The sequence below is a fragment of the Strix uralensis genome, chromosome 3, assembly GCF_047716275.1.
Source record: "Strix uralensis isolate ZFMK-TIS-50842 chromosome 3, bStrUra1, whole genome shotgun sequence".
NCBI lineage: Eukaryota > Metazoa > Chordata > Aves > Strigiformes > Strigidae > Strix > Strix uralensis.
Window position 1 is genome coordinate 55,804,917 of NC_133974.1, and position 72,089 is coordinate 55,877,005.

The following is a 72,089-nucleotide window of genomic DNA, read 5'->3' on the forward strand; positions in this document are numbered from 1 at the left end:
GGGGACTCTTTTTGAGAACCTAAATCTCCTTTTGTTCATACAGGAGGTAAGTTGTTAGGAGCTCCTTACTCAGCTGTAAGGAGCTCTGCAGGCAAGGGTCAAGATTCCCAAAGGTAAATAGATTTTATGCCTTAGTTAGTTCAGGTTCGATGCTTAAATACATTTCAAATTGACTCTAAAACTTTTTGGACCATAGGACTTCATCTCTCAACTTATTTTGTTGGGTTTTGGTTGGTTTTTTTTTTTTTTTTTTTTTTTTCAGAATTGATTCAGTGTTGTCATTGTCACCCTTATTCTGGGCTTTTTTATTTATTTTGATCTTCTTTTGAGTTCTTAAAAGATCTCAGATCACCTTACAAGGTTTAACTGATTGTGTTATAAAAGTAAACATACATCTGCAAAGAGAGTACAGGCAGAACAGGTGACACTCATAAAAATTCCTTTCAGATAAGGGAAAGAACCCCAAACACCAAATCTGCAGGAGTCACTCTGGAGACTGACTTCAATCTTCAGAGTTAAAGACTGTGAAAAGAAGTTTCACAAATTAAAGCCATTGGGAATGTTTCCTGCTAAAAAGTTAATTCTTAAAATCTCGTAGAATAACATATCACTCTACATACTTCCTGCAGAATATTGTGCACTGTTGGTTAAAGAGAGCTCACATACATAAAAATACTGAATTACTAATTTTGGCTGATGAGAAAATAGGAAACAAGACCTTGCTTTAAGTTATTTCTGCTCCCTGACAAATTTGAAGACATACCACAAGAACAGATAAAATCATGAATCTGCAGTTACTTCCCCAAGCATTCTCCTTATCCACATCTTTTAGAAATATAATACAAAGTAGTTAACAGTACATAAAACCATGACTGATCTTAAGTCTGGTATTAAATCTCTTTGCAATAATCCAGTCTTTAAAGCTGAGGGTGGTAGAACAACTATCATTACCTTCATTAAATGGAAGAAGAAAACAATTATGTCAGCAGCTATTCAAGAGACATTTAGAATTGACTAGTCAACCATGGATAGAAAGAAAAAGGCATTAACTATGTGGATTTTTCAGCTTTTTATTTTACATCTCTCCATAGTAGATTTTCAGGCATCCAATTTCCTACAATTTTCAGGTATTTCCATTGTGAGTATGTTGATGAAATGGTTATTGCCACACTGCAAGAAAGAAATTGTGTGATTTCATAGAAAAGTAAGGACGTTTTACTTAAAAAAGGAAAAAGAAAGCATTTTCTTTGAGGTATATTTAAATATCTCTATTTTTAAAAGGTTACTTCCTTTACCAGTGTTTTCTCTTAGATGGACCCGCTTTAAAATCTGAAAGGATAAGCATAAAACCTTGTACTACAAATTGCTCTAGAGATTTCCCTTCCTTCAACAGTAAAAGGGTATATCAGCTTTATAATCCAAGAGGGGCAGAGAGAACAAAGAACTTCAGGAGTTTGAGGTCAGTCCATGTAGTGTTTTCCCATCTGTTTTGTTTTTTTTTAAATCAGTATGGTTTCCTTCTTTTCACACATCAACTTGCTTACATAATTTCCATCACTCACTGGGGAAGTTCTTTTCACTTGATTCCTAGTGATAAGAAAGATCATATTTGTGAGGCACCTCAGAAAACCAAAACATAAACTTGAAAAAAGTCCCAATTTTAAGGAAACTACAGCTGTGATTTCATAACCAATGGCCTCCAAAGTTGTACTATGAACTAATAATAACTTTAATATCCAGACTTCTTAAAATCCTTCATCTACCTCAAATGCATTGAAATGCAGATACTACTTTCTGTAATACCATAGAATAAATGTTCTTGTTTACGTGGATGCCGAATTCTTTAACGTATGTTTGTCTAAGAAGTTGTATGTGGGCAGCAGATTCTTAGACTTACAAAACGGTTTGGGCTGGAAGGGACCTTTAAAGATCACTTAGTCCAGTCCCCCTGCCATGGGCAGGGACATCTTTCACTACACCAGGTTGCTCAAAGCCCTGTCCAACCTGGCCTTGAACTTCCAGTGATGGGGCATTCACCACTTCTCTGGGCAACCTGTTCCAGTGTCTCACCAACCTCATTGTAAAAAATGTTTTCCTTATATACAATCTAAGTCTACCCTCTTTCAATTTAAGACCATTGCCCCTTGTCCTGTCACTATGGGCCTTGGTAAATGTCTCCTTTATATACTGAAAGGCTGAAAAAATGTTCTCATTGTTCTTGAGACAATGATTTGCTTTTAAAAGGTAATGTCCTTATTTCCACATACAAGCATTCATAAATCATCAACCAGGCACAGTAAAAACATGATGATGATGATAATGATGATGATGATGATGATGGTAGGTAGCATTTCTATTAGTTCCCATTAGAGTCTGTGAATATATCAATAGGTTAATGAAAGGTGATTTATAATTACATGATTCCAAGAAGTGAGGCAGTAAGAAAGGTCTCTGTACAGGTACCACATCTAGTCCTATCTCATTAGTGAGAAATTAGGAAACAGAAACTAAATTATTGTCTGAATTACACTAGAGTATTTCACAGCTTAATTCTGAAGATGTGTTTTGGCTACACTAGACTGATCTGTACCCTCCAGGACTGAACCATGACAGATCTCCAGATTAAATGTGAGATTGTCATGTTTAGAAATGCACCAACGTACCTTCAAATTCAAAGCACAATGCAATCTGTTAATCACTAAGGTCTTTGAAGACAGCATTTTTAATATATGGCAACGTAACATATGCATTGCATTATTAAGATATAAATGTTAATGGAAAAACAAAAGAGATAGGTCATCTGCAAGAAATACTAGCTTTGTATATGTATCCAAGTAGCAAACAAAAGCAAGCAGCTAGAACAAGGAAAACAATTACAAAATTATTTTGTCATGAGTATGACTGTCTATTACATTATAGTATTTCTGACACATCATTCAGTATATGTACATCAAATAGTACCTTACTCCTCCCATCCTGTCCTTGCACAGATCATGCATTTTGATCACAAATATTCAATGCTTGCTGGTGGACTGATTTAAAAATGAAGAGCAGTAGACAGTGAGATGTCAAGTTTGAATGCCACTGAAAGACTATCTTGTTGTATTTAAATATCCCAAGACTACAATGGCACCATTATTGTTTCTCATGCACAAAAAAACCAACCCCCCCAAAACAACAAAAAAAATCAACTATAATCACAGGTGAATCTTCTTAGTAGTAACTATTATACCGCCTTTAGGTATCAAAATACCTAAATGACTAGTCCACTGTTAAACGACAGGCAAAAGCAATCCCCTCCCTGCCAGTACTGACAAGTAGTGCTTTAAGAATTAAATGGACTTGTGACAGAACTCATTTAAGCAGTGCAGTCTTTGAAGGGATGCAGAATGAAGAGATGGATGAATGTGTGAACTTGATCTAATTTTTCCTAGTTGCCCAACATGACACTAGATATCACTGGGCCAGACAATGATTGTTGTATCACCTACCTTACCATTTATCAACAACAGAGAAACTGCTTTATAACAGCATAAGAAAAAGCAGTGCTCATCCTGGACCTGTTCACTTCTGGACGGTGATGTACACTATGAAGACTGAAATTCTCTATAGCAGTTTTATGAAGACTGAAATTCTCTACAGCAGTTTTGCACAGAAAATCCCAAACTCTGGCTCCTGGAGATTGTCTATAGTTATGCTTCTCTAGGCTTAGAGTCATCCTGCATTTTCAGTAATCAGAAAATACATATTGAAGAGACATTTAAAATTTAAGAAGAGAGGATCTATTCAAGCAAATATTCACTTTAAAAATAATTTCATTCTGTGAGATAAGTAAAGAGGATAAAAGGAAAACATCTCTTGTTCGTGTTCACTAATTGGAAAATTATGTTTCAGAGGATTTAGCACATGCACCGTCACTAGAATCTCTCTCCTAACCTCTTTTGCACAGAAGTACACAGCTTCCTCTGTGCTCACATTACAGATAATATCCTTGTTTGAAGACTAATTTAGGCACAGAAATTTTAAAAGTACTTCTTCAAACTGCCTTTCCAGGACTACATTAATAGAGGATTTGAGGAAGTTGCTGCTATTTCAGTAGCCAGTAATGTGCCTGTTGTGAGATATATAAAATACGAGAGAAAAAAAAAATTCTTAAATGCATATGTAGCTGTTCAACAAGTTTCATATGTGAATTTTAGGGTCAGAATTGTTTAATCCCATCAATCCAACACAAAATATTTTAAAGAAACATGATCTCCAGTATTTCTCGTCATTAATTTCATTCCCATGTGAGCTCTACTGTTGTCACCAGGTCTAGTCCTTATTCAGTCTGTTTTATTTATGTTATTTCCCATTTGTAAACAGTGCATGTCCAAGTGCCTTGTTTTTAATGAAGTGTAGCAGTAGCATTTGATTGGAATTTAGATAAACGAGCATATAAATCCATTTCTGCTTTCTGCAAGTTTATATGCATATATATGAAAAGTTAAAAATGTAGCTAGAGAAATACCAAAAGCTGGTCTTTGTTACCATGTATTATAATTTTTCACCCCGAAATAGAAAGTATTATGGAATCAACGGTTATTTATGGGATACCCCTTACTGTTGAAATAAAAGTATTATGCGATAATCTTTTGTGGAGTCCTTATAAAGAATACTAGGAGGGTTGCATGGAAAAGTCAGAAAAAACTATGCCTATGAAAAAATTTGTTCTGTACAAGATAACTGTAATGGCCCTTTCATAAATATCAGCATATACTATTGTTTGTAATATTTCAGTAGTTTGAGACTATAAGCATACATATCATACTAGGCACTATGCATAATAAGAAACAGTTCTTCCCCCAAAAGATTTACAAGCTAACTGAACCCAAGGAACCATTTAACTTTATTTTACAGATAGGCCAGGTGACTTTTCCAAGAGCGAATCAGACATGCTGGAAGCAAGCAATAAGACCTGTCTCATAGCACCCTTTACCAAGTACCATCATAATAACCCACCCATCACTTCAGTACACCATTAACTCAAGCACACATTAGTTCAGATTGCAGTGGGATGTACTGCTAAATCCTGCACAAATGTTCTGTTTGCTTATTCTGTTGATAAAAGACACAGCAAAGACCTTTCTGATGTTTTCAAAACACGTAGCAGGTTGAACAGGTGGTGTTGAAGGTGTTCTGGGTGAAGAAAAGGACTAGCTGAGGCTGGCTGGGGCTGAGGAGATACTCAACCTCCTTTCACTTGGTATGTTGAACAGAGTAGGAAATAAGCAAGCTTGCTTATTTAATGCCAGTTGTTTGGAAAGCACCTTGTTCACTAGGAACCTGAACATTACAGAACATATCTAGTATCCCTTTGCCAAGCAACCCATATCAGCGCAAATCTCTCAGTCCTCTGCATCCTGCTTCACACTGCACCCTCTCCAGGGCATGGCTGGGTTTCTGTCCGCTATCCCAGGTATCCCAAGGATCTTGTCTTTGGCCAGTATTTACACTCAGCTGCTCTGAAAGCAATGTGACCACCTGATGGTTGGAGATAAGAGATCTTTGACAATAAACAACATCACTTCTCTGACAAGGGTATCAGAGCCCATTTTTGTCCTGAGCAGATTCCAGAATCTGTTACTGGCAAAAACCTGTGATTTCACTTAGAGCACAATACTGTGTGCACGCGACAAACTGAACTTTTATCTATTGTTTACTTAGCAAATAAAGACCTAATCAACAGCCCATTAAGGGCAGTGGGCAGAATACTATTGCCTTTGGATCAGGCATTGAATTGCTCTGACATTGTCTGTCATTAAGCTTAATATATATATAAAACATGCTTTTAAAAATATTGTCCAAATATACTATGCAGAAAAACACCATAATTTTTTCTTTTGTCCCAGAGTTTAAAAATAACTGGCTATAGTATATCAATTTCTGGCAAGCACCATTGTGGCAGTGACAATCAGGCACAGATGACTACAAACTCTTGGTTCCTAATCTTAGAAAACTTGCTGGAATTGTTATAACTCAGAGATTAGTGAGTGCATTAATCTCTCTCTGTCAGGAAACAGATATTCAAAGCCTGACTCCTGAATCTCAATACAGACAATACACTACAAATGGGCATATGCAAAAGGCAAGCAATAGTTTTGTTTCCAGATTAATCGAGGGCCTGAGCAACTTCCAGGTGAAGGTACTGTCTGTCCCCGAGGCTTTCTGTAGACTGTGGCTAACCAATCTCAAGAAAAAAAGATTTTCTGGAGTGAAAAAACAGAAATATCCAAAGGAAGAGAACACCAGGCTCAGATACACCTAGTCACAGAATCACAGAATTGTCTATGTTGGAAAAGACCTTGAAGATCATCCAGTTCAATCATCAACCCAACATTAACAGTTCCCAACTACACCATATCCCTCAGCGCAATGTCGACCCTACTCTTAAACACCTCCAGGGATGGGGACTCCACCACTGTCCTGGGCAGCCCATTCCAACACCTAACAACCCGTTCTGTAAAGAAATACTTCCTACTACCCAGTCTAAACCTTCCCTGGCACAACTTGAGGCCATTCCCTCTTGTCCTATCGCTTATTACTTGGTTAAAGAGACTCATCCCCAGCTCTCTGCAACCTCCTTTCAGGTAGTTGTAGAGGGCGATGAGGTCTCCCCTCAGCCTCCTCTTCTCCAACTAAACAACCCCAGTTCCCTCAGCCACTCCTCGTACAACATGTGCTCCAGACCCTTCACCAGCTTCGTTGCCCTTCTTTGGACACGCTCGAGTAATTCAATGTCCTTTTTGTAGTGAGGGGCCCAAAACTGAACACAGTCATCGAGGTGTGGCCTCACCAGTGCCGAGTACAGGGGCAAGATCACTTCCCTGTTCTTGCTGGCCACGCTATTTCTGATGCAAGCCAGGATGCCATTGGCCTTCTTGGCCACCTGGGCACACTGCTGGCTCATGTTCAGCCGGCTGTCAATCAACACCCCCATGTCCCTCTCTGACTGGCAGCTCTCCAGCCACTCCTCCCCAAGCCTGTAGCGCTGCTGGGGGTTGTTGTGGCCCAAGTGCAGCACCCGGTATTTGGCCTTATTGAAACTCATGCAGTTGGCCTTAGCCCATCGCTCCAGCCTGTCCAGATCTCTCTGCAGAGCCTCCCTACCCTCAAGCAGATCAACACTCCCACCCAACTTGGTGTCATCTGCAAACTTACTGAGGGTTCACTCAATCCCCTTGTCTAGATCATCAATAAAGATGTTAAACAAGAGTGGCCCCAAAACCGAGCCCTGGGGGACACCACTCGTGACCGGCCGCCAACCGGATTTAACTCCATTCACCACAACTCTTTGGGCCCGGCCATCCAGCCAGTTTTTTACCCAGCAAAGCGTGTGCCCATCCAAGCCACAAGCAGCCAGTTTCGCCAGGACAATGCTGTGGGAAACGGTGTCAAAGGCCTTACTAAAGTCAAGGTAGACAACATCCACAGCCTTTCCCTCATCTGATAAGCGAGTCGCCCTGTTGTAGAAGGAGATGAGGTTTGTCAAGCAGGACCTGGCTTTCATAAACCCATGCTGACTGGGCCTGATCATCTGGTTGTCCCGCATGTGCTGTATGATGGTACTCAGGATGAGCTACTCCATCAGCTTCCTGGGCACTGAAGTCAAGCTGACAGGCCTGTAATTTCCTGGATCATCCTTCAGACCCTTCTTATATATGGGCGTCACATTGGCCAGTTTCCAATCTGTCGGGACCTCCCCGGTCAGCCAGGACTGCTGGTAAATGATGGAAAGCGGCTTGGCGAGCACCCCAGCCAGCTCCTTCAGCACCCTCGGGTGTATCCCATCCGGTCCCATAGACTTGTGTGTGTCTATGTGATGCAGTAGGTCACTGACTGTCTCCTCCTGGATTGCGGGGGAGTTGTTCTCCCAGTCTCTGTCTTCTGGCTGAGGAGGCTGGATTCCCTCAGTACAACTAGTCTTGTTATTAAAGACTGAGGCAAAGAAGGCATTAAGCACCTCAGCCTTCTCCTCATCACTTGTTACCATGTTTCCTCCTGCGTCTAGCAGGGGATGGAGGCTCTCCCTGGTCTTTCTTTTGCTGTTGACATACTTATAGAAACATTTCTTGTGGTCCTTGATTGCTGAAGCCAGATTAATTTCCAGATGGGCTTTAGACTTCCTGATTTCCGCCCTGCACAGTCATAGCACTTCGTAGATTCCTTGTGCAGTGCACTTCTGTTCACACTTAGCAGGAAGAACATTGACAATATTCTATAAAAGATGGAAAGCCAAGCCTGGGATTAAAAAAAAAAAAAAAAAGGAAAAAGGAAGAGGTTGGTTATACATTACTGAACTGTAATGTTGCACAGTATCTGGGTGAGATCATTTGTTTAATGAAGGCTGTATAAATCTAATAGGCATCTTTTGCCAGATGCATATCACCCATGACAACTATGAATACGTCTGAGGTGCCACAGGCAGTTCACCAGATCTGAGATCTTATTGCTGCAGGACTGAGGAGATCTTGCTCCCCTCCATTCTCACATATCCTCTCCCTTCTCTGTCCTACCCCATCCTCCTTCCTTTCCCTCAGTCCCAGCTGTACTGTCCCCCCCATATTCTGGCTCTTGTCACACTCCCTGACTGTTTTAACTTATTGAAATGTCAGAAAGCTCTTCATTGGTTTTTCCTGGTCTTGTTTTCTGTTATTTCAGTGAATTAAACTGACACAGAAGTGTCTGACAAGTGCTGAAGCTGGCACACGGTTAGCAGTGGGAGTGTGTGGCCAGGAGTAGGGTGGACAGAGACACAGAAGGGAAAAACAACCTGTTTTCAGCAGTGGTGAGCTGTCTGTGAATGCAGCACTTTAGGGAGCTGTACCGAACTGGTGATAGGGCCTTTAGGTTTTTGCTTTACATAAAGAGAATAGTCCCTTGACTTTAGTGGTTTGCTTCTGTTAACACCTATTTAGTAGTTATTTGCAGATAGGCTAGGTATACAAGAACAAGTGTTGCTAACAGAGCTGCTTGGAGTATCTGCAGAAACTCTCAAAACCACTTCTTCAAGGGTGAATATATTCTCTAACCTCAGCTCTATTCTTGGATCATTCACAGGGAAACTGGAGATGTTTGTATAGCTGTATAGCAGTGAAAAACTCAGCTGGCCTCCTTACTTTTCTTTTCCTGGATGCTGCCCACCAAAGCACAGTGCAAATACATGAATAGTGAAGTGGCTGTTCAGTCTGCAAGCTTGTAGGAGCATGTACTTATATGAATACAAACATTTTCTCCCAATTTGGCAAAGGAAAAAGAATACATACTGGAAAATGGCATTTTAAAATCAAGATAAGCAACCTGAGATAATGTCTAACATCAGCTTGAGAGAGAGGTAAGCATGGGAAATTTTTACTTCCATGTAGCTACATAAGGTCAGACTACGAAGTCCGCACCTGCAGTCCCCACCTCAGCCTCCTACAGACTGTAGAATCTCCCTGTGTCTGTAGAGGATGGAGACGTGAACGGTGAAGAGGTTAGTGTAATACAAATAATTAATGTTAGTTTATTTATTTTGAAGTTTGCTCTTAGGGGAGAAAAATAGAAGTGTCCACTTCTATACAAAACAGAACTGGTTTGCATTTAAAGATTGTAAGAACAGGAAATAAGTAAAATACCAAATATAAAGAGACAGACAGACATGTCTGGCTTTATCAGCTGGAGACAGAGCAGGAAATACATTATTAAACATCACCATCTACTGGATGCCAGCATTTGTTCCTTACAAAGGGAACCTTAAGCTTCTATGCTGAATTAACTTGTCAGACAAGTCTTTTCTTTTGCAGATCTGACACTGCTCGTATAGTTATTGGCAGGTCAAAGTTTGTGGACCTTCTCAGCACCAGGATGGGAAAATACTTTCAACGTTATGAAAACAAACTCAAAAAGTTCAGGATGATATAATACAGGCTGTGAAATTGTTAATAAGCCATAATAGAAACTTAAAAAGACAAGGTAAGGGTAGTTAGGCATGGGGGCAATAGCATTGTTTGGGTAATCTGTTTGTTTTCTTGCGGTATGTTTGTGCAGACACACACACACACACACACATGTGCACAGCACGGAGCTGCAGGCTGTCCCCTGCGTAGCTTGTGCTCACTGCAGTTCCATAGTTTTGAATATTATCTGCTCACTCTCTTGACTGCACAGATAAGGTTCAACCATTTTTGTGTGATTTTACAGCCTCAGGACTAGCAGCAGGGCTCACAGAGCTTGCTGAGGGCAAAAGGCACCAGTGCAGGTTGCACTCCCCTGCTGCAGCTGTGAAGGATGCTCCTTCCCTTCCCCACTGACAGCAGAAGCCCCTGGCCCCACAGTTAAGGACGGCCCTTTCCTTGCCTGATGCCCCCCACCCTGCTTTGCATCTCTCCCCACCTCCTTTTTTTTCAGGCTTCAGAGAAGTCACGGCATTGTGTGGAAGCAATGAATGATGCGAATATGCTCCTCTGCAATAGAAAAGAAATCTAATGGAGAAGTGCTAAAACTTGGAGGGCCCCCCTCTTTCTTTCCCTTTGCTTTCCCTAAGGATTCATTTGGTTGCATTCACACAACTGGCGACTCAAGCCACCAGAACTAAACAAATTCTTTAGAGAAATTAATTATAAAAATTTGCTGAGGCATAAGCACCTTGGGAAGGGCTCAAAAAAACATGTAATAAACATGCAAAGGCAAAGAATTTTTCCTTATAGTGAGTGATGATCTAAAGCCATCATTATAATTAGTTTATCAGAAGGAATGGATAACTATTAGAAACAATAAACCTAAGATTATGGAGGATGCTTCAATGCTTTGACCATTTAATTCACAGGTAGATATTTCTCTGAAGAAATTTGTATGATTAAAAACTTAGTCCTGGTTATATGCTTTCAAAAGGCATTGGCAGTGACAGGGTGAAATGCACAGGGTCTTTTAGCTTAGCACACTGAATTTTTTTTTTGTTAAGAGCAAAATACTCTCAAAAAGTAAACATTGAGATGTGGCAAGGACTGAAAAAAAATGGGAAAGCAGTCTTGTTTGGATTGTTGGTAGTTAAAACTGTTCCTTGTAATGAGTCAGAGGAAACCAGAAATGTAGCTTTGGAAAGAGCTAGATTCATGTTACGTCAAGTCAGAAAAAATTACAAATGCTGATGATATGAGAAATTACTTTATTATTTCCTTGTGGAATACTGGTGTGTGCCATACCATACTGTTGCTGTACTGTCAGCATATTTGGAAAGAAATAGGTGTTAAGAGTCTACCAAACAGCCCTGACATCAACATTGTATCAGAGCTTCTGTGTAGTTCATTTGTCTGGGGAGGATATGAGGTGAAACAGTTTCTAACACTTAAGTAAACATTGTGAAGTTACACAGGAATGGATCAGTAACAAATTGTATTTCTATTGCTGCATTTATCTTCCAAATCTTTTTCAGTTCAACACATAGAATCCCTCAAGTAGGTTGTTGTTACTGGCAAGTCACACCAATATAAAACTGAACACATTTTGTTTCAATGTGTTGTGTTGGCAACAAGAAAAAGGAACACTGCAATGCCTGAGTGCCAGTATAAAAGATATTTCACATGTAAATTATTGAAAAATAATTCTACTGTGCTACAGAGCACATGCATCTGAGCATTTACTTCAGGCTGTATAACAGAATCTGTTGAATTTTGGTGGGATCGCACTATTACAAAATTCACCTAATGCTAAGCAAGACTTCTTAGGCTCTCCGTACAGCCAAGGAAGAGACACAGATTTGCAAGAGGGTGATTTGTTTTAGTGGGTAATGTGCCTGGTATGAATCATCCCTGGGAAACACTTTTTTTTCTCCACTGACTATAAAAAGAGACTGAGGTGACCAGATTAGACTCAGAAAACTAACTCTGAGACAAAGTTATACAAGAGGTATCCCATGCTTCAGGGACAAATCATAGAATCATAGAATAGTTTGGGTTGGAAGGGACCTTTAAAGCTCATCTAGTCCAACCCCCCTACAATGAGCAGGGCCATCCATGATGGTCGCCTTGGAAGGGAGTACAAGGATAAGAACGCTAAGCAATAATGAACACAGTATGTTTTGTTTATATGAAATAGGACCTTTCCATCAGGATGAATGCTTCTGAGATTACATCAAACAACAGAAAACTAGGAATTAGCTCCTTGAGGTAAAAGAGTAGCACACAGTGTGCTAGTTATTTTGTAAGAGACCTTTTCAGTTGCCTCAAATCAACACCTTCAATAGGCAGGTGTGACAACTTCTCACATTTAAGGTCCAGTAAACAGAAGATGGACTTGTGATGATTTACTTCTGCTGGTTAGGTACTTCAGAACACATTAGTGAGGCAAAGGCTCTAGGGAAGTCAGGCAAACAAAAATAATAGCAAAGGTGTCACTGAAGGCAGAGTTGAAGCTCAACAGACTGGTAAATGGACTTGAAAATGGAAGCAACATGGTACAAAGAGAATGGTAGGAACTGGATGAAAGCAGGAATGGTCTGAAAGAAGGTAATGAGGGATGAAATAAGTAAAATAGAAGATGAGGACCAAAGCTAGGGCAACTGTTTTAGTTCAAAGAGTGTGAAGGTGTCATGATTTTTAAGGACATCATAAAGAAAATTGCGAAGCAGTAAAGAAAATTACTTGAGACTGCAAACATGTGGACAGCTCCCTGGGCATTTTGGCTGGGTTTGGCAGTCCATGTTGGGAGTTCCACAGTGCCAGTAAAATATCACAGATGTACCATTCATGTACCAGAAATATGACAATTAAAACTACTCCGAGAACTCCCCGGCAGCAAACCATGACATGGTGACTGATGAGTAGGTATACTCTGAGGAATGGAAAAGAAATCTACCTTGGTGATACAAAAAGGCAAAGATAAGTTCAAGCAAAGAGAAAAAATAAGTCGAAAGGAGTTTGGAGGCAGGAGCAACACTGTAAGACACAAGGAGATGCAAGAAACTGGTACAGTCAGTTTAATCATACTGGTTTGGTTTTGGTAATGAAAGGACAATCAGAGAGGAGACATGATAACAGTCCTCATGAAATACCAAAAAAGCGATGGAAATTGAAGATGAGCAATCGTGTTCTTAGAGAGACAGAAAAAAGATGCAATGGACACAAGCTGAAGGGAGATTCTTTGACAGTAATGAACATTTTTCATTGACAGATGGCCTGGGTATGATGTGACCCTCCATCACCAGAGATCTTTAAGAACAAGTAAGACAAACAGTTTTGGGAATCATGTAGGTATAACAATACCTGTCTGTAATCCTGCCTTGTGCACTGGAAGAGATGGGATGGACAAGATGATCTCTATCATTCCATTAAGTCTTTCAGCACTGTAGACCATGACTGTGAAAATAAAACTGAATGAAGGAATATGCAAAAATTTCAAGAACATCAGCAGGACTAAGTGGCAGAGGATAAGATACTGGACTTGAAGACTGTATGTCCCCATTGCCAAGCACACCTACAGCACTAGTATCAATAGGAGGGACAGGCCCATAACGACAAGAGTCATAGGCTGGCTTGGCGGAGCAGCACTCCCTGTGACTTTGTAAACAGACACAGCACCAACTTCCAACTACAGAAAAATATTTTCTAGAAAGCCAAAGGATTTGGCTGTTTTATTGCTGCATGAGTGAACAGTTCAAACACCACGCTTTCCCTTTCCTTGCCAGGATTAATCCTTCTGTCCTATAAATTACTTTAATTGCCAATGATTTCATACAGAACCTTTTTTAAACCAATTTGAGTTTATTAAAGAGCACCGTCTGTCCCCTATCAGAAGAAAATATTTTATATTTAATTTAGTATATGTTACTTATTTTAAAAAATCCCCTAAAAATTTCTATAAATTATAGAGTAGATATGTTTGCTCACATATCGGCACTGGATGACGTACCTGTTCTCATGCATGCTTTAAACATCATGTGTTTACTTAGGAGCACTGTCCTATCCACTTTTCTTTCTTTACTACTGCAAACATAAGCTTAATTTTCTATAAAGCTGGTAACACCACACAACAATCTTTCACTGGCTTTGAAAGAACTAGTCGGGGATGGTTTGTATGAGCCAGAGAAGGTTACTAGGTCCAAGGAGAACTTCTGTTTACTGCAAAGCTCTTAAAATTATCATCAATTTTAGGTAAAGCTAATTAAATCAGTGCCTGGCCTTCACAAGGGAGAGGAAGGGACTACAAATGGTTGTTGCCCCAGGGTGGAAACTAGCTGGTCCCTGGACCGGACCCCTCACTCAGTTAATCCCTGTGTTGATGATGGCTAGAATTCATTAATGTCACTAAGGATACTTGAACATCACAGCAAAAGAGAATCCTGCTCTGACGCAACAAATAACTACATTGACCTCCATATTACCAAAAAGACAATGGCACATCGGATTTTGCTCACAAAAGATTCAACACAACCATTAGTAGCTGGGAGGTTTTATTATACTATAGAAATACTGAACCTCGTGGGCCAAATTCTGAAGTACTCGGGTCAGCCAGAAGTCACAGAGAAGTCAGAGGGTCAAATGCGATTTTTAAACAAAGCCATCAAAACCAGAAGCTGAACTGTCTCAGTGAGTTGTGCTAAGAACTGATACACTGACAAAGTCATGTATGGACATAGGCATATGGACAAAGTCATGTATAGCATTGCATATGAAGTAAGAAGGGGACACGGAAACAGTGAAGAAATGTTTGAATAGAGTAACCAGTAAGGAAATAAACGTATTTTACACAGTTAAGGGAAGTGGTGTAAATAGAAGCAGCAGAAAGTTCAGGCTAAATGCCATTTTTGATTCTGGGACTCCCTCAAGGGTCTTCCTCATTTCTGAAGTCTGTCATTCATGCTTACGATGTGGTTTTGGGCCTTTTGGCAAATATGGGCACACCTGCGGCTTTGTTAAATACAGATGCGATAGCTGATAGCGGGTCTGCTAATGCATCTGTGCAGGAGTGGAAGTGGTAATATTCTGCTGCTCTGTACTGCAGGTGGGATCAATGACTTGAGGTGCAACAGAAGACTGGAAGAGAGTAGAAGGAAGAACACCTCTTCACAGGCTTTGTGTCTGTGACAGCCCAACACTACCTGATGGCTAGAAGAATGCCTCTAACATTCATCTAATACAGCATTTCTGGGCTGCTTGCCACCACAAGTCATCCTTCAATCTCCCAGCCCTCATCTGGGAGCACAGTGCCCAAGATTTTGCTTTTAACGAGGACGTATTAAAACAGTGGATGTTGCAGTGATCAGGCTAATTTTCCATCCTACTGACAACTTTGCTCTCTGGAAAAAGCAGGGACCATCTTTCTGTGATTCTCCCCTGCCATCTCTCTCAGTCGGCGTGCTGAAATCAGAGAATCACTCAGGTTGGAAAAGACCCTTGGGATCATAGAGTCCAACCATCAGCCCTACTCTACAAAGTTCTGCCCTACACCATATCATATGGAGCAAAGCAAAGACACGTTTGCCAGATCAGTGTGATTTATCGGTGCAAAATCAAGATGTTTTGTTCCAACACCCACAAAATTACACTAGGAAACAGGGAAATGCTGAAAGTAGCGGACGGTGCCCAGGAGGCACCAGGAGGTACGCGGTTCCCGCTCTTGGCCTTGCGGCTGTCAGGAGGCCGCTGCGAGGGGCCGAGGGCCCGTCGGCCGCCGCTCGCCCTCCCCGGGGGCGCTGAGGGCAGCCCCCACGGCCGCGCCCTTCCCTTCGCCTCGGCGGGCCGAGCGCTGCTCCCTCACACAAGCCAGAGCCGCCGCCGGCGGGAGTTAATGATTAAGTCGCCAGCAGATCCGCTCCGGGCCGGCTCCCCCGAACCTCCCGGGCCTTCAGCCATGGCCCGTCCCCTCCCGGCCAGGCGAGACCAGCCTGACTGAGCACCGCGGCGGGCGGGAGGCGGGCGGCAGAGACGGGGCGGGAGAGCTCCCCGCCGCCGCCCGACAGCGACCGCCGGGACGCCACCCAAGGCGGCGCGCCCTCCGCGGGCGAGGGGGAGCTGCGGTGAGGAGGGGGTGGCGCCCGCGGGCCCGGCCGCCCCTGCCCGCCCGGGAGCCGTGCAGCCCCGCGGGAAGGCGCGCCGGGGCACACCCGTCCCCCGCCGCCACCGCGTCGCCTCTCCTCCCCTCACGCTGCCGGCGGCGGCGCTTGGCCGAGGTGCCCGAGCCCCGCACAAACGGCCGGCGCGGCCCATGCCTCAGCCGGCGCCCCCCGCCCCCTGAGGCCGCCGCTGCCGCCCCGTCCCGTCCCCCCCGCCGTCCATGGGCGCCGCTTGCGCTGCAGCGGGGCCGAGCAGGCGCCGGTGAGGAGCATGGCCAAGGGGCCCGAGCAAGAGGACGCCTTCCTGCACCTGCCGGCCGCGCAGGCAGTACCGGCCGCCGCTCGGGAGGACTGCTGCGCGGGCTTGCTGGGGCGAGGCGCGCTGCCCTACGCCCGGGAGGGGCTCTGCGCCGCGGCGGGCGCCGAGAGGCGGCTCCCGGAGCCGGCGCTGCCCGCCGGCATCAAGTCCGGTAAGAGGCGGGGTGCCGGCGGCGTCCCCTTTGCGGGCGGGGGGGGCAGGGACGGCCGCGCCCGAACCGTCGCTGCCGCTCGGGGACCGGCGGGGACGCGAGGTAAGGCGGGGACGGCTGCGCGGGCGCGGGGCGGCCGGGCCCGTCCCCTCGGGCAGCGGCCGGCGGGCGGGCGGTTAAACGGGTGCCCGCGGGGCCGCCGGGGCGCCGGGAGGAGGCGACGTGCTGCCAGACCGTAACGAAGCCGCGGGGTTTCTCTTCTTGTTCCCCCGGCGCTCAGAAACACGCTTTCACAGCGAAGCGCTCTCCTCGGAAGAAGAGGATGCGGATAGTCGGGACGGCGCGCTGAAAGCCGCGGAGCAGAGCCCGTCTGCGAAGAAGAGCATCACGCAGATCATGAAGGACAAGAAGAAGCAGACGCAGCTCACCCTGCAATGGTAGGGCTCCGGCAGCCAGACACCGCTGCCCGCCCCGGGGCCGCCGGCCCGGCCTCTCGGCGCGGGCACCCCGCGTCTTCCCCGGGCCGGCAGCGGCGGCAGGACCCAGCCGGTGTGTCCCCCAGGCCCGGAGGGACGCTTCTCTAAAAGCTGAGCCCGCAAGGAGGGTTACGTCTCCACGGGTCTTTCAGAAATATATGTCATTTGTGGGGTTGTGGGGTGTTTGGTTAGTTGGGTTTTTGTCGGATGAGCCTCGTCCACAAATAAGGACATCCACCCCCAAGCTTCTGGTTTTTTAAATTAGCAGAGGTTTATCCGTTAACAGAAATCTCTGTCGGATTCTCACAGTGTGTGGCCATTGATGAAGTGTATCGAAAAAATGTAGAAATGAAACATTACTTAAGAACTACATATATGAGGGGATGTTTTAGTTATCCTTTAAGTCTATGACTGTTAGATTTTCACTGTCTTATAATGCATTTTTTTACCTTATATTCTACCATCCATGGAAGCCCTAACTTTACTTCATTTTTTTCTGGGCAAAAATTAACCAATAAGAGGTCAAATTCTGCAGACATTAATTGATAAATGTTTCTGTTAAAGCACACTTGAAATTAGGGAGGAGTGCTGTTGAATTAAATGGAAACTTAGTTACCAAATGCAGACTGTGAATCTAGATGTTTTTCCTTCTCACTGAAAAATGAGAGTAATCCTAATCACCCAGTTTCTTAGTCTAGTTTATGTCTGACTTCTGAGTGTAAATTGTAAGGATTTAAGTCTGGTGAGTCAGTGCAAAATTACTCAGTATGCAGCATTTACTACACAGTATTTTCTTACAGATTTGTGTAATTTGAGAAATAAATTTATTACACATCATCCCAGGAGCAGCAAATAATGTAAACTGATAAAGAAAAGAAACAGGACAACAGTGAAATACCCAGCTGTTACCAAGAGTTCAGTTCAAGTGAAGACAGCCAATTTTTTTACTTCAGTTTTAAAAATTTTACTTTAATGACCATCACCAGGCACTTGTATTCTGTGTAAACTGATCGGGAAGCTACATAAAAATACACCCCCTTCAGAAAAAGTTCGTTGCTTTTCAGTATGATTTGGTCAAGAAACAGTTTCAGGTCCAGCGTGGAAATTAAAAATCAAAAGTAGGAAGAAAAGAAACATTAGTCCAGGTGTTAGAGATACAGTGGAACAGAAGATCTAAGTTCAAGTCCCTGATCTAGACAAAGGACAGACTTAAACCCAAGTCTTTCATAGTCTAGTTAGTGCTCTTATTTTCAGAGCAAGGCTGCCTCTTAGGTGATGATCATTTAAATATTTATGTAAAGCAAAAAAGTCCAGACATTGAAAAAGACTCATTAAGAAAAGGGACATGGCCCCAGGTTTTCCATATTCTGCAACTAACCAAAGCACCAAGTGTGGAGTCAGTCTGTAGAGTCTGACTTGTTCAGGAGAAACTCATCTGTGTGATCTCATCTAATTCTTCAGTAAAATTAAAAAAAAAAAAAAAAAAGAGGACAGTACCAAAAACCAGAAAGAAAATAAAATTGGGAGACTTGGTGTGTTGCTTCTTACTCTTGCAGTTTCTTTCTCTATACAGGCTGGAAGAAAACTACATTGTCTGTGAAGGAGTTTGTTTACCAAGATGCATCCTTTATGCACATTATTTAGACTTTTGCAGAAAAGAGAAGTTGGAACCTGCTTGCGCTGCAACTTTTGGGAAGGTAAAGAGTAAATGCCTTCATAATTTGTTAGATTACTTCTTTTGAAGAATCACAATTTAGTACACCTGTGTCAAAATTCCTCTCAAATTCACATGTTTTCTACTGCTAATGTACATGGAGTCAAACTAACTACACTGTTCCATATGAAGGGATTTCATGACATCAACTTTAGGAGAATAAAACTGAAATGCTCTTTGACTTATTGTTATTTCATACAGAAAAAGGCATTCTGTTCAAGACCTTTTTTTGCTGTTTTTTTTTTTGTCAAAAAGATGATGACATCAATAAGGTTCTTTCCACAATACCAGATCTGACATGGAAGACACTTTTAATTATACTAAAGGCAGTGTAAGGTGAGATGTGACACAAGAAGCAATACAAGAGGGGGAATAAAAATTAATAACACAAAGAGCTCCTGAATGAAAAATTGTTGATTCATCCTCTTTTCCACCCTCCCCTACAATTAATCCTGAAATCATTTAATGAAAGGGAGATGTAAACTCACCAGATTAAATCCTGAGTAGTTAGTGAAACAGGAAACCAAAAATGCTTCAAGGATCATCTTTTTTTAAACACTACTGATCTAGTCATTGTTCATACATAGCAAAATGCATTAATTTAATTAAATAATAATAATGGATTTAAAATCCAGTTCATAAAATGTTCATTTACTAATTTTTTCCTCTTGAATGAGATATACTGAGAAAGTGTATGTCTAATTTTCATTACACAGTTTCAGTATAAATGAGGAAGACAACAGCTTTCCATTTAAACATTGTTCTTACTGTAATCTATCTGTTAGATGTATCTACTAGATCTACCTCTATTACTGAATTACTTTTTTACTTAATAAATCTTTTGTGTTAAGCATCTTTCTTTACAGGAAGAGTAGGATGTTTTTAGGGCACTAATCTCAATCTCAGGAGTCCAGTGACAGAATGTTTTGCTTGACTTGGATTAAATCACATAACCTGAGTTCTTTATGTGCAGCATAGAGCTAACAAAAACTTCCACAGGGTTTTGGTGAGCATAAATAAGTTTAAGACTGTCCAGCACTTTGACAGTGTAGACACAGAAGTACCTGTGAGGAAACTATTTGCTTGCTTTAACCTTCAGATCACATTTTTCATGTCAAAAATTGATTTATTTTTAGTAGTTTGACTTTGAAAACAGAATAGCTAGAGGGCAGATCTTTCCTTGGTTCGGTTTAGATCTCTGAAGCAAAAGATGCAGCTGTACTTTAGGGACCTGAGTGAAACAGGATCCTGGTGAAGAAAACTAGATTTTAAATCACAAAAGCGCAAACAGAAAGGAAGAACAGGTGGGAAGGGTGGGAAGGAGTTTGTGCGTGGGAAGACTGGAGATATGCAGCAAGATGGACAAGGATAGAAGGACCCCTGCAGTGTAAAACATGTTTAATTGTTTATGTTGTGACATAAGCGTCACAAATATTTACTCATGGACTACATTAGACCATATATTTACACTATGATTTTTCTAGAAGCATATTGCTAAGAAAGTATATCCGTGTTAGAAATTAATACAGTTATTTTCTCTTTAGACCATTCGCCAGAAATTCCCTCTCCTTACCACAAGGCGGCTTGGAACAAGGGGCCATTCAAAGTAAGGCTCAGTTATGTGTTTATCCTTTTAGAGAATACATTCGAGGAATGACATGTATTTTCCATGTCTCCATAATATATACTATTTGGCAGGGGGATTTATTCAGATGACAAGCTGTAAGTGATAACTTTCATGTACATGACAAAATTGATACAGAGTTTGAGTCTGAAAACATTACTTCAGGCATAATTTCTAAAGTTAAACTGATTAAGCTTCTAAAACTTGTCATTATATTTATAGAGCCATGCATTTGTTTCAAATATATCTCAAAATGTTATATATGAAAAAGGTTATATAATACATATATCTTTGTTACAGCTGCTCATCTTCCTATAAATAATGTGCAGTTTAACTGATTTTGTTTGCCTTTTGCAAACCTAACAAATTTCAATGTGTTCTAACCATAACAGTATGGAATCATTTAAAGACACTAGAAAAAAGCTTTGTCTTAAATTGAGAAGAAAGTGCAAGTCTGCTCTTTGTTGTGGGTAATTTATAAAAACTCTGAAAAGGACACAACCTATAGTGCAGTCATTTAATAAATAATGTATCTAATGTATTCAATTTGTATATTTGTATATTTGATCTGTGGAATATTAGGCTGTAGGAATAGATAACGGATAATTATATATCCCTGTGGTGAAATTTTTATTAGTTCTGTTTCTGGCATTATGCTTTTTGCCATGGTAAAGTTAGTGTAAAACTGTCGTGAACAGTGGTAACAACATATTCCCTTACATCCACCCTCCCTCCCACGTCCCGATATCAAGACTGCTGAGGAAGGACTGATGAATTGTCCCCAGTCTGATTTTGCTTTTTAGTAGGGGAATGCTACCTCTTAAGGAAAAACATGTGGTGTATTGATATAAGGAATGTAGAGAAGTTGAAATAATGCTCTAGGGCATTGCTAGTGTCAAGCTATGAGCTAGGTAACTCTAGGAAACTTCCATCCCTATTTGGGGACTCACAAATACAGTAGTTCTCTGTATTGCCTGAAACCAAGACTGGCTCTGAGCTTTTCCGAGTGTTTTGCTTTAAACTGTTCTTTCAGCGTTTATCAATACCTGGTTAAAAAAATATTTAAACCTAAATAGTGTGCCCATGCCATTCAACATAAAATAGGGCTAGTTAAATAATTTTGTTCTTTTAAAGTAACTCCAAAAACTTAATGGTTTTCAATCCCAAATCAAATTTAGACCAGATCTATATATTTCTATTGATTTCAAAATAGGTTTTCCTAAAAATAAGACATTGCTACGAGGAGCAAATTAAGATAGATATTGTGTCCAACTTTCTGTGTACACACAAAAATTAAACATTTATATTAATGCCTATATTTTAGCAGATGCATGCCCATAAATACGTGAGTAGCCCTAGGATTTTTCTCATGCTTAAAATTACAAATGTGTTTAGGTACTTACTGAATAAGATTCATGAAACTATCCTTGACTTACAGAAGACAGCGCAGAGTTGACGGTTTACTGAAAAAAACCCAAACCCCAGAATATTAGCAAAGAAACATTTTGCTGATGAATAAGAAACACAGAATACTGGTAGTAACAGAAGAAACTCAAACATTCTGTTTGTTTGGAAAAACGCTTTATTTTGAACAAGTTAGCCTTGAAAGACAAAGTTACTCTTGTCTTTCAGTAATTTATAAGCAAAGCTCTAAACAAAAGGAGACTGAAAGGAAAAAAATTGCAAGACTGGTTTTCCTAAGTGCTTTGCAAAATAGTAGGAATGTCTGAAAGATGCATTGTTTACTTTTATAATTTTGAGGGGTTGTTTCATGTTGCTATGCTTGGTTTTATTCCTGCCTTAGTAATATAAGAAATAGCCAGTTGATTCCACCTTAGTTTTGCTGAAGAATGCATTGGAGATGCATTTTAGGTTTTGTTGCATTATAAACGAATGTGGGGAAGAATTTAAATTCCAAATTTTTACATACATCCTATTTCTTGAGTATGGTCAAGTATTTATTTTAAATAATCATTAGTAAAAATAAAATCCAAAGAAAATAAAGCCTAGATAGAATATTTTTCCTTTTTTAACACAGGAAAACATAGTTTCTGTCACAGTCTTACAAATTTATAGTTCATTGACTTTTTTCAGGAGAGAGTACACAGTCTGCATTGAATAGAGGAAAACTGGAACTGAAGTTCATCTGGTTTTTTTTGTAGATGACCTATAGATGCCCAATAGAGGGTTTTTGAAGATAGTTACTATTAGAAAGGTTATTTATAGAATAGAGAGATTTCACGTACTGTCTGCTGTGGTGAAGTTCAGCTGTGGTTACAGGCATAATCTGATGTAGATTTAGCTTTGCAGATGGACATTTGCTGCTGGTGTTGTGTTTAAGATTTTAGGAGATCTGGCATTCACAATCTGTGCAGGAATATTTGACAACCTACTAATTCATCAATGCCTTGGTTAAGTCTTAGGTTCATAACTCAACATATTTGGAGAACCACTTTCAAATTGTAATGAATGAGATAATACAAGGGGGAAAGTCTCCCAAATGCTCATTATATTTTTGTTCTGACATATCCAACGAATTGATAAACAAGATGCAATCAGGATCCAAACTTCCAAAACATATCACGTGTCTGCATAATTTAAAGCACAGTAAGTCAACCTCTATTAAGTAAAGGAGTATGTTTCAAATCTAGTTTTTGACATGGGAATCTAGCTACAAAATTAATTGTGTTGGGACATGTGTCACTATTTTCGCCTTTTTTCTAAAGCATTTAACAGTATTATCACAGAAATACCTCATGGCCAGCATTTCTTTGACAGATCCCATATTCATATTGACCTTGGTGGCATTATGTGCCATATTTTCATACGGATTAACTGTTCTTGGACAATCTCGTCAAAGGGATGAGGCATTAGCAGGTTTTGTTTGAACATCTGGCATTTGTTTCTCCTTATTTTTTTTCCATCAGAGTTTTCTTCAGAGACTTTTCCTCTGCAATTCTCATTTCCAAAGATGCATTTACATTGTTCTTGCTGTGCAAAAAAGGACCTTACAAAAGGCGCAAGTTACAGTATTTCCAGTTCAGAGACTGAATACAGCAGCAAGTAGTCATAGAGAAGTGGCAGTATAAATAATGATCTCTGACTGTCTATTTATCTATCTCTGATGTTGTGGACCATATTCCCCTCAGAACCACAGACTCACCAAGAAACAAATTTATTTTGGCTTTCACCAGGTGGCAGTTAGTCACACAAATACAATTTACAGAAGTATTTCTATTAAATTAATAAGCAAATTAAGGGACTGTTCATCAGTTTCAGTAAATGCCTAGTTACCCTCTGCTTTTATGTCAGCACGGACTCTAAATGTTGTAAACTGTTTCTGTGCTAAAACAAAGCTGGATTACTGGGACTGGTAAGAAACACTTCTTACTAGCAATTAAATCGTGTTTTATTAAGCATGGTAGTGTAGTGACATTGTTTTGTTTCTGTTGTTGCTATCATTATTTCAATATAATGTTAGTAGGAGCAGTAATAGTGCTAACTATTCCTGGTAGTGATGTTTCATATAGCAGCATTGCCTAGGAGCTCTGATCATTGTCCAGGGCTCTACTGAGCCAGATGCTGCAAAAGCATGAAAGGGAAAACACACTTCCTCTCCAGTGGAGTAATTTTTCTTATATTGCAAAGAAAAGCTAACTCCCCAGGAATAAAGCATCTTACTGGACACTGCATGCATCCATGGTAACCTGTTGATAGAGCCTGGGTGTGGCCAGAAGAAAGCAAAGAAAATCAGTTTGGTTTTCCATCATCTTCAAGGTGACAGAAATTGGTTTTCTCCCACACCAAAACAAGGCCAAGCTCTTTCTAGAATTCTCATGAGCATGAATTGGATTTAAAAAAGAACTCCTGCTCTAAGGTGTGGGATACAGGTGCCGTTCTAAGGTGTGAGATACACAACTGTGAGTTCCTTCTCTGATTGCAAGCAGCATTTGTCATCTCCAGTTCTGGGCAAAGGAGAATTAAAAATGGATCTAATAAGTCCTAGAACTTCAAGTCAGAGTCTCTCTCTCTCTGTGTTTACATTCAACAATCCATTTGTACAAAAGTGTCAATACTAAAACACTCATTTAAACATTTGACCAAGAAGGTACAACACATTGGACACAATTTTGTTAACAAAGTTCATTCATCTCTCATGCCCATGATAATCACTCCAGACTGCTGAATGTAGGGGAAGTTTTCTCTATTCCTGCTAAGCAGAAGACCCAGCACAATAAATACTGCAAACTGCTCTCTTAGATGAGTATTTCGTAGGCAACAGTTGTCTGTGCAGCAGGTTCTGAATCCACCTTTTTGCATAGGCAATGTTGAACATACTGTGGTCACTGCTAGAATTCAGTTATAAACTTCACGATACATGAATTACCTGGAGCAGCTATTCAGGAGGACGTACATACTACTCAGACCATACACACAGAAGACTGTTTGAGCTCAAGTTACAATTTAATTTCTTTGTAGACTTTGATCAATGATGAATCTTAGCTTTTATCCATCATGTCTGAAAACTATTATCTTATTTATTAGGAGTGATTTAGTGGGTTAATAAAACTGATATGGCAGCTGGCCCTGTGATAACAAGTTATTGCAAGTCCCTGAACAGCTTAAGCCTATCATTTCCTTATCAGCTATCATTTGTGTCAGTGTATGCTAAAATCAGGGCTACTAGTTGCATAGGAACATATGTTACAACAAGCCACTGAAATTAAAAGAGGAAAGCAGTGCAGCTTGTTTTTTAAAAAGTTTGTTACAAAAACTGAGAATAAGTTCCTTATGATGACAGGTTTCATTTTATTAATTATACAATAGAAATAGAAATAGTAAAATATATATATACTGTATATACACATAGAAATATGCACATAAAGAGGCAGAAAGAAGGTACTTGAAGTTGTAGGTTAAAGATGCTATCAGTGTGTCTGGGATGGGTATACTACTCTCAACAGGGAGCCTAAAATAAGCTATTCAGTTAATGACTTTGGCCTGTAAGAGAATAAAAATCTTCATACCTTATTACTCTGTGAAGTATGCCAGACAGAGCTTGGAAAATACAGATTATAGTTTTTTAATTGCTTCTGTGTCATGACTGGAAAGCTGTATTTTTTAGTACTAAAAATTCAACTACATAAATTGTTGAAGGAAATCAGAATGATAACTGCTATGCCTTTAATATACACAGAATAGGTACAGAAAATATCTATTCTCCACATAACAATATGTCACAATGGTAAATTCTGATATCTCAGGGCATTCCAGAGCAGGAACAAGTATGTTGCCTACCACTGGAAGCCTGAGAATACAAATCATGCAGCAGTTCCTGGTTCTAGCCCAAATATGTTAATATTGAATTAGATATTGAATAATCTAGATATTGAATCCTAAATTCGTAAAGAAGTAATGCTTTTCCTTGCCTCTGGCCCACTCCAACTTTAGCAGGGGGGAATTCCAAATTTGTGGTGGAAATATAAAATTTTATTTTTAGAATTTAAAAAATGGCATGTGATTGAAACTGGGAGATTTAGGGTGTTGGAATGAGATGTAGGCAACTGCTTGCTTACATGGCCAATGACAAATGTGCAGATAACATTGTTAAAGAAGCAATCACAGCTCTATTTTGTTTTTCATCCTGTTCAATGCACAAACTTCGCAATGTCAAGACTAAGTAAATGCTGTTATTTCAAAGAATCCATACATGTATATTTTCAATACCTCTTGTGTCACATCTAAAATTACTTTATTTTCATGAAAGAAGAAAAAATGTTCATGCCTTTAGCATTTGTGTAAGAACTCTGTCAAATATTAGGAATTTCCAGATCTAGGTCTTTGGCCCAAGTCTGTCTCTTTAATAGTCCTAAACCAAAAGTAGCGATTGAAAACCTTCAGGACTTTAACTCACAACACAGGTGACACATAGGTTCACTGTATGTGGACCGGAGGACAGCAGTCTGGCATTATGACATTGAATGAAAGGTCCCATTGGTATCCTAAACCACCTTGAGGTCTCACTTTGCTTTGATCAGCCAACCCTGACTTTAACAGATAAAAGGGGAACTGTTATGAGCAGATTGTCTGATGTCTGAGCTTCTGAGTATTAGCAGGTGTTTAAAAATGGTCAGTTCACCACATCACCATCCTTCAGAAAAATGCACTTAGGGGGCAAGAAAACTAACAGTAAGGAAATAGGGGAGAAATTTTGTCCTTCCTATGGGTTGTCAGGTGCCACTGTGATCTAGTGGTAGTATGTAGACTCATCAGTTTCAGGCAAACAGTAAAAGCTGTGATGTTTAACAGTAGCCACTTTCTGTCATGTCTCTTGGCTGTAAAATCCTGAATGCACACAACAGACTGTCCAGAAAGAGAATGACTATTTCAGCTGAGATTTTCAAAGCTACCTAGGTTAAGCAAATATATCACCCTAATGAACATCTTCTTAAATATCATTTGTATCTAATGCCTTTAGTCAGCTTTGTAAATATAAAGCATTTTAAGGTTTTGTTCTTATCTGTGACTGTCCCATACAAAAACAAACAGTAAGATTGTAATTTTTTTTAATGGGCATCACCAGGAACAGCAGAGATGAGCAGAAAACTTGTTTATGTGTTCTATGAACTATTTGCTGGGAGCTTTGTGTCTTGAGAGTGCATTTCTTCAAGCTTTTGAGAAGTTTCGGTGACATTAGTGCAATGCGTTGCAAAGTGTTACCTCTGTGTTAGGCTTGGTTTACACACAATGTACTTGAACTACAAGTGTTACTTCGAAGCAGTTCAGTTAAAGCAGCTGTCACATGGTGTTTTCAAGCTAATTTTAGTAAAAACCAAATGAACCTGAGTATACTGCCCATAACATTCTTAGACAAATTCAGTTTGACACAATCAGTTTTTAAATCTATTGAGTGGAATTTATAAGACAGGTCCTATCACCTTGGTCCTATCAAGCAAACTTTGCTATGATTGGTAAAGAAAGAGCTGTCCCCAGCTTGCTCTCCTGCCCTTCTCCTGAAGGTCACTTCTGTAGCAAAATCAGTGGGAAGCAGTAAGTAACCACTGCATAACCAGTTTTCTTATCACCAACCCACCCTCTTTAGTGTCTTCGGTTAAGATGTTGGGCTCAGCAGTGCAGAGCCTGAGCAATAGGCACATGTCTCCTTCTTCCAGCTCTATTTGGGAGCAGTAATTTCCAGGGGAGCAGCAAGGGAGACAAATGTGGATGAGAACTGCTTAAGTGGCTGAATAATTCAAAGTTGGTCAGTCTACAACCTCAGAGAAGAATGAATGGATGAGCATTTTCAGTCATAGGAGGCTGAACACTAGTTTATAGGGTACACTGGGGAGTTATTTTCAACTGAGAAGTGCTCTGTGGGACTGTCTAAATATAACAGTGGTAAGACTGATAAAATAATCCTGGTAGATCAAACCCAGCACACTTTCAAAGAATGAAGTAAAATGAAAGAGAATACACATTAGGGAAAAGAGATGTAATGTTTCTAGGAGATCTGCTGTTCCAGCTACATTCTTGTAAGAGAGAAAGTGGTTTAAATTTAAAGAATATCCTATCCTTGAATTTTGGATCAAATCATGACAATACTGTTTTCTCTGAGACCAGATTTTGTCTGATGTCAGTGAAAGAAATTGGTAGACACTGTTAAGAAAAATTTTCAGAAAGCATTGAAAATCCGTTTGACAGTTTGCTTCTCTTGACACATCACTCATAAACACTCCTCTTTTTTTCCCACAGGTATCACTATTATGGAATTGGCATTAAAGAAAGCAGTGCATACTACCACTCTGTGTATTCTGGAAAAGGCTTAACCAGGTACAATAACATAACTTCTGAGACTTAGTCAGTGAAGGTCTAACCTGAACCTTCCCTTAGGACACTAATTTTTGTTGATACCAGAACTAGTATTGCTGCATATGCCTGGTATTCCTAGATTTAAGTAGTGGTTTGCTTCCTAAAGACATTGATTTTGTTTTAAGAGGTTGATCTACATCTTTTGCTGCTGTCTTCCATCATGGCCCCACTGCAGTCAGCGCAGGGCTGCATCAACCTCTAACAGCAGAGGATTTGTTCAAGTTCTTGTGAGGCAGCAAAACGCCATTTCCAGAATACTTGTCTCATTCTGTTTGCTTGCGTGTCACTCTCTGAGTTCTTTCCCCAGGACAGCTTCCCATTATGAAACGTCTGGAGAATGGTGTGAAGCTGGCACCTGTGGGCAGGAGGGAGGGGTCAGCATAGATTAATATTTACAGGTCCTTTGACTGGCTAATATCAGTTTAAACCTAACCCAGGAAGCTCTAATTATATTTATTTAAGGGACAGCTAGCAGGATCAATACGTTACGATAGCTGCCTGTTGGTTTGCCAAAGATTAATAGTTCGTAAAACAAATGTCTCTGTTCACATATGGCTTGAATGACGGCTTTCATTGTCTACAGCAGTATACCTTTATAAGTAGGGACTCTGAGAAAGGAAAGGAATAAATCAATTCATCATCACACATAGAAAATTCAGTTGCTGGCAGATTTAGGTAATAACCAAAGAGACTTTTTCCAAACAATAGGACAAGTGTAAAAATTGATGGTAATGTTGCCAATGATGCTTAAAAGGAGGGATCTCTCCACTGCAGGGCTTACTTATGGTATAACAGACTGGAATAGACCATTTCCTTGTCCAGTATTTATCTAGAGCTGTGGAAATGTTGCTAGTACACAGCGAGATGAGGTTCTTTCATAATACAGAATTGTCTTGAACATATTGCTCATTTATTTAATTAACTAAAAGACAGTTATTTTCATTTAAGGGAATATAATCAATCTTAGTCCTCAGCTTTATGTCAGCCAGTGCCCTTTTCATGTAAAGCTCTGTCCTTGGACAGTCTAGCAGCAATGATTGCAAAGAAAGTGGAGGTTCTGAAAAATTCCCCCCAGCTGGATTTCTGACAATATACACTCATATAAAGATGGCATAGATACTCTCCAAGATTTTCAGGAGTGCTCACTAGATTCACTAGTTAGGAACCTTTTCTTTGTGTTAGGACTTGTGCTCTCATGTACGAGATGTTGAATTTTCAGGGTCCAGCAGTCAAATTGCCTCCCTAGCTGATTTAGAATAGAAGCTTAAATGCTCATTTTGCACAGTCTGGGCCATCACTGTGGTTGGATTTGTCTGTGTGAAGAGACTGATGCAGTAGCTTGGAGTTGAGAACAAACTTCTGGGTAAGGAAAGAGTCAGGCAGTGTAGGGATTCAAAATTGAGAGTGAATCTACCAGTTGCTGGCTGCTGCATATAATGATCCATCATAAAATCTGTCATTTGTCTGTTTTCTGTTCTGGTAGGTGAGCTATAAAAATGGTTCCTGAATCAAGCTTGGGAAATAGGCAGGGAAAATATATGTTGATAATGGGATCAGATCACACCATGTCCATGCACAAATATAGGCATATGGAGGCCTTTAGCACAAGGCATGTTAGATGGCAGCTTGTCAAAAGATTAGAAGGGGCAATGGGCCTCAGTTTAGTTGCCTAAATGCAACATGCCATTTCAAACTTAATTTGTTTCGTGTATTAATATTTACATAATTGAGCTAAGTACAGTAGTCCTTAAATGCAGGGTTGCAGATGCCCAAATCCTTAAATTTCACTGTTAATTTGACCTCCTGGTTCCATTAAATATCAAGTCTTGGACTGTAAAAGGAGCATACCTAACATCAGAAATTGTTACTTTCAACAGCACTGTGTGAAGGGTAGCTTTAGCTAGCAATTAAGGCACTGGAGGAGCAAAGCTAGCAGATGCTGCCTCATGTTTTTGCTGTACATTCTGTGTTCATTTTGCTGCACAATCTGTGTTCATTTTGCTGCGCATGTGGAAATCCGCAGTCCATAACAAATACATCCAGCTATGAAGCTAATTGGCTCCACGTTGTAATCAACTGCCTTCTTTCATACCCATTTATGAACAACCAAGGGAACTCTGTAGGTAACATATGCTGGATCATCCGCTCAGCCTCTGGTTTTCTCTTCTGCCAGCAGAGCATCTCAACAGCATGAAATCACAATATTGCTGCTAATAATTGTAAGACTTCATGTTGCCCACAGTATCTTATCAGTTGGCAGCTAGCAGAACAGGAAATAACAATAATCAATCAACATTTATCATTATACTGATCCATTAGAATCTCTATTGTTACACATTCTCTAGTTTAGTAGTTATAATTTAAAACACATGCTTTCTAATTTCTGCACTGAAGAGTTGCCTGAGAGTCCAGCGACTTCACTGGGAATCTCTCAGTTGGACTCTTTAATAGGACATTCACTATACTGCAACACATTTTTGCCAGTTAATGAATCTTTGATCTCAGAAATGCATTTCACCTGCATCAGAATAACACTGTGGTGAAAAAGAATGGAAAATCACTATGATTTCTTCATTTTCTTGAGAAGTGTAAATTCTAAATGTATTTTTTCTACTCTGAATTTACTCAGCTGTATCAAAAACTTTATGTATTTCCTGGTAAATAGCCTATGGACTTGCACCTATGCTGCCCTTTTGCTATTTGTGAAGTTGCAAAGATCCAAAGAAAAAACTGAAACTGGGTTTTATACTTTACTGTTTGGTCAGTGATCTGAATCTTCATGTTTTAGAAGACATCAGTAGGTTTCCTGATATCCTCAGGTACTTGCAAACCAATGGAAGAAGTTAAGAAAAACGCATGATTTTTATTATAATTACATTTGGGGAAATGTGATACTTTTTCTAAATGATTTATTTTTTATATGTGTATATATATACAAACTCTAAAAATGTTCTGCTTATAAAAAAATAATAAAATGTGTTTATTTTCAAAGGTTCTCTGGAAGCAAGTTAAAGAATGAGGTAAGTGCTGTAGTCTGTTTCCTTTCACTTCTGTTATTCAAATATTATGTGACCTGTGGTTTTATTTACATTCACTTCCTTGAAAATTACAACAATATTTTTCATTAAAGATTAGACTGCATAACCTTTTTTCAGAAAGCTGAGTATTTGCTGCTCTAAATATTCAAAGGAAAATAAGACTGGAAGACAGCTTCTGGGGTTCCTGTTCCAATCCAGTTCCCCATAACCACAGAGGTTCATAATAGACCCTCTTAAGCAAAGGATCAAGCTCTAGCTTAATTTTTTGCATCCATTACTTTTGCAGGAGGGCTTTTTGAAAATCTCATTTGTCTGATGGAAGCCAAAAGATTTTTTTTTTAATAAACTGAATTTTATACTTCCTGGTCAAGATTGTCTTTCTCCATTTTTTGCTCCTCATGACATTTTCCTGTGATATGTCTTTTTGCTGCTTTTGCTTGCTAGATGGAACAAGCAGCTGCTTTTAGTCACTTCTGATCAGCCTTATAGCCTTTCACTGTACTTGTTCAGATTTTAATATCTTTATAGAAAAAAAATCATACAGCCTTGTAAATGGCATGTCTCCAATGTCTATTGGAAATATCCCTTATGATGAACCCTAGAGCTGTGTTTACTTTTTTGTTGGTGGTGGTTTTTTCCCACAAGTAGTCTACATTTTCACTACTGTATACTATGGCTATAGTCAGTGTCATTCTGGTCATATTTATACTAGAAGATTATGGATTATTGTATATTAAGGGTTAAGGATTGCTCCCAGAATTTTTCTTTGACACTGAGTTCAACTGGCATGGAATAGCCTGCATCCATATTATTAAACTCCTGAACCTACAAAACAACATATGCTCATCTCAGCCACATTGCCACAGAGAAGAGTCCCTAGCATGCAGTAACTGTTGAAGCACGGCTGGGAATTTTTTGGGAGACTACTAATTGGCATGGGAGAAAAGAATGCCAGGGGCCATTCTGTTCTAGTATTGCCTGGGAATGTTTCCTGACACCACTTAATTTACTAGGCTAAATATACCCTCTGTGATCAACCGATACACAGCAAGTCTCTCCTTTTTCATTTCTAGATAAGCAACTCCTAGCTGATAGCAGAAATTCTTATTGGTTCTTGAGAGTGTAGCTTTGCTCTATTGATTTTCATCCCCTCTATTGCCATTATCTCAAAGCCATCCAGATCTTTCTACGTGACCTCTTGGTCTTCCTCTTTACTGATGATTTCATTAGCTTATGTCAGCCAATTTCATCTATTAAATGTTCAATGAGATCAGCCCCAAGTCTGATCTTTGAGAATCTTCACTTCAATCCCTTTTCAACCCAGTAGTTTCCCTGTCAACACAACCTGTTAGCATTTCAGCTCGAGTCAGTTTCTTAAACATTTTACATTCCTGTACTAATCCTGTTGTCACTAGCATAACTAATAATTTCCTATGGTGACACCATGTTAAGTATTATAGTGAGGTTCAGATAGATTAGATCTGCTGCATGTTAGATAATCAGCTATCTTATCAAAAAAAGGTAGTGCGAAGCCATGGCATATCCCAAACATATTCATCAGCACTACTACAGCATTCATTCTTTCAGAGTTTTGGGATGAAAAATGGCATAAATGAATACACATTTACTTCCATCTCTGTTGTGGCATTCCCAGTCTGTTTGGGAATTGACAGTCCCATAAACCTTGTCTTGTTTCTGCCTCAAAGTTCAATACCTTTGTCCTCCCAGAAAAAGAATCACAGAGAAGTCAGTGGAAATAAGTGAGGAAGTATGAGTTTTGGATTGTCTAGCTTTGTGTTGTCTGAAATTATTCAGGCAACTCTTAAAAGAAAAGCATGTCTTTTATGGTCAAAACTGAATTTTAACAACTTCAGTGTGTTGAAAATTTGGCATCATACTTTCCATTAAAGTGAACAGGTGATATATTCTTATTCATTTGCTCAAAAGTACATGCAATTAGGTATTCCAGAAAGATTTACAATGATTGCATAAGGTGTAATTCTCAGAAGGAACATAAAGACATTGAAAAGATGTTAAAGCACTGATTGTCTAAATATACTGAGTAAATGGCATTTGAATGAACACTTATTGAGTGCCAGGGACACTGTTTACTTCTGGTATGTTTTATCACATTTTCTAGTATTCTCTCTGTAGGGGAGATATCAGCAAATTCTTTTATCTAAACCAGTTAGTGCTCCATTACAGTCTGGATGGTTAATTAGGCAGATAATATTACTGTCATTATCTTAATGTTAAATGGCCATTAGAAACAGATGGCATTAAATTGAAAGGGCAAGTGGCAGTGGGTTAAAATATTAAGCCTAGAACTGAAGCACAGTCATATAAGTCCATTAGCAAGGTAAAAACCATTGCAGATTATCTTCTCTTAAAACCTCCCACCACCATCACTGCCTTCTTTTAAATGAACTAATCCCTTTTAATCAGAGCTTTTAATATATTTTGTGGGTAATTGCATAATAAAATCATTAGGATTACTCTTGTTATTAAAAAAAGCAAACCTCCTGGTACTGATAGGCAATTATAACAGTGCAAAAGTATTGACATGAATTAGTACTAATGTTTCTAATTTTCTACAATTTCTTTGACTTAGAGCTTTATATGTATTTGAATAGTAGGTAGCACAGGCAAAGTGTGTTTACAGAATGTATGCTTTCATTCCTTGCTGTCTGTTTCAGCAGACATATCACCCTATAAAAATAGAGCTATATATATGGTGGATGTCAGCTATAGTTTTCTGAATTCAGTATTTAAGAGAATTTCACTTGAAACTGGCCTCCAATCCATGAATCAATATTTATGGGAAAGTACTCCCCTTTGCACACTTCTACACTAAATGTTACACTATATACCTACTATTCCCACTTCAGTGAAATCTGACTGTATGCAAAGGAGTAGGAAAAGGCCACTTCAAGTACCGTTCAAAAGCCTCGTGCATGGTCATAAATTCCATCCATTAGTACAAAGGGAATCTGCACAGAAGTAAATGGGTTTACTGCAGGAATATGCAGAAGGCCTGCTCAAGGCTCTGTAGACTGCCTTGATGTAAGGACTGGGTGGGCTATAATGGAACAAAGGGTTTCAGCCAAATACTGTTCTCTAGGTTTGAATGCAATCCTATAAGAGTAAGTACAATTCAGTCAGTAAGGACAGAATCATAGTACAGATTTTATTGCTTCTCTTGAGGACGAGGGTTTCATCTTAATTATATAATTTGAGAGCTTAATAAGCGTAATGTGGTGAGCATTATAAATATCAGCATAGTAACACTATATCACTACAGAATGTTACTGCTCAACTTTACTGAGAAGTAGACTAAATCACATTTTGTGAGAGTATTAGGTTAGGAATCTAAACAAGGGTTGATTTACCATATATTGCTTCACGGTCATTATCCACACATACAAGACTGCTTGTTGTTTCATCCTTCAATCCCATCTCTCTAAAGGCTATCATCTAATAATTATTCAATTATCTTTTCTCACTCTGTAACTAGTACAAGATGTGTCTATGATATTTTAGATGTCACAAGCTAAAGATGCTCGAGAAGTGAACTCTTTAAGAACTGAAAGAAACTCTCAGATCAGCAGAATGTAGCATAGTTCAGGAGAAATTGATCTTGTCTCCAGGTCAGCATTGACCGTGCCTCAGAAAAGTAAATGGAGAACAATAAACATCTGGGAATATCATTCTTACTGAGATACAAAACTGGGACTTCCTGTGAAGTCTGCCACAATCAGAGAGAGCTATATAACATATACTTAGTTCAGAAGTGTCCATAGACCCTACATACCATTGCATCCGTAACACCGTAAAATATTATCAAACTTTATGATAAACTAAAATAATGGTTACCATAGTAAACCAGCAGAAATCACTATTGCTGTGCTATCAGGGCAGGAAGAGAGCAGGGGAGAACAATATCTCCAGATCCTTGCACTAGAAAGCTACATAATAAATTAAATTTAGGGTCTCCCTGAGGATATCACAGTCCATACTGTAGAGGAGAGTAGTATTCCACTTTAGTTTTTAAACATAGATTAAATCCAAAGCTTGTAGAATTCCATGAAGTAATGTGGCTCAAAGGCTGCATCACTGAAAAATGTATTTGGTGAAGTTTAGATCTATGCATATATTTAATTACCTTCTTGAGCTGGAATCCAGATCTGGATAAGCATCAATATTTTGGAAGGATTATCAGAATGTAAATATTCTGGAACTTTAAGAGACTCAAATATACTTGTATGTGAGAGATAATATACAAGTTTGGCACAAATTGTTTGTTTGAGTTGAATCTATATTAGCTATTTCAATGTTCCTGTTTTTTCTCTTCTGTTTCAGGGTGGTTTCACTCGTAAATATTCTCTGAGTTCTAAAACTGGAACTCTCCTCCCAGAGTTTCCAAGTGCTCAACACCTTTTGCTTCAAGGGTGCATTTCTAAAGACAAGGTAATATGTGAGCTACTTCTCTTCTGACTTACAGATCAAAAATTGCCACAGAATGTTTCTTCATATCTTAGCCTTTGAGGTATTGACATGAAAGAGCCAGAAATGTCCATAATCAAACAGAGGTGACTGATTTATAGAGGGGGCAAACCTTTACTAACACCGATTAACTGGCTTTCCACTGGAAAGGTGGTTGAATTATTTACCTATTAACTGACCTAGTATTTTACAAACTGATGGTATGTAAGACGGGGAGAGCAAAACAAACAAATAACTAAGAGTTGTATTCATTCCAAATGCCTTTGGATTTAAGGTAAATTTTGTTCTGATTAGATCAGAACAAATAATTCACAACCAATAATTAGATGAACTTTACTCTTTTTCATTAACTGTTTGAAAAGAGACTGTGAAAATTTGAGGTTTTTTTTTTTAAATTAGTAAAATCATATTCCTCAAATCAATATTCAGTATTACTCAGCCTAAAGGTAACTGTTCAGTTAGAAGTATTGCTGGTTTTGTGTCTTTGACTCCTTGCCTGTGTGTTACATGTATGTTGTTTCTGGTCATGTTACAGGCTTACTTCCCTGAATTGTGCTAGAAATATTTTGATACACATTGTGAACTCTCCAATTTAACCTCCAGTACAGGTCATGATGGAGGCTGTCTTGAGATATGTTGCTTTAAAGCTTTTTGTTTTATGAGCCTTCCCTCTTACGTTTGTTCTATGAAAGTAGTGAAGCCTATGATTCCTGTTGTGAGGAGCTAAACAAAAGGAGTCATCTATAGTACAGAGATCTTAGCTGAAAATCTTACAGTTCCTAAAGAAAGCCCAAGAACTGGTGTACTCAGCAGTGTGCATCACCTGCTGCTATAGTCTCTGTCAGTTAATTGACATCTCTCATGTATACAGCATTGTCATAACATTTAAATCTGAAGAGCTTTTGAGGTTCCCTGCAGAGCCAACACAGCAGTGTAAGCAAAACTCAATTTTACCACTCTGACAATGAAGAAAAAGATGCAACTCATTTTCTCTTCATTTTTGGTTCAGCAGCATGTAATTGCTCTGATGTTGGAACAAGCAGGGCTTTGTGGGTGACTGTCTAGGGACAGACTCATGGAGTTATGAGGAGACTGTGGGAAGAGAGATAAATTTCCATGTGTCTTCCACTCTCTCTCTCCTTGCTGCTCTTACCGCATTCCTTGTTCTCTTATTTCTTTCCTTACTGTCTTTCTCCTCCTTCAGCTTATTTGACTAAGGGTTATTGAATGTAAGATATTTAGGTACTGTGTTGAACAGAGCCCATAGATGAAGTTTGACTTCTGCATTAAACTCCTAAGAAATTGCATGCAACTGAGATCTCTGCAGAGTCCATAAATGTAGCAGTCTGCACTAAAATGGATTGATAATTTCTGCATTTTAGGCTTCTGAAGAGAACTTACCCAAACTTTAAACTTCCATCAACCCCTACAAAAAAAAATTCTTTAAAATGTTCTTGAATCTCACACTTTGCCATTGTTTTTCAAAGATATGTAATTACAGAAGCAGCTCTGGAAGTCAGCAAGGTCCATTTTTAAAGAAATCTATATGCTAAACCTATTGAAATAAGGTGGTACTAGGTTCATTTGAAACCTGATATTGGTTTGCCAGAGAAGTTCACAAGCTGTGACAAACGTTCTGTGATTCTGGACCATAAGGATGGTTTTGCTAGCATTTTTCTTTCCTTAAAATACTTTACAAATTTCTTGGTTTATAATTTGCTACAATTTTAAAAATTTACTACCATTTTTACAAAGTCTTGTAATACCTCTGCACAGTTATTAGCCTGGTGAGATGAAAGGGAGTTCTGCTTTTTAAAGTTCAGTTCGTGTAAGGCAGTGATTAAACTTTGACCAAATGACTGGCAGCTATTTTCTCATTTGTCCAACTAGATGATGTTTCAGAACACTCATAGACGCCTATAGTAGCCTAATGATTAACTTGCACTACTCTTTGGGATTAATCTTCACTTCAGAAAGGTGAATTTACTTTACCATCTGACTGGCTAATCTAGCTACTGCCTTACTTTGATTTCCACATGTATACAGATTCAGATGCTACATTTCTGACAACAGCATTGAGACTTAAAGGTGTCAAAAAAAACTAGAGATGAGTGATCTTCTCAACACTTCTGGATATATAGACTGCCTATTTGTAAATATGCATTGTAATACAGTTTCTATTTTATATTTAAATACTAGCTACAGAAAGCAGAAACCTAGATCACTATAGCAGTAAATGAGAGAGCTAAGAAATTCTGTTTAATCTTTCTTTCTTCCAAAATAGGTAGATACTCTTATCATGATGTACAAAACACACTGTCAGTGTGTCCTTGACAATGCAATTAATGGGAACTTTGAAGAGGTAAGGTTGTTTGAACACACATTCTTGGTATATATGCACAGGGAGCCAAGAAAGCATTATTTATGTCCATGAATCTGGTTTCTGCTCCTTTAGATTCAGCATTTCTTATTACATTTTTGGCAAGGAATGCCTGACCACCTTCTTCCCCTGCTTGAAAATCCCATCATCGTTGACATCTTCTGTGTTTGTGACTCAATACTGTATAAGGTAAATTAAGCATTTAGCTACATGAATAATCTCAACCATGTTACACCTTTTGCTTGTTGAAAAACAGCATTGAAGTTAGAATAGCAGTATGCCATGACTACTTTCTGCCTCTTACCTGTGTAAATTAGCAGGGATTCACTGTCACATGTAAGAGCTGAACTCCACTCTCAGCTCTGCTGCACAACTGATGTGTGACTACAAGCAGCACACTAATAGTGAAATACTGACCTACTTGCTTGAATGTAGCTAAAAGAAATGCTTGTGTGCTTCACTGACAAGACTGACTAAGTTAAGCCTGGATGAAAGCTGAAGCCTTGTTTTTACTTAAAAGATTATTGCAATTTCTACCAGCAAAGAGAGTCTGTGGCAGGTGGGTGAGGTGATTCCACATGTGAATCTGCTACTCACAGGTTATGTCAGGCCATGGTTTCAAGTTACAAAGCTGGAACAATACTGGGTTGATATTCCTGCCTCTTCTGTCTGCTACACTTCATTTCTGTTCCTATGCTGCTAGATGTACCAGCAGAACTGCTGTACTCTGAACTGGTTTGAGTTTAAAAAGAAATCTAAGGAACATTTGTTTTGCAGAGTTTTTGTGCCATATGAGTTCTTTGATCTAGTTCACAGCATGACAACACAAGTTGAAACTAGGTGACACTAAGGAGTATTGCAAGGTCAGGATTAAGCAATAGAGCACTGGGGAAAAAAGAAAGAAAACAGTGGTGCCAAAGTTTCCTGAGTTTTTAATTTGGAAAATCAGATCATTAATTAATAGCTGCAAAGTACTTCAAGTTTCTCTGATAGGACATGCCATATAAATCGAGAAAGACTGTCATCCTCTCTCTAACACATTTCATAACCACATATTGATGAAAAGAAACAACTATTGGTATAACAGTAAACACTAAGCAGTGAAAGCAAGAGGCTTGGGGCTGTTTAGCAGTGAGTGCCTTATTGTAATCTATTTGTCATTCTTTACTGGACAAAAATATGGGAAAAAAATCCAGAAAAGGTGAAAATACATATTTCTTAGGAGCATATCAAGCTGTAAAGTAAGGAGAGGTGTTTTATTTAGCATCCAAGATCATAATTACTACCCTGGAGATGCACCATTAAGCTTCATTTACTTGTAGATGTTACAGTGTGCCTTGAGTTTATGAGTTTTTTTCTGCTCTAAATGTGCTATCCCAACATTAACTTTATTTGTAATAAATATTTAATGTGACAGAAGAAGAAATACTACAGGAGCACTGAATTATAAATTGAATAAGACAGAATTTCTCAAAAGTTCATAAAGTTACAATTGTGCTTCTTCTCTGTCTCTCACTGTTTCTCACTTACAATCATGTTAGGTATTCTTGACAGCAGTGCTTCCAGAAAGAAGCAGGAATTTTATTGTGTTGTTATCAAACCATTTACATTAGTAATGGAAACAGATTCTTGGAGTGTAGGCTAACAACTTTGCCCTCCATAATAACATTCCCTCCCCAGAAGGCATGCCAGATGGCAGTTTTCTTCCAAAACAGCCCCACACCACACTTAGCTATAAGGGATTTGTCCTAAACTCTGAACACCTTCAGTGCCTCATCCCGTATAGCAGAAAGAAGAGTCAAGTGGCAAGCACTTGAGGACTTTGGAGATGCTTGAGTATCTGCTTTACTGAGACTCAATGATGCTGAAGAGAGTGTTTATGCTTCTACTTATCACTTCTACAGATTTCCCTACTTCAGGACAGGAGTGATAGCACTTTCTTGTTGGCATGCTGGCATACATTAAAAATGGAAGCTATCTAGGTATATAAATATCTCATACATTCCTATCTAATAGTGATGGGAGAAATCTAGGTATATAAATATCTGGACAATAGGTTGAATGGCTTTATTCTGTCCTTATCACTTTGCAATCTAAGTAGATAAGACAGACATGAATGAATAAATGGCCAGTGGAAGCTTGATATCATTTTCTGTTAACTTTTTGAAGGTCCTTACAGATGTACTCATCCCTGCAACAATGCAAGAGATGCCAGAAAGGTAGGTATTTGACAATAATAATGATACATTCTGTTTGTTAGGCACATTCCAGGTAAATAGCAGAAATTTTATATCCTAGAGATATTTTCTCACAATATTTATGCTCATTTTTAGAACAGTAGAGTATGTATGGCAAAATACTGTCAGCTCTGAGGACAGCTATAGAAGAGCCTTAAAATACTACATGGTATTTTAATGTCCCATTTTATTGGCTTGTAGCATATTTTGAAAAGGGTATCTTCTACACTAAAGCCCTAGAAGATCAAAAAACAAACAAATGTACTTGTGTTGTTTAAGGAAAAATAATTACCTTTTTTTCAGAATACTTCTCAGGTTTGTATCCTATGCATCACCATAATATCTAAGCATTTTCTCAACAAGACATTAAGAGGATTACTATAAGTTCTGAATTTTCTCATCTTTCCTTTCCCTTGAAGGGCATCTTGTTTGGGGTTTTATGTCTGACTAAGGCCTTTAGCTACAGATGTCTCTATTCTTGGGTTTCTTATGGTTTATTCTTAAAGCTAGTGTTTTTCAACTTATTTCAATCAGCAGATGGCATACAATTTTTCTCAGAGGAGGTATAGATCAATATATAGGCAATTTAGCCTTTTGATGATTGGTCATTTCCTCTTCCCTTTTGGTGACACCTGAGGAGTAATTCACAGATACGTCCAGGAGTCTGGTAATCATAGACTGAAGCCCAATTATTTAAACTAATGCAGGACAATTTTTATTGATGTTTCTCTAAAACACATTTTTTTCCTGTAGTTTACTGGCAGATATAAGAAATTTTGCAAAAAACTGGGAGCAGTGGGTTGTTTCCTCTTTGGAAAATCTACCAGAAAACCTGACAGATAAGAAACTGCCTATTGCACGAAGATTTGTTTCCTCCTTGAAACGACAGACGTCATTCCTCCACCTAGCACAGGTAAACAGAATAAGACTATACATCCAAAAAATTGTCAATTACATTCAGCACACCTTGCTGGCTATGAGATACAGTGCATTATTTTTTCAAGGTTCAACTTCAGCCATGGAAGACTTACATCTTGTAGTTCTAACCATGCAAGAAGGAAGGGACCATAAATAGATCTGACCAAAACTTCAGACTTTCGTAGTAGAAAAGAGAGAAAAGACCATGGTTGTAATGAACTACTATCATGGGAACTTTTGGCAGTCAAATGATGAGGTGGAATATATGGGTATTTGGTTTAATTCCAAATTGGAAAATATCAGATGATCTTTCTTGCTTAGCAAAGGTTCGCTGTGTTGTCCATGATGTCCTTTAGTGAGCTTATTTCTTTTTGAGTTTTGACTGAAAGGAGAACATGAGTGACATGTAGCTGAGGGTTCCAAGGCTATGTTGGCAGGATACAGGTATCTGCAATTAGGAGGCACCTCCCTGTGATGGTTTGGTAGATTATACAAAAGGATACAACGCCTTTCAGGGAACTTAAGTGCTAACAGCTCGGGCTTTGAGGTGGTAATCCTCATGAATAACTGTACCATATATTCATCTTGACTTAGTTTTCTCTTTCATAAATATTAAGACAGAAGTAGCACATGGGTTACATTGTGAAAATGATACGATAGGAAGGCACATTAGAAGAGCATTAGACGTCTAATGGAACTGAAACATTATCTCATCCGATTTATGGAAAACCCAGCCATGATAAGAATATTAAACAGAATATGATTCTTCTCTGAGGAGTTATTCAGGTGATCCCCATGTGTGGGTCTGTACTGGTTTTGTCTGGGATAGAGTTAATTTTCTTCATAGTAGCTGGTATGGGGCTATGTTTTGGATTTGTGCTGGAAACAGTGTTGGTAACACAGGGATGTTTCCATTATTGCTGAGCAGTGCTTACACAGAGTCAAGGCCTTTTCTGCCTCTCACCCCACCCACGAGCGAGTAGGTTGAAGGTGCACATAAAGTTGTTGGGGGACACAGTTGGGACAGCTAAAGCCAACTGACCAAAGGGATATTCCATACCATATGATGTGATGCTCAGCAATAAAGCTAGGGATAAGGTTGGCGGGGACACCACTGCTTGGGGATTGACTGGGCATTAGTTGGTTGGTGGTGAGTGATTGTTTTCATTTGCATCACTTGTCTTTCTTGGGTTGTTTTTTTCTCTCCTTTTTTTTTTTTCCTTTTTTATCTCAACCCACAAATTATCTTACTTTTACACTTCCAATTCTCTTTCCCATCCCAGGTTGGGGAGCAGTGAGCACCTGTGTGGTGCTTAGTTGCCAGCTGGAGTTAAACCATGCCAAGGTCTCAGCATTTTATCTTGCCTTTACAGATTGCTCGGCCAGCCCTTTTTGATCAGCACGTGGTGAATTCCATGGTGTCGGATATTGAAAAAGTTGATTTGAATAGTATTGGCTCTCAGGCACTCCTTGCAGTCTCAGGGAGCACAGACTCTGATGGAGAGGTCTACAGTGAATGTAAGTCCATGGTGCTATATCTTCATTATTAAAAGTAATTCACTCTTTCATTCCATGCCACACTAGTCTACTTGGAGATGATCTGAGAAAAGGCACACATAGTCACTGCATTCTCTAATCTAGCTCAGTGTTGATGTCTCAAAAATTTCATATCATTATGGTTTAATTTAATGGATCTAGTTTAATTTAATGGAGCTAGTTTAATTTTTTTTTGGTGATGAATAGCTTTTTTTTCTGAAGTTGATCTTTAAAAAACCCCATAATTTTCTATAAAGTGTAACAACTACTTCCATACACAGAATAAAGTACAAATTTTGAGGGTGTTAATTTTCATATACACACTTGTTGTTGAAAAAAGGATATAGCCATTTTCTCTATTAAAAAGATAACTTTTGTCATAGGACTCATGCTGAACAGAGTTTGGAGAGCTGAAAGGAATAGCAATGTGTTGTACTCCAAATAGTTACTTTGGTCATGAAAGTTTGTTCTCTTCAATGGTTCACAATCCTATTCACATTTTCATTTGAGTTGCCCATTTCCTACTTCTTGTGTAATTGTTTTCTATTTTGTTCTTTGTATTCTTTCACAGTGGTTAAAAAAAGGAGAAGAGAAATAACTGGCCATTCAGGCACTTTTTTGAAAATGGGAATTGAGGAAGTTAGCTTTACATTAGATTGTGAGAAACTTGTAAAATATAAGGGAAAACTAAGACAGTATACCAATCTATCACATTACAGATATAGCTTTGCTACTAAACTTAGTAATAGAGTAGTTTTCAAAGCTGAATCATAAAAGGAATGAAAAATATCAGAATTTTTTTTGCTTTTATTTTCTTGTAAAACTTCATTGTCTTACAACCTGTAACATTATAATGCTTAAGTGATTAAAATATATGTGTGACATATATGTGTCTGCTTTGCTGCAGAATTGCTTATTTCTTCACTGCTCTAATTCTTTGCTTTTCCTTTCCATGCTACAATATTGTCATATGGCTGGTGAGTGGCTTTTTCTCACGTTCAGAATAGCGTGCAATGATATGTTCTCCTTTTTACATGGTAGATGACTCTATTACAGTGTTCCAAGAACTGAAGGACCTTCTAAAGAAGAATGCCACTGTGGAATCATTTATTGAATGGTTGGATACTGTGGTTGAGCAAAGGGTTATCAAGGTACCTTTCAAATGTTCTGCCTGACTCAAGACCAAATCCTACTCCCCTTAATCTGTCCCTTATTTATGCAGTCCCATTGGTTTCCCACATGGGATTCTTATCTCTGCTCCCATCTCCTTATTATAACAGGGGAGTTCTTCATTTGGTGTGAAAGATTCCAGTGCTGTTTGTTCTAATTAATCATGTTAAGTGCTGTTGAATAGTCTTATGTGTGTGACAAACTGAGGAGTATCTTAACTAAAACATTAAAGTCAGATCTGTCATAAACTGTACATGAAAGAAACCCATCCACCTTATCTGTGCATGCAGAATCACAGGGGTATTGCTCAGTAAGGTGAGCAAAAGTTGTTCCTTAGAGACGCAATTCTTTCTTTCATGGTATTCAGATGGTGCTGTATGTGGTATAAGTTAATGTAGCAGATGGATTCAGAAGTAGCTAAACTGTAGAAGGATTTCTAGAGACCAGGATGAAGATACAGTTTCGTAGCTTTATAAGAAGCTTAACACAGTAATTGATGGTTTTGATTGGATATTTCCCCCCCTGATTTACAAGGTGTTTTAGAATCACAAGAATTTTATATGCATGTAGTTATACAGGAATGATTACACTAAAGCTCAGAACAAAATAATTGGGTTCTGAGTTATAACTTAAGTAAGAGATATTTACCCAATTGGTGACTCTAATGAATGTAAACTAGCAGAATAAAATGTTACACATTGCTTGTTAGTAGCTGAACACTGGTCTTCTCATCAAGTCTTGTTCTATCTGGAAATGCAATATCTTATCCATCATTTTAGGAGCATCTTGATATGAATGGATGTAAGAGGAGGAGACAGTGCAGTTAGCTTTGACTGGCTTGCAGAATAGTGACTCTGCCACTTACAGAATAACCATGGACATATCATTTTTCCTTTCTTCACCTGTTTTCCCAAATTTTAATGGAGACAGTGATAATTCCTTTCTTTTTAAAGCACTCTGAGTTTCCTAACATGCTGTCATATGTGAGCAGCGCAGTGAGGAGCTTTGGATGATTAAGGGCAGCAGAGCCAAAGCAAGTCTCCATAGACACTTACATAGACACAAAACTCCCGCTGAAGCTGAGCAATCACAGCTTATTTTAGAACTGAATTATTATGGTCTAAAATTGATTCCACAATTTCAGAAGACAATTCCTGATAAACAAGCCAGGCAGAAAAGGTGAAGTAGTCTCCCATTCAGCAGCTACTATGTGGTACTGTATTACTAAAGTTAACAAGTATGGTTCCTAACATTGTTTTCCTGTAGTTAAGGGTAAGAAACACCAACAAGTCCTGATACTAGGTCAGCTAAGCAGAAGCTAATAATTTACAGAACACGTAATCATTCTATTGCTGTCTGCCTTCTGTTCATGCTAAAGTGTGGTTACTGTCAAACTCACACTATAGCTTCTCTGCTTGCTGTTTGAGAAAGCAACAGGTTGTACATTACCACACGAACAAATCACTGCCAGAGCAAAGTGACAGTATGAAATAGGCAGCATTAAAAGCATCAGTGTTATGATAGTAAACATACTATTTTTTAAGAGAAAGTCTGGCCAGTATTATACAGATTCATTAAAGTACAAAGACTAATTTCTGTTCCCTGTTTATGTGGAATAACATAGCACCAGAGGATGTTTTTTTTTCTTTCTTTCTGCCCTGTACACCTGTATATTTGCAAACCAATTTGGCACCTTTAATACTAGAGTATGAGGTAATTTATATAGCTTTAGGGCACAGCAGAGCCCAGGCAATAAGCAGTTTGCTTCATCTAACATTGTCAGAGCTCTGCTCTGGTTGCACTGAATGAAAAGAGTGAATGCTGCTCTTCTTTATCACTTTAGGACACACATTATGAAGATAATTTGAATCAGGCAGCTTCATCCACCCTGCCACATCAGCCTGAGTCAAGGACTCCTTGAACTCTCAAGCATATTCAGTTCTTTCTTCTCTCCTGTGTGCAGAAGGCAAGTCAGCATACTTACCAGTATTTTACTATTCTCTTTCAGGCAAGCAAGCAAAATGGGAGGTCATTAAAGAAGAGAGCTCAAGACTTCCTTCTCAAATGGAGTTTTTTTGGTGCTCGAGTGATGCATAATCTAACTCTAAACAACGCGTCAAGTTTTGGTACCTGAGCTTTGTGAAAACACTCATATTTTGTACATGCATGCTAGCACTTACCATCTTTCCACCATTTCCTGAGCAGAGGAACCTGTCCTAGTCTAAAGATTCTTTGATCAAAGATACAAATGCTGTATAACGTGTTTTTCAAACTAACATTTCGCAGTAAATGCTAGCAATATTTTGTTGGTGACTTGTGTCACATGTTCATTTTTAACAGGTATTTTTCTTTTGAATTGCAGTTTGATACTGCTTTGCAATTTAAGAGCTAGAAGGTCTATTTGTTTTGATATGGCAATGGAAGTGTAACTGCATATCTTGGTATAGGGAACAGAAGATTTAAATTATTAATTTTATATGTGTATCAGTTTGATAAAAAATTACTGCTGTATAGAAGTTCTTGTGCATAGTATGTTTTCATAAAATCAAAAGGAATATGGCAGATCACCACTCATTTAATTCTGGGATCAGCATACAGCCAATTCAACAGTGTTTGTGGCTTTTAAAAATTAAGGTTCACATGCCCATCTTTAGAAATGTTTACATTTTTGGGGACTCTCAGAAAGAACCTTTTATAAAATAGAAGATGGTAGAGCAAGTAAAACTCACTTTAAATCTAATACATGATTCCCTAAGTTTAGTTGTAGGTATTTTGTTATCTAGAATTCAGAGGGTATTTGAAATGGCTGTAAGGAGAAACATGTTTTTAATGTGATATATCCTTGAAATAAGGTCAAAGACTTCACCAGTTATTGTCTGGTTATTTAGCACAAGGCAAACAGAAATAGAGCAGAGGCATTCTAGCAGACTTCAGCCTTATCTATCTCCACTGTGTGCCCTCTTCAAGTATAAAGCATGTCTCACTTTCATCAGTATTTTTCTTTGATGTAATTAGTGGTCAAATAGCCTACAGGACAGTAAACAATTGAGCTAGGTGGGCCAGTGCAAAGAGAGATTAGAGCTAGAAGTTAGGCACTATTCCTTGTTGGTCTTGCCAGGTCATTTAAAGTCCACAATTATTTGTTTGTTTCCCTCGCTTCTCCTAGAATGGTGAGAGATGGTCACAAAGATAACTCAGCTACTCTCTCTCTTTCTCCTCCAAAAGGTTCTTTTCATTTGATCCGCATGCTACTAGATGAGTACATCCTGCTCGCCATGGAGACACAGTTCAATAATGACAAAGAACAAGAACTCCAGAATCTACTGGACAAATACATGAAGAATTTAGGTAACTAGAGCTTGGTTCTTTTGAATGTACTCCTGTATTTTTAGAAATTGGCGTATTTGTTTAACTTTAAACAGGAGCAGGCTTACTGTCTTCTCCTGAAGGTGTAGTTATACGCAACATTGTCAAATTCATCTGAAAAGCTTGTGACCATTCAATCAGCAATTCATTCCCGCCTTCTCACCATAATTCACTTAATAACATTTTGTGGGAATGTGAATACACTGTATCACCGAAATGGCCTTAGATGCGACAAACACTTGTAGGTACATCTGAAGGGCCACATGCTGAAGTGTGAAAAGAGGTATAAATAGCAGAAAGGGCAGGAATGCCTAATCCAGTTTTTCTGCCAAAACTTAAATATGTAATTACACCTTGAACTAGGAATGTATTAAATGTTACCAAAATGCAAATATCCCTTCAAGGTTGGAACACAAGTTTGGAGCCCTATTGAACATCTGGCTGAAGTATTACTATGTGGAAGAGTGGAAGAGAAACAAAATGTATTTAATACAGTGTCCTTAACATTTTCCATCTACCAGGCTTCTTCAAGGTTAGACAGTTTGAAGTCATATACTCCAGGTCTTTTGTTATAAAATTAATTAAGATTGATTTGTATCAAATTCTGGTCCAAGTTATCCCTAAAAATCCAGTGAAACTCGACTGGGTTCTGCTGAGTTATTTTTTTATTAACATTAGCACCAGTAATCAATCTTTAACTTTCTGGTCATTGTTACTCTAAATCTGCACTTTGCTGCAAGAAACTTGCATGGAGTTTGTCTGACAGTAGATGCTGCACTTTTTCTTTCAATTCAGCCTTCAGGAAAAAAAATTATCCCGTGTAGCAGTTTCCTCATGCTTGGATACTTAGGTCACATACTTGAAACCATAAGGTAAAGTCATAGTTTCCACTGAAGAATAGTAGAACTTCCACTGAGTTTATCATTAGTCTGCAGAAAACTGAAGAACTGAGTGTAACAAATGCTTTTCTCTAGATCCCAGTATGGAAATAGAGTTCAAGCATTCTGAAATTCCCATTGTTAATTCTTTAGTATGAAGTGTCATGAGCCTGATTCACTCTTAATGCAATTTACTTGACTTCATTGCTGATATTTACTTCAGGGGAATAAATCTGATTCATACCTTTGCTGTAATGGCTTCAGTAAGGAGCTGATACTCTGTGATGTAGATCTGTGATCGGGGAGTATGACACAAACAGTTCCACTGGGAAGATCAAGACTAGAGCAATATTTGTATTCATTGGCTACATGCAAAATATGGAGGCTTCACTGGGTTTTGAAGTAAGCAACCAAAGATACAAACAAATAAGGCAGCTCATATGCTGTCTATATACTATTGGTGAATTTATGTGCAATAAGCATACACATAACAGCCATCAAGAGTTTTCACTTACTCTTCCAGATGCAAGCAAAGCCACCTTTACTGCGTCACCAAGCTCTTGCTTCCTAGCAAATCGTAACAAAGCTACGCCTCTGCCCAGTGACACTTCAGTCAAAAATGAATGTCTAGCAGAGCAAACCTATGTGTCCTTGTCAGCTAGCCAGCCTAGCAGTGCACCTTCTGGTCTGAACCCCTTCACCACAGGAGACAGTGAGAATATGCAGCAGCTGCATACAGGTATGTATCAGTTCTTCTAGTTTCTCCTTCTCTTATTTGCTTGTTAGTCTTTCAATCCACAGTAACATGTTGCTGTAGGAGCAATGACCACATGCATTTATAAAGACCTCTAGTAAATAACGTTTCATGAGCTTACCCTCTGTCCCCATTTACAGAAGGTGGCAATTGTAGAGCCCTGCCAGTAATAGATCCTCTTAGAACAATGATAAAACTATCTATACCTCTTGGCTTGGTGAGGTTCTTGTGAGGAAAGAATGAACAGTAACACCTGGAACACTTGAGGCTTGTAACTGTTGGGATTTCCCACAGAATGTGGCAGCCTCCAAGCTGGAGAATGAAAGTGGCAAGTTTTATAGCCTGAAGCCATGGATTAAAGAACTTGTGTTGTATAGGTGGGAGCCAATGCATATCCTTTCTAAAGGTTTCAAATGGTAATGTACACTTCACTAGAGGGTTAGTTTCTTAACAGATCTGATCTACTCAGCAGTACTGCAGTATGAATGCTAATCACTACTAATGCTTATTTATTCCAGGTCAGATGGAGCTGCCTCAAAGCACTGGTCACCTGATGACTCCACCCATTTCACCAGCCATGGTCAGCCGAGGAAGTGTTATCAACCAGGGGCCAATGGCTGTGAGACCTCCAAGTGTAGGTCCAGTGTTATCCACACATTCACAGTGCTCTTCCTACTCAGAACCGCTTTATCAGACTTTGTCACAAACTAATCAGAATTACTATGGAAACAATTCCAATTACCAGGCTATGTTCAGAACTCAGGCCCATTCCACTTCAGGAGTTTACCACCACAGAGCAGAGCACAATCGATTCAATGCCTTGAGCGAACAGCAGTTCTCCAGAGACTACTTCAGCAACAGTTGTGCTGTGTCTCCATACAATGCCAGATCCCCTTCCAGCTATGGTCCCTCATCCATGTCTCAGGACACACACAATATGCAGTTTCTGAATACTGGGAGTTTCAGTTTCTTGAGCAACTCAGTGTCTACGTGCCCAGGAGCAGCATATCCTGCTAACACTTCCAATGGTATTAATATATATTTTCTTTTTCCCTTCTGTTTGTCTTTCCTTGCTGGAGGAAAACACCTTTTCTCTGTTTTTTTCTATGGATGATGTTTTTCAGCTCTTATTTGTACCTTCCTGTTTTCCACTTCTCTAATGACACACACAGAGATTGTAAAGCAGCTTAACAAGCTACTTAAGGATTTATTTTCCTCTGGTGAATCCTCAGATGACCTCAAATGCATCTACTGCACCTATGCTAATCTTTCTTTGGCACCATCGCCATGTCTTGCACAAAAGAAGGAAAAGCAGGATGACCTTGTGATTTAACAATCTCTTGAAAAGCCCCCAAAACATCTACTGTGAAATAGAGCAGGCATAAGATAGCTTACCTCTGGGAGCAGCATAATACCATTCTCGTCACAGGGTGAGGATGGTGAAACGAAGTATAAAAATGTGTATTAGTTTGAGACTTTGGCCCTAATATTTCTCATACTTAAAATGTAAAGTTATTGCCACAATCTGCTTCAGAGATACAGTTAGCAAAAACACCTCCCTCTTCTGGAAGAAAGACACACTAGAAATGTTGGTTTTATATGAATTTGTATATGCAGTAAGTATGTACTACCATGCAGATTTTCTTTCCACGTTTGCTTTCCTTGATTGTGAGTTTCAGAAGGGAGCACTGAACTGTGGATAGGAGTCCTCATGGTGTGTCTTATGGCAACTGATTGTAGGCTACTGTTTGATTCTGAAATTAGAATGGGAGTGCAATTCTGTACTGAAGGGATGACTGAACTCCTAGGATTTTTTTGCTCACTTGTTAGCACTCCTTTTTTGGGTCAGCCACTGCATATGTTACTAATGTTACAAGGCTGTATGTGTACATAAATAATCTTATTCTCAAGGGACTCAGCCAGTAACAATTACCTTCTGTCCCAGGTTATCACAGTGTCCTACCCTCCTCTTCAACAGTAATTTCACTCTGCTTTTTTCCAATCTCCTGTCAATAGGGTATTATGGAAACAATATAAATTATCCAGAATCTCACAGGCTTGGAACAATGGTGGATCAACATGTTTCTGTAATCAGCAGCGTAAGCAGCATTCGATCATTGCCATCATACAATGATATACATGATCCACTGAATATCTTGGATGACAGCGGAAGAAAACAAACAGAATCATACTACACAGAGTCCTCACCTTCAATTGTCTGTCGGACTCCTATGCGTAAGTATAGTCAACAACTGAGGAAGAGCTATCAACTTTTTAGCATCCTAACAAATGCTGAGTATTAAACTATATCTCACATATATAGTAAATGAGATGTAATATAGAGATAAAATAGCTCAATACCTAGGATGTATTGTAAGATGTGTTTTCCTTAAAATTCCAGGACAGTGGGTTTAATAATTCTACAGTCCCGTAAGAAGGACTGTGATCCATTGTCCATGAGTAGTGGATTGACTGGCCTGAATTGCAGAAAAGTCCACACTGGGAAACACTTTCTAACTATTAAGTGAGCTAATAACAGACTGGGCTCTTCTAAGGGCTCTTAAGGATCCTCACTGCCAAACAGATCAAATGAACCCTGGGTCAGGGATGTCTAGATACATACTTCCTGTGGTATAGTCCCTTCCTATCCTGTGCTTCAACAACTGTGTGTATTAGGCAAAGCTCCCATTGATGGTGAATTTTAGGTGAAATTACCTAACCCCAAAGGGTTTGTTTTGATATATGCATTAAACAAATGACAGCTGAGTTTGGTCTCACATTTCAAAAAGGGTTGCATGGAAGATATAAACTAGGGCACTGTTTGTTTCTCCACAAGATTACATCTTCCCAGTACTTACCTGTTAACCTTGCACAGAAGATCAGATGTTACTTGCCCTATTAAGTCTCTGCAAGAATTCAGTGCTCAGTTCTTTCAAGGATGCTAAAGAGGGGAAAAAAACCCAAAGCGCCACCATGCAGGTACTGTGCCCATCAAGTGCCTTCTATATTCTAAGTTGATATGTGCCAGGTGGTGGCAGTGGTACCACTAGTGAAGATGAACCTGAATGGTGCAAGATATGGAAAGATGAGTATAACGCACATAAATAGCTTTGCACAGTTTTCATAGAAGATGGCTTATATGCAAGCCATAAACTTCAGGCCCTTACCTGGATTTTTAGCAGAGTTCACTTATACATGGGTTTTGACCTATTCCTTGATGGTGTGAGGAGCTACTGAAGAAAAGTTCTAGAAGTAGAGGTAAATTGAGTGAAGTACAGAGGTGTTGACATTTCCATCCCTCACAAGGTGTGCCTGATAGATAAGGGTTTTCATCAGATGAAATTGGATTGTGTTTTTTGTTAAATTCAACAGATAGAAAACTTGCAATGATGGTAACCTTTTTTTCCCACAGCTTCAAACATGCAAACTACATCTTCTTCCCAGTGTATGTATGGAACATCTGGTCAGTTCCCTTCTCAGGAAAATCTGGAGTCCCATGGCCCACCAAGCAGAGATATGGTGTCATCTTTACCACCAATCAACACAGTCTTCATGGGAGCAGCTGCTGGAGGAACCTAACTGGAAGAGACATGTCAGTGCATTAAGCTTACTTTCCAAATCCTGACAATAAGGCTATGATGACAATCCCCTTCAGTTGGTGGAATAGAAAAGTATTACATATAGGTGTTAAAGGAGCCATTTTAAGATATTAGCAGCCCTCCACAAAAGAAAAGTAGCTATATTCAGATTGGGTCCTGTCTGTGAATCACTCAGGATTGTTCTCACTATTACAGCTTTTCAGTCAGAAATTCAGGGTGAGCCAAAAGAGCCACTGATTCTTGCAAACAAGAATAAATTGTAAAGAAATGATTACATCTATTCCTAATTTATTAAAAATGCTATTCTAGTCTTTCACTTATATCTTTTTGTATAAAAATGTTTATTTAATGCCTGTGTTGCTCATTATTTATTAGGACCACAGAGTAACTGTTTACTTTCTCTTATTTGACAGATTGTCAAATGTATGTATCCTACCTCCTATGGAAATGTTTACAAGATCAATTTTTACTGTTTCAAATGAAACTAAGCCAAATTCTTAAGTTTTTTACTGCTGTGCTCTGGAAAGTCAATTTCAAATGTTTAGTGCCTACTTGTGCAAGTGAAACTCCTCAGGAAATAAATAACATATGTTGTGGGGATTTTTTTCTTTTAAAATAAACTACTTTCTCTTAAAATAAAACCATCAAAACATACAAATATCATAAGCCAACTAATTGCAGTAGCCTGCTACTGTAGCTGGATAACTGAAACAAATTAAACTATGCCACAAAATACCATGGGATTTCAAAATTACTTGTGGTCTGAACCCAACATTTCTACTGGTGCAAATCCACAAAAAGACGTTCATCAGCCTTTATGGGTTAAGGACAACTGTGTATACTGAGACCAAAAGTAGTAAAGATGATTAAAAAATATTGCAACGCTCCAGATCAGCTATTTTAATAAAAAAATATTTTACAAGTGCCATAATATTCTGTATACAAACATGCATTTATGTATGTTTCTGGAGAAGCCAAGTGAAGAATATTCACTAAAGAGGGCAGAGAAGAGAACAAGCTTGCAAAACAAGCTTCTTGCTACACATTCATGAAATGACAGGTGTTATTTTATAATCAGATTGTCCCAACATCAGATTCAGATTTGGATTTAAATTCAGTCTTCTGAGGTTATTTGTTGTCCATATTTCCATTTAGTCCATCAGATATATGCTGGATATTGAGGAATTAGATAGCAGGGTATTTTTGGTGGAAGAAAGTGGGTTATACCATGATGAAGTTTTTATTTCTAATCCTGTATAACTTCCTTTAGAGTTTTCTATCATGAGAAATCTGACTGCAGCAGAAAAGTAATAAGGAGCATTGACTGGGCTAGCTCATGAATAATTTCTGATATGAAGTACTTTATGCAGAAATGAGACACCATAGTTCAGTAACTGAGATGTAGAATACTTCAGCTCAATTGCTTCCTAATTCAGGGTGAAGTCTCATGCTGTGACCAAAAATGCCATAATGATGCAAGTTTTGGTTCCAATTAAAATTCCCAAGGACATGCAGTGGTAATACAGGCTGTTAAATATTTGTTGGGCAGGGTTTTACAGCAAGTGAAGTACATACTGCAAAAGAGTTCTTTCTTCATGATTATTCAGAACAGGATATATTTTCTCCTAAAATTAGTCCTATAAAAGTCAGGTTCCCTATCTAAGCAGGTCACCTGTATAGTCAATGAAGAGAGAGAGATCCCTCCCGTTCCAAGTGAGATAAGATGGGGAAGGGAGGTATGAAAGTAAGGGATATGTCACTATCCTGAAATGCTTGGCTGCCTCTGCTGATAAATGGCACAACATAAATAATTACGTTGGAAACTTCCAGACTGTTGAATTTACATGAGAGCAATATGTAGAATTTAGAGGAAGTAGGCAGCCACTAGCAGACAGGGTCTTAGTCCATCAGGTCCTACATAAAAAGCACAGTTTGTCATACATAGTGACTCATATGTCATTTATATGCATCTTTTCCAGTCATTTTGTTTTTTTCACGTGAACGACTTTGTATTGTGTTTTGGTTTGGGGTTTTTTCTTGGCGTAAATTACTTTGTCTGTACTTTATCTGAGATAAGAAACAATGTATCATTAAATGCGCAGATTCTTGTGATGGCTGCAAAACACGGAGTAGCATAAAGTACCACACTGTTGTAAACTGCAGTTCATTATCAACAGCAAAGAGCAGTAAAAAAAAAAGTCTGACATTCAAACAGCCAGTTAAAAGAAATGTCTCATAGTGTTGCAAGACAAAACAAACCCATAATAATTGTAACTAGCAAAACCAAATGAGAAATTTCCATATCATGATACATTAGTTCAGTCAAATATTTAATTTGATGAATTCAGTAAGTTTTGTCTGTGGGAAATGAAATTATCCATAGCTTTTGTGAATACCCCACAGGAAGATTTGTATGTTTGGTGGTATAGCAGCATTACAGTAAATAATATGAAGAATCAGTGGAATCACTTGGTAGTCTTGTATTAGTCCAGTTGCATTTTGTGGATGCATTAACATGTCGATTTTAATATATACATATCAGAAATTCTGTAATAAAAAAATTGTACGTATTGAGTACAATCAGTGTTAAGTGAATATTGCCTAAAGGAAAAAAAAAAAAAAGCAAGCTGCTTTTTTTTTTTCTGAGAAGGAAAGAGGGAAAGCTAAATCCTTTTGATCTATCTGCCAATATCAGTGAATTTGAACTGGTGCTATAAAAGGCAAAGAGATGGATGAACAGGTCAAATCTGCTTCCACTTCAAAAGAAAAACTGATTCTAATACAAATAGTATCAACCAAGATGAAGCAATACTGGAGAAGAACTGACTGTCTTGTGTGCCGTGAGCCCATGCCTAGCAGCGCAGAATTCATGCTGGAAAGGAAATGCAGTTCTTCAACTCTGAAGGCAATTAGGGCCATGGAAATTTTACTCCAGACTCAAAATTAGCAAAAGGAACTTTGCCTTTACCTTTACATGTGTAGAGAAAACACAGTGAAATTACTTGTAAAGACTAAACCTGTGTATCATACTGTCATCCCACATGCCAAATGCATCTTACTGGTCAGATCAGCATCCTGCCAGCTATCTCAATCTAGTACATGAGTGATCAGTGGTCACGGAGGGGAAGGGAGCCTGCAGTGCAGCGGGTGGAGATGAGCCATTTAACAGAACTTTATATTTAAGGCAGACTTTAGAATATCACAGATATGCTGGAATAGGAACAGGTGTTTTATATGATGCAGCACAGTGCTGTTTCCCTTAATGTGGGATCAGGACTGAATGGACTTTAGGCTTATGGAGCAAGCACTGCCGAGAAGAAACAATGACAAAAAAACCCTGCTCTTAGAGCACTTAAAAAAAAAAAAACTGTTGTGATGTTATCACTCTTGGAAAAGCAGATATTTGACACTAAAGAAACTAAATATGTTAGGAACAGAACCAAAGATCAGACAGAGAAATGCCAGAATCTGTAGAAGCAAGAGAGTAACAATACAGGTCATTAATGACATACCTCTGGACAAAGGTGTACTGCTACAGGCCAGGAATCCCACAGCAGCCAATACTACTGTGCTAAAATATAAAAGGGGCCATCAAACTTAAGGTGAGGCTACCTGCTAGTGATTAGATCTAGGTAACACAGGAGGCCTTACCTGGTTTTGATAACTGGGAAGAGATGGATTAGAGTTAGTTTTAGGGCTGATATGCCTGTAAGAGCCTTTTGTATGAATAGTTTTGGGCTACAGTTTAATTGGAATCACTAATCTAGCTTTAGGGATTGGATTAAATTTGATATTAGCCTTGGGGATGGAGTCTGGACAAGGGTGGGCTGGTTAGTATGGGCCTTATGACTGTTGCAAATAAGGGCCTGTAAAGCTATGCTAAATTGCCTGTCTGAAACAGGTCACAGACCTAGTTTTTATAATGAACTCTGTAGGATTTGGGAATAATTATAACTGGGTTTATGGGCTTGGATTCAGGCTACTATGTTGGATGAGCCTGCATAATAACTTACCATACATAATTAACCTGCATAATTAACATAGTTAATTCAGGAAAGCTTGCTTCCTTCTTAGTGATGTACTCAGGGTAGAGCTTAAATTAGAGTTAGCTTTGGCATTAGGATTAACTTCAGGGGTTCAGGTGGTCTAGTTATGATTCCTTCAAAGTCTAGTCTTAAGAGTAGCCTTAAAGTTGATTTGAAATTTACATTTGGAAATGAAAGAGGATGAGCCCTTTAGGTTAAAGCCAGGTCTAGAAGAAACAAATGAGACTAATTTGAGGTTTTAGGTGATGGACACCACATTGACAATCATATTTCTGAGGCTTTGGAGAATTTAAGGTAATGGTTGGGGTTCAGGCCAACATGAAGCAATGAATCTGAACTGATTATGGATTTAAGACCTGCAAGGACCTGTGCTCATTACTGAAATTAGTAAGAGTCACCGACATAGTCATTAGCTTCAGCTAAGAGTTGGAATAAAGGGCTAGGACTAAGTTGGAATAAAAGGCTAGGACTAGGTCAGTAATTGTGTAAGCCAGGATCAATGCACGTCTAAGTAGTCATTAGCTGAATCCTCTTTGATAGAACAAAGATGCATCTTTCACAGCCTAAGACAAGACTGATATCCTTAATGGAAGGACTGTAAGATCTGCAACCTCTAGAGAGATGCTGCATCAGTGCTAATGATTAGACCTCAAGTAACCAACATTACTGGGATGGTGAAAGATCAGGAAAGCAGGAGATCCTACCACCAACTATGCTGCTTCCATGGTCACCAGACATTTGCAGCAATTACAAGGCTCGGCAGAATCAGGTCTCACCAGGACCTGAGCCTGCCAATGGAGGCATGAACGGGCAAAATGGGAGAAAAACAGGGCTGGGATCTGAAATGGAGGGAGGCAAAATACTGTATCCATTGCATAATTAGTGACACTAAATAACATTTCTCTACATTTTGAATTCTTTCTTATTTGCACAGTTTTTCCCCATTTAGCAATGGCTGCATGTTACACTGCTGCATGGAGCAATGGTTACACAACTGGAAACACGTAAAAGATTATATTAGCAGCTGAACTAGGAAAATCTACTTCCCTTCCTTTTGGCTTAGTTGATTATTATCCTTGATCAAATAAAGGGCCACATGTTCATACTGCCCTTGTGCCCTGGTTGCTACAGTAAAGAGAGACATACGGTGAAATTGTACATTTAGAGTTTGATACTAGATGCTTTTTAAATTCTTGTCATATTTAATTTTCTCATATCATTCAGTTTTGTTCAGAAGCTGACTTTATTGATTAGTCACCAGTTTTGCATCAAGATACATAGGGATAACTCAAAGTTTAGTTAAAATGGCATGTTTTAGAAAATCTCCACTACAATAAAAATACCAACTATATGTAATACAGAGGTGGACAATAAACAGCCCTTCCTTTCTCTCTAATATGGTCTTTACCAAACTTCATCTTCAAAGTATGATCAGCCTTCAAAAACTAGCCCAGACACACAGTGTCCTCTAACAGCACCTTTACTTTGATTCTACATGTTTTTTCCCACGTAGGTGTGCCATCCACTGGCTGATATACTGGATCTGTTCTCCTCCATACCCAATCCACAGCAGCTGTTAAGTTTCTGACAGCCCCAGCTTTCAGTTCTTGGTAAGTACTTTAATTTTAGAGATCATGTGGACAATCTCCAGGCACGCTTAAGGTAGCAGTTATCCAGCTTCTGCTCCTGATGAATGACCTTCAGTGCCCCAGATGTAACAGTTCTTTTTCAGTTCCATTTCTGAAACTACCAAAACACTTGTCATTGTATAGTTGATAGTATGGGTAATTTTTAAAGAATTTTAAAAAAGAATAGAAAAAGTTATGTACACTATTAAGTTACTCTAAAATTAAAGGTATATTTCATTCTAAATGAAGGGTATGTGGAAAATTCTAGGGAAATTAATTTTTAAAAGAATAAAATATTGAAGATGAGACTGAAATGGACTCAGTCCATTGTACTGGGGATATAACACTTTGTTTAAATAAATAAATATGAACCGAGACACAGATTAAGTTTGATATTGAGCTATTCCAGCTGATTATGGTGTTTGCTCATTTGGAATAAAATCAGATCTCTGAACCTGCTCCAAAGTTTACAGGAAATGGAACAGTGCCATCAGAAGAAACTGAAGACATCTATATAGTCACCTTGGTTTGTTCCTTTGCTTTGCAGAGTGGCCTTTATCTCCTGATAGATTTTACAGTCCATCCTATGTAACTGCTGGAGTACACCCTGGCCTCACCCTTGGGCCAAGCAGTTCCCTCTGCAGGAAAATAGTAAAAATCAAAGTCCACTCCAGGGTCCACATCTACTCTACATCATTGATGTGAACCAGATTTTCCTCCCCAGCCTTTCACATTCTTCCAAGAGTAGCCTCATCAAGGAGCTGGGAATGAGGTTCACACTACTTCTGCCAGCAGTCAAGGCATGATCTATCACTGATAAGTGATGTGCCCCTGAGTCCCAGACAACTCAGACACAAGCAAAGCTGAACTATTTAGGCCTGGAACTGTGTCCCTCTCTTGTCTACCTCCAGGCAAAATAGAGTTTGGCAGGTGGCTGTCCCTGGGGGATACTTTTGCTCAGCAAATCCCTTTGCTTAGCACTTGTTGCTTGCACAGATTCTTAGAGTTGTGACTCACATGATTTCCATGAGAAACATGAGCCTCTCCATGCATCCTATGGGGACCCTAGATGCCTCAGTTGAGGTTGAGAAGTCTGTTTGGCAACAGGACATGTGGTAGTTACACAGTAGAGTACATGACAAGTTTTAAGTCCCTTCATGACTGTTGGCTCTGGAAAGTCTCAGTGCAGTCTGTGAGGTCAGGGTGAGATGTTTGCCCACCTGCTTGGGCTTACTCTGTAAGCCCCAGCCCCAGGCTGGCTGCGGCCCTGCAACAATGCCATCAGTGAGAGTTAACACCAACCTCCAAGTAATACTGGTCACTTAGCAAGGCAGGTTGAACTGGGCATTACACAGCCTCTCAGCTGAAATTGGATGATGTCCAGATAGTGTGCAGTGGAGAAGGTGTGTTTAATCAGCTTCTGGCTATGTGTTACATGCCCTGAGGGCTAAGCTGAGAGGTGACCAAGGAGATAAGCTAACAAGGGCCCAAGCATTTTTGAAAATGGAGTATGGAGTTTAGCTTTATTAATGCTGATGGGTGCAGAGAGTTTTTGATACATAATGAGGATTTAATCCTTAATGCTGTAATAGAACATACCTCCGAAAAATATCCAGGCACCTAATTTACAGAAAACTTACTTCTATAGCAATACTTACCTATCAATCTTTAAAGAAAGCAATCTTCACCCTTGCAACACATGAAAACATGTAAAAAACCCATGCAACTCTGGGTCCAGCTCCTGAAAATGCTAGCCTCTGTTCTTTCAGCTTTTTGACCATCAGAAAGGTGAGGTAAGGCTTCCACATCTGCATTTAGTTTCTCAAGTAAGCAAACAGTTCTTCTAAAGTGTTGTGCACTCAGCAGTTCCTGCTGACTGGCGTTAATGAAATGGCTTTGCCAGGCAAGTGCGTGCTGAAGAGCCACAGAGATACAAATGAAATTCACAGAGTGGGGGTGGGCATGGTGGGGGGGTGGTCTTGTTTCATGTCACCGGCCGACAGTAGCACCAGGTGACATGCTACACTTTTTCACAACAACTACAGCATAGTACAAGGGTCCTTGTTTAGGAAAGGAAATACACGGAAATATGCCATTTCTTTACAAGGGAAATAGAAATTAGCGAAACCCAGTATCACTGATAACAGCATTTCCTGCTGTCAGATGGGACTGAATTAAATGGAATTTCTCACCCACCTACAATCATGCTGCATTGACCAATTTTCTTTCAGCCTCCCAGGAATTTTGAAGAAATCATCATTTTCCTGAGACAGGTTCATGAAGCGAGTCAGTGGGACAGGCCATGTAAGACCCACCAAATGGTGGCCAGCCCTCTATCTACACACACAAATGCAGCCTCAGGAGTCCTGGTGTGCTTGTTCTGCTTAACAGCAAAAATCTGTCTCTCTCGAGCACTTCTTTATCTGCTGTCCCCCAAAAAAGCTTCAGAAGCTATAATGCCAAACAAACTTGGGCTGAGATCAAAGCATTGGTCTACACAACGTGTGTGATGGCATGATACGTGGGAGAACAATTGGATCTGATATTTAGGTACATAGAACTTTTGCCGTCTGATTCAGCATTTTCATCTGTCCTGAAAGAAAATTCTTCTTTGGCAAACTAGAACAAGAGAAAATCAGTGAACTCTGCACAATACAGCTGGGAAGATTCCCTGCCACTTGTATCTCTCTCTTTTTTTTTCAATACCTTAGGTTTATGTGACTAGATGTGGAAAAAAAAAGCTCTGTTGAGCTGACTGCTGGTAAGAAAATGTAGATGAACACACAAACTGAGGCAAGATAAAGCAAAATTAGAAGATATTTTAACTAAGGGGTGCACAAAGATGTCTGACATAGTGATTTAAATTCAGAGCAGCAAACCAGGAATCAAGAATCCAGACTTCTGATTAACTTTATACATGTACAATAGGAAAACCCCTACTTTATCAGCATGCATTTGGATCTGCTGAAACTGCAGACCAAACCAACATGGTAAAACAAAACAAAATGAAAGAATCCCACACAAACGGGAGAAAGGAAAGGATGCTGATAATTTGTTTTACCAATGCAGAGAAAGCCCAGGTTTTAACACCTATCAGTATTACTATCATAACTCTTTCAGCTAAGATCATCTTTTTTGCACTGACCTAGTTACACTGGTGAAAGTTCAGAATTTGGTGTTGCCAAGTGCTAATGCTCATTTCGCTAGGAATTCCGGATTGCTATACCCCTGGAACAGTTTGTTATGGCTTTCTTCATACTGACTTAGTGCAACTTGTAGGAGTAGGCAAATCCTCAGGGATTTGTCCAAGATTATACAGGCATCAGTGCTACTGTTTGAGCAGCATCGAGAACTTCAGATACAAGCTGTTGGATGTCCTGGTTAGCAAGGGAGATAAACAGGTAGGTCAACAGACACAAATAGCTTCACAAAATCTGCTGCTCTGTCTTCTGCCTTAACCCTTTCATCTGTTTTCTTTCCCTAAGCACAAAGAGCTCAGTGGTTCCCCACATGAGCAACCCCACTTGCCAGGTTCTACCCTGATAGAGCTCAGGCTCCTTACTTCTCCAGCTGGAAGTCCCTGATGAAGCCCGAGTCAGGAAAGGGAGGTGCCCCACTGAGGAGCCCTCTACTTTGCCCCTGGGACAGGAGAAGCCAGGAGTGCAAGTTCTACGTGCATCTCCTCTCGCAAGGAGTGAAAGCTCCATGAGCTTTTGCATGCTGTCTTAGAAAAAAGAAATTATCCTCATTTTCCCTTTCTACCCCCATTGTAAGAGGGGCTTTGCAGTTAAAAACATGATGGCGTTTTGTTCCCGGAGAGGAGGGGTGGAGAGGGGGGTGGGGAAATCGCCCATGTACCATAACAGATGGTTTAAGTACGGTGATTACAAAATCCTGAAGTTAAAATAGTTTAATTACAAAGTCAATACTGCCTCCAACCTCTGCTAAGCCTTTAGTGTAAAAACAACAGACGGTATAGTGCAAACGGTAAGACAATATTTAACCAGAACTTTGCATTAGCTACTGCAGTACAGCTCTCCATCAGGCCTTCAGCAAACGGAAGATCAACTGATTTTCCCAGCTTGTATTTGTTAACCATCTCTGCTTCAGTATCAATGGGCGTCTGTGAGAGAGCCACAAACAACCCTGAGGAAACAAACTGCAATACTATACTGCAAGCTGAAGCTCAGCAAGGACTGAGACAATTATTAGCACCTTACTAGGAATGAATACAGAGGTAAAAAAGATGAGCAGGTAAAGTTATTTATATATAGAATGAAAATAAAGTTCATTGAAATAAGCAATGTTTTATTTTGGACTGGATTTTATAGAAAAAAAAAAACAAAAAAAACCAAAAAACAGGACCTGGAAAGGCACAGGGTAAGGAAAATCTGGGGATAATTTCAAATGGCACAAATTTTCTTTCACATGCAGGGAAAGCAGCAACTCTATACAGCATGTTGTAGGAGCATCTCACTAAGCTCTGCTCTTGCAGCTGAGAGCCTTGGTCTTGGTCTTTACTGAGCATGTACAGATTCTACATATTCTTTAATAGTGACAAACCCTCCCTCTGTTGGCTTATGTCCCTTATAAACATCAACTCAAACATGGAGCTGAAAGAATCAGAAGAAGTCTGACTCTGCTTTGTTAGTAGTATGCTAAAATCTGGTCCCAACTGCTTCTGCCATGACACAGCACCAGATACCCACCACCCACCCTAGGTACGAAGCACTGTGAGGCACTGCTCTCCTACTGAGCTAGATGGGTAAAAGCAGGGTCTGGAAAGCTGGTGACAAGAGATACGGACTCATGAAATTAACAGCAAAAATAGTCAAATGGGAGATCATCTGCAACACCTCTTCTCACCACTGACCCTCACTGACCCCTAAGCAAAATCAGAACGTCAAGCAAGAGGGAAAACACTCTCCAATAGAGACACTACGACACAGAGGAATTCTCACAATTTTGTTACCCCTTTATAATTTTTTTTTAGAGAGTTTGAGAGATGAAGAGTAACTTTGGGTGTCTGAGATCATATTTGCTAAGCAAAATAAGATTTTCTAGTAGCTGAACTGTTTCTCTGGAGTTCTTAATAAATAACAGAATTCAGGACAGAGAGCTGCACTGGCTAAAATGGGGGGGAAGGGACACCCTAGTGAATCTAAAGGAAAATCCTCTTTAATCAATAAGAGGAAAGAGAAAACATTCCTAGGACCTGCTCCTGCAGATTGCTGCATATTCCAGTCCTGCTTTTGTTAAATTAACTTTACATATATGAGTAGATTCATTGACTTTCAATTAAGGCTAAGTGCAGGCTGAAGTGCTTCATTTCACTAGCATGGAACTGATCCTCTGTAATAGAAAAAAACATAAACTAACATTCTGTCGGAAATCATTTCATGTAGCACTTACAACACAAAAGGAATTTGAATTATTACTTTATATGAATAGAAGATTTTTTTTTCCTAGAATATGATAATAAATGGTTTTGTTACCATCTATAATAACAAATAGCCCTTTAGAGCATATTGTAGAGGCCTTCTGAATTTCTAGTAATTTCTTTTATTCTCATGCTTGCTTCCCTTTTTTACCCTAAGCATGTACTTGTAACTAGGAAATCAATCCAAAGAAATAAGGCATGGTCACAACATTTTAAAAAATCTTAGCCCAGGGCAGAACCCACAAGTTTGTACCAGATCTCAGCCTTTCCCTGTCGTGCATGTAGGACACAACTGCCATGGCTGCTCTTGGGATAATTCTGTATTTAAGCCAGTAACTGTTCAATGACTGGTCTCACCCAGAACCCCTGGCCCTGACGCTCAGCACCCAGTTCCGGGAGTGGGAATCTTCTCCACCAGGAGAGGAAGTTGACCATGGGCCTTGAGGGAGAAGCTGTGAAGTGAAAGCACCACCTTCTGCTCCTTCTGAATCCCAACAGGAGCTAAGGACTGAGGCTGCTTTCTGTGAGGAGCCAATTCCTACAGGTGTACATTAGGTAGATCACATACATAGTGATACATAGGAGTTTGGGTACCTAAAGTACAGCTGGGGTTTGGTACCTAAGCGCTCCTCACCTCTCCTGCACTGTCACTTTACAACTGACTCTGGTTTTTTGCCCCAGTATCACCTCAAGTGTCTACTTTTTGGAAAGAGCCTTATATCCTGAGCAGGGTATGAGAAAATAGGTTGATTCGAGTGATTTCAGCTTAGAGTAGATACTGCTAATCAGAGGGATGCTATGAATACTACAGCTCAGCTGGGAGTTTTGGCTGTCATCCTTGCTAGACAAGCACATCACCAGGAAAAACATGTTAACATAGCAGTTACAATATTTTTTAAGAAACACAACTCTTTGGAAGAAAGTGCTCCTGGTGATGAAGTGTAATACTGTTGTTAAACCAGGCTGCCTGACAGTAGCTGTTTCACACGATGCACATTCAGGATAACATCTACAGGCTAGCTAGAAACCATGGCATCCAAATTTTGCGTTCCTCTGCCACAGTAAATGTTGATTTCAGAAGGGATTTCATGAATAGATCAGGCAGAATTTGACCCTAATAACTGGAGTCTTGTCTTCACACACTCACAGGAGACTAATCCTGCAGCAATAACTCTTTGTGGGAGCCCTGCATTCTGAAGACGGCTGACTTCACTCCAAAGTCATTGGCAAGGCTTTGGCTACCTACTGCTGGCACAAGGGCTGTCGGTGCCGTCATCACTGTTATCGGTGCTCTTGAAGCACTTGGTGACGCTGCCAGGGATTACGGCCCTGCTGTGCTGGCGGCATCTCAGGTGCAGGGAGGAGGATGAAGGCAGGTTGTCACCACCTAAAATTCACCCTCTGAAAGTTTGGAGGTGAAACGGCAGCACAGGCTTGTTCAAGGCCTCACCAAAAAGCAGGAGATCTGAATTCAGCCTGAAATATACCCATGCATTAGAAAACAAAATACATTTTTAATAGAGGAAGATGTGTTTAAAAAAGCTAAGCGGTGGAAAATCTGTTGTTGTAGACCTGACCTTTTTTTCTCCCAACAAACATTTACCCAGGGTTGTCTCATGACTAGTCAACTTCTGTAATCCATTAGAAAGTGATGCAGTTGCATGACGTGATCAAACACCAAATGCAGCAGAAAGGCCATAACTATATCTAAAAAGCCTTTGCTTTGTCAAAGCCTTTCACTAATGTTGGCAACAAAATTATTGAGGTCTATAATGAGCTGATCTCTTGTCAAATAAGCCTTCTTATGAGCAGTGTTAAACTTTATATCTGCTTTTAAATTAAACACTTTGGGTTTATTAATGTTTCCTTTCCTCTCCAAATTTCTTTGTTGAGAAGAGGTGCCAAAGGAAATGTACTAGCAACAGTAGGATGTGAAGTATAGTTTAGAATACATTAAACATATGTTGATGGGGCCATTAGCAGAGTTTATAGATACCACCACCTGTCTCTTATTCCCCTTGCCATTACTTTAGTGACACAAATCATACTGTAAGAGGGATGGTATGCTACTATTAAATCTTTACTCCTGTATTAGAAGGAACATAGTAGCAAATTTATGCCTTATTGCTAAAAAGATTTTCCAATATTGGCTCACTTATTGAGATAAATAAACCTGAATAAATAAAGAGAGTAAGGGCTAAAGAATAAATATCACTCTGGTTTTGGGTGCAAAAGAGACACTGAGTATCTGAGAGGGAAATAAAGGTACAGTGGGGCCATTCACGTTGTACTTGTTCCTTTCGAGCTAGCAAGCATATCCCTGAAATCACTATTGCAAAATGCACCCTCGGACCTCCCAAATGTAGGTAGGGGGGTTTTTTGCCTTCAGGCAAAACAATTAAAATAAAATATAAAATAAAATAAAATAAAATAAAATAAAATTAAATTAAATTAAATTAAAATAAGTAAAATAAAATGAAATGGTAAATAAGTGCTGTCATGGCAGGCCGTCAAGGCAGCCGATGCCGCCTCGGCCCTGGGGCGCCCCCTAGCGGGCGCGGCGCCCCGCGGAGCTGCCGACCCCCGGGGGGCGCGGCGGGGGCGCGGTGGGGGCGCGGTGCGAGATGCGATGCGGGGCGCGGTGCGGACGCGGGGCGGACGCGGGGCCGGGCGCGGTGTGGACGTGTGGCGGGTGTGGTGCAGGGTGGGGCGGGCTGGGAGCGGGCGTCGGGCGGGGCGCGGTGGAGGCGCCGCGTGAGTGTGGGGCGGGGCGCAGTGTGGGGGGCGGGCTCCGGACGGGGCGCGGGGCGGGCACGGAGCGGAGCGGGCGCGGTGCGGTGCGGTGCGCGGTGGAGTGCGGTGCGCGCAGGACCGTGCGGTCGGCGACGCGGAGGAGCCGGCGCAGAGGCGTTGCGCGCGGTTTTTCTAACTCCGCGCGGAGCCCCGAGCCCCGCCGGCCGGGCAGCGCTTATTGCCCCCGGGCGCGGGTGCTGCCGCCCCCCGGCGCGGCTTCCCAGTGTCACTGCTGCAGGGGAACCCCAAAAGCGCCTCTGGCGTCATGGGAAAAGGCAGGCAGCGACACGGTGGCTCCACTCAAGGGACGGGAGGAGCAGAAGTGGCAGGAGGCGGCTGGGGCGGCATCGTGCAGCCGCAGGGAGGGGAGATCGGGCAAAGACCCGCCGGCCTCAGAGTTGTACCGTGGAAGTGGGCAAATAGTGAGTGTATCAAAAAAGGTGGGCTTGGACATGTCAAAAAAAGCCTTCCTGAAAATCTAGGTTGAATTTCCTGAAAACCTAAATTAAGAAAATGTTCCTCATCGTCCCAGAATGGGCAGAGCCTTTGCCCAGCCTCCCCTGTGCCTGCCGGGGCAAAGAGGGGCGCCCCGAACACCTCCCAGCAGCTCTGCTCCTCCTCCGCGTCCAGCCGCGGGACACGCAGCCCACGCGTGGCCCCTGCACACGCGTTCACGCCAGCCAGAGCAGGGGGAGAAGAGGGACGCGGTGCGTCGCAGAGCGGGTACCGGCATAGCTAGAGGTCAAAGGCCATTTACTGTCCTTTCTGGAACGAGAAGGAAAAAGGTCGCTAGCCTTCGGCCCGGCCGGCTGTCAGCAGGGGAAGCCTTAGCTTTGATCAGGAGATGGCAGCACAGTCCTGGAAAGCTCGAAAAACTCCCCCAGCCCTGTTAGCAAGACCCCAGGAGGCTCAGGAAAGCAAAGCACCCTTGTGCCCAGTGGAAGAAGAATTTGAAAGGGAAAAACACGCGCGTGTCCAGTAAATATTTGAACTGAATTGCAAAGAATCCAGTTAAAGATCAGAACTGAAATTGCTGCAGAGCGTCACAGGAGTCCTTAAGTATGATGATGGCAGCACACTCTTCTCCAAAATGTTGCAACTTGCCATGAAAGAAAAAAAATATCCCTCAAGAGAAGGGCCAGAGATACCACTGGAGACTTCACTGCTGCTACGGTTTATATGGAAGTATGCACATATCACCAACAGAACCATAAAACTTCATAATAGATAAAACTGTGAAATTTCTCTCTCCTCTTTTCCAGTATTTGCTTTAAATGGGTGAAAAAAATGATTTAAAAATCTATCAATGTGATAAGCAGGGCTTTACGTCAGACTCGCAAACAAGCTGCTGCTTGATGCACATGGAACTGATGCAGTTTTGCTATAATCTTTGCTTATTTCATTCCAAAGGAAAAACAAACAAACCTGTAGAAAACATAAAGTACCTGTACTGAACCTGTTAAGTCAAACAAACCTGAGCAAAACTAAAGTCACTACAAGGAGGCTGCTTCTGACTTACTCCTTGATGAGCTTTCAGTTGGAAGCTGCAGGCAGACACATTATTTTCAAGTGATGTATTTTGCTTCTCTCTTGCCCCAGACTCTAGGCTTGCTCAATCTGTGATTGAGGAATTCCCACAGACCTGCAGGTGTTGCCAGGAAAAAACCTTGCCATTCATTAGGTGGTGCTGAAAGATTTTGCTGGAAGCGCCATCGTCTTGACCCTGTCAGCATTTTCTAGAGCTGGTCCACCTGAGACCTCAACGAGGGGAGATGCTATTGGAAAAGCTGTTTGGAGTTAGTTTGGCACCAACTCTGGCACCCTAGCCAGATTCAAGACCTTTTGGTATTCACTGAATATATAAATCAGTGCATGTAAGCCCTTTTTTGCTCTCCAACATATTCATAGATCCATCTCATTTTTTGACACTTTGTTTAGTATTGGAAACATTCAAAGAGCTAACAAATGGAAATTTAGGGTTTAGCCAGATTGTATCAGTTGTTGGTATTGGAACATCAATGGAGCTCAAACAAGTTTCACTTGGCAGGACAGTTTCACAAAAGCATTTGATGTTGAATCACAAGCTATTTTCAAGGTTCATACACACAAAAGGGTTCAAATATAAGCAAATTAAAGCCCCAGTATTAATGAAATATGTTCTTGTTTCCTTTCCACTTGCCAAATATTTAACCTGGTCAGGAGACAAATTCACTTGGGATTAATTCTATGGAGCCAACCTCAGATTCCTCCTGGGTTTCCTTGAAATGAGGTATCCTTTACTTCCTATCCTGCACGGTTTTGTAATGCAGCTGCACATTGTTGAAAAATTGCCACAATTCATGGCAGGGTGGCTGCACTTCAGCAATGAGAGAAGTTATTTGGAATACATATATCTATATTTGCATGCTTGTGAAGCTTATGTGTCTGGCTTGTTAAGCTCTAGGAAGCTCCTTGATGGACAACACCATGATACACAGTGGATGGCAATTAAGCCATGAACCTGAGTGAAGAGAGACTGATCCTCAGCACCGTGAACTCCAAAGGAACTTCAGAATATTTTTGTAATTCGAAAGAGTAAAGGCTCCTTTAGAGCAGAACAACATGTAGAAGATGAAGAAGAGGTGAAAAATCCTCTCCACTGCCAGTGACCCCTGTGCGCCGTGGGGTGTGGGGATCACTGCTCAGGGTCAGGTGGCCTCGGAGGTCTCCTCTCTTTGCACAACGTACCAGGCAGAGACAGGACTGTGAGGAGCCGACGGGAGACACCTGCTGCCACCACTCCTGCTCCGTGACTGTGGGTCTGCCCAGGCCAGGCCTGGCACTGGTGGGCACAGCGGAGAGCATGCTGAACTACTGTTACAGCCATTCTACCAAGGTTTTAGGCTTGCTTGTCTCCTTCTTTCTTGTGACAGGTGATAGAGAGGAAGCATTTGGCCTGGCAGTATAAACACCTTCTGTTTTGGAGCAGGATGAGAAAAGGGAAGGAGAAGCAGGGATTTTGGCTGTGATCTCAGTGCTCCAGTCTTTCCTGGGAATCCGCACAGGTACAACAGGAGGAAGGTACTTGGTGACTGCAAAGGGCTCAACAGAGCCTGAATGACATTTTCTCCTGGAGATAAAGGTGTGATGACTGGGAGAGGGAAGATCTGGGGCTCATTCAGATCCAGAGTGAATTAACTAAACATCTGCAAGCCAAACTCACAACCTGTGTAGGCTACAATCCAGGAACATGAGCAACAGATTTGCTCAGTAGCCAGCTAATTGGGAACTGAAAAAAAAAATCTCCTTGCAACACAAAGTGGCTGGCACAGTAACATGTACTCATCTGTACTTGTTTGGTCCTTAAAGAAATGTCTTGTTGTCTTCCAGATGCGCCCATTCTGTAAGCACTTTTGGTGCCCTTATGCCTACGCAGGTCCTGAGAAAATCATGGAGCAGAAGCCCACGCTTTTTCCATCTTCTTATTTAAACCCAAATGGTGTGTCCAGGAGTGTTTTTAAGCTGACGTGATGAAGGCCTCCTCCAAAAGGCCAGAGGGAGGTGTGCACAAAAGGTCTGACAACACTCCTGACCGTACACCCTCCCCACAGCGCTGGGTTGGTCTCTGGGCCAGCGAAGCGGCTGCATAGCCCCACTAGCCATCGGCACGGAAGCTGGGAATGGAAAACAGTTTTGACATTGGCAGCCTGGAGTCCTGCCCTTTGCAAACACATTTGATGTTCATACATGGTCTCTTGGCTGCTGCTGCTGGGGACCATCTGTTGGGATGGCTTCGTGCCTGATCAAATGGTGGTATGCCATTTTCACTGGGACATGAAATAGATGCCAAACAAAACGTGTCTGGTTTTACTTCTATTACTCTGAATTCAAAGCACATGCTAATACTAATCCCCCTTTTAACACTGTTGTGGTGCCAGTTAAACCTTCATTTTTTCCCACTATCTGCCAGATTTCTACCACGTACTTAGGCGCTTAACGAAATCCAGAGGAAATCGGCACCGTTGATTTCACACAAACAGGGCACTGTTTGCTGGGGTTTGGTGAGAGGTGTTAGCACTAACGACAGAGGTGAATGTGTGAGAGTTTCCTATACACGTAACACAGGATCCTTGAAGGAGTTGGACGAGGACATTTCTTTAAAAATTGCTCCTGAAACCACATCCAACTATCATAAAATTTTCTGATAGATGGAAATGTGACTTATCAATTTTAAAATGCTATGGTAAACTAGGCATAGTTTTTTTAAAAAAAAGCCTCTACCAAATGCGCAAAGGCTTTGAGCATTATGTGAGTACTAATCTGAGATGCTCTGAAGACATTTTCTTTTCAATGCACTATGAGTTCACCATAGCTCCAACCCTGATCTGTAGTAAAATCTTCCATGCTGTGGCTGGCTTTGCCGTCTGGGTTTATATGACTAACTCCCTGTGAATGTTCCACATTCAGAGAAGTGTGTTCTTGACCTCAGCCAAGATGAATATTATTGTCAAAACTGACATCGTTACAGCTACTGTGTATTTTCAGATTCCTCTAGTGTTTGTGGGGAAAAATCCATCTACTACAGATGTTCCCTTGGGTGATGGATTTTCTCCTCTAGTCCCATAGTGGGTCAGGAAAGCCTAAGGAAGCATCCCCTGATGGGCTTCCCTTTGCTCTTCATTCTTCTGCTGGGCAATACTAAGAGGTTGGATGGACACCTCCTGCCACCTCCTCTTCCTTCTCCCTCTGACTCCAGTGGGGGACATACCAAAGCCTTGGTGCTGACTTCCCCTGGCCAGATGCCCACTGTGTGCAGGAGGGGGCAGGATCCAGATGTGCCAACTGAGGTTCCCAGTTTTAGGAAGGGCTGGGACTTGACTACTTGGTCAAGTGTTTAATTCCTCAGCTCCTGGATTCATAATGATTTAAAACATTTAATTTTGATAAAGATGCAACAGATTCCTGTGTTATTATCATTTAACAACTTTAATTAACTATTTAACCACCTTGCTTACATTGCCTTCTTGTTTATTCCTAACGTAAAAGTTGCTATGCAAATCTGAAAAAAATTACCATTAACAGTTAAGGAAGGTTGGAGAATGTGGAAGTTAGTTACTGTTTGGTTTAGCATTGTACTACAAAAAAAAAAAAAAAAAAAAAAGAATTATTTGAATCTCCCAAGTAAATATGGCAGGGCCAGGAGCATAGGCCAACCAGTGGCATGTGGACCGGCCATAAAATTAAAAATAAACTTAAGAGTAAATGTGCAGCTAAATGCAGACTGTGAGGATAGGATGTGAACTTCAGCTATTTCCTGGAGCTAGTGTGGTTCCAAAGTTTAACAGCTTTAGCCTTTGGAGACCCGGAGGCGTGCATAGTTGTTTTCAGTTTCTCCTCCTTTCATCTCCCCCCACTCGGAGCCCTACCACCTCCCAGCTGCCCTGCTCTCTCCATCTCTCTCTGCAGAAGGACACTCCTCTCACCCTCTAACAAATGGCCCATACGGCTCATGGTGTGGGGGATCACTGCGCAGCAGCGGTGCCTCCCTTACTGCCCTTGTGTCCTCCAGCCCACTCCAGCAGGATGGGGGCCCCAATTCCCA

The 72,089-nt window shown here is 40.1% G+C and overlaps 1 protein-coding gene across 1 annotated transcript; it reads left to right on the top strand.

Moving 5' to 3' along the window:
* Nucleotides 1-16,340: 16,340 nt before the first annotated feature.
* On the top strand, nucleotides 16,341-52,933 carry RFX6 (regulatory factor X6). Its single transcript, XM_074864758.1, has 19 exons — nucleotides 16,341-16,539; nucleotides 16,820-16,976; nucleotides 18,589-18,712; nucleotides 20,274-20,335; nucleotides 28,106-28,183; nucleotides 31,215-31,242; nucleotides 35,620-35,727; nucleotides 38,048-38,125; nucleotides 38,219-38,332; nucleotides 40,313-40,362; nucleotides 41,134-41,293; nucleotides 42,672-42,816; nucleotides 43,876-43,985; nucleotides 46,013-46,130; nucleotides 47,230-47,352; nucleotides 48,772-48,987; nucleotides 49,521-50,030; nucleotides 51,019-51,237; nucleotides 52,415-52,933. Exons 1-19 carry the CDS (start codon nucleotides 16,341-16,343, stop codon nucleotides 52,579-52,581), a joined length of 2,766 nt encoding a protein of 921 aa, XP_074720859.1. The 3' UTR covers nucleotides 52,582-52,933.
* Nucleotides 52,934-72,089: the final 19,156 nt, after the last annotated feature.

Excerpts from the sequence above, each read along its gene's own strand:
- RFX6 (XM_074864758.1), top strand. The coding sequence starts at position 16,341 with ATGGCCAAGGGGCCCGAGCAAGAGGACGCCTTCCTGCACCTGCCGGCC. Across the intron at positions 16,540-16,819 it reads GCCCGCCGGCATCAAGTCCG|AAACACGCTTTCACAGCGAA; the intron begins GTAAGAGGCGGG and ends CCCGGCGCTCAG. Across the intron at positions 47,353-48,771 it reads CAAATACATGAAGAATTTAG|ATGCAAGCAAAGCCACCTTT; the intron begins GTAACTAGAGCT and ends TTACTCTTCCAG.